This window comes from Molossus molossus, unplaced genomic scaffold (assembly GCF_014108415.1).
Source record: "Molossus molossus isolate mMolMol1 unplaced genomic scaffold, mMolMol1.p scaffold_m16_p_6, whole genome shotgun sequence".
In the NCBI taxonomy this organism is placed as follows: domain Eukaryota; kingdom Metazoa; phylum Chordata; class Mammalia; order Chiroptera; family Molossidae; genus Molossus; species Molossus molossus.
This window is the reverse complement of record NW_023425399.1, coordinates 49,823,066-49,895,154: the sequence shown is the minus strand read 5'-3', so window position 1 is coordinate 49,895,154 and position 72,089 is coordinate 49,823,066. Positions and strand designations below refer to the sequence as shown.

The 72,089-nt window shown below is 39.1% G+C and overlaps 2 protein-coding genes across 2 annotated transcripts; one reads left to right on the top strand and one right to left on the bottom strand.

Moving 5' to 3' along the window:
* Nucleotides 1–31,463: 31,463 nt before the first annotated feature.
* CST11 (cystatin 11) lies at nucleotides 31,464–34,187 on the top strand. The gene is made up of 3 exons (XM_036245929.1): nucleotides 31,464–31,688; nucleotides 32,222–32,326; nucleotides 34,104–34,187. The coding sequence occupies exons 1-3, from the start codon at nucleotides 31,464–31,466 to the stop codon at nucleotides 34,185–34,187; spliced, it is 414 nt and encodes a 137-aa protein (XP_036101822.1).
* A 2,180-nt stretch (nucleotides 34,188–36,367) lies between these two features.
* On the bottom strand, nucleotides 36,368–70,262 carry CSTL1 (cystatin like 1). Its single transcript, XM_036244002.1, has 3 exons — nucleotides 70,044–70,262; nucleotides 37,180–37,293; nucleotides 36,368–36,451 (listed from the first exon to the last, which is right to left on the bottom strand). The coding sequence occupies exons 1-3, from the start codon at nucleotides 70,260–70,262 to the stop codon at nucleotides 36,368–36,370; spliced, it is 417 nt and encodes a 138-aa protein (XP_036099895.1).
* Nucleotides 70,263–72,089: the final 1,827 nt, after the last annotated feature.

The following is a 72,089-nucleotide window of genomic DNA, read 5'->3' as shown; positions in this document are numbered from 1 at the left end:
AATCATCAAGCAACAAGTTTTGGAGTAGGTGTGGAGAAAAGGGAACTCTAGTACACTGCTGGTGAGAATGCAGACTGGTGCAGCCACTATGGAAAACAATATGGTGTTACCTCAAAAAATTACAAATTGAAATTCCATTTGACCCAGTGGTCCCACTTCTAGAAATATACCCAAAGAAGCCTGAAACACCAATCAGAAAGAATATATGTACCCCCATGTCTGTAGCAGCACTATTTACAATAGCTAAGTTCTGCAAACAGCCCAAATGTCTATAAGTAGACAAATAAATAAAAAGCTGTGGTACATATACACAATGGAGTCCTATGCCACTGTAAGAAAGAAAGATCTCTTATCCTTTGAGACGACACGGAGGGAACTGGAAAATATCATCCTAAGCGAAACAAGCCAAGCAGAGAAAGACAAATATCACATGATCTCACTTATTTGTGGAATATAATGAACATAACAGTCTGAGGAATGGGGTAGTGTCAGAGATGTGGAAGTGGGGTACAGACTGATTATCCCCAGAAGAGAACGTGGTGGGGGAGAGATAAATCACAGAACTTATATGCATGTATGCATGAACAGTGGATATGGACAACAATTCTGTGTACAGCATGGGGAGGGAGGCAGAGGGAGAATCAGTGTGGAAAAAAGGAGAAACATCTGTAACAAAAATAAATAAATTAATTGAAAAAAAAAAAAAAAAGAAAGAAAGAAAAAAAGACACAGAGCACCTGAATGGTTGAAAAAGCATGACTCATATATATGTTGTTTATAAGAGACCCACCTCATAACAAGACTCACATTGGTTGAAAGTGAAAGGATGGAAAAATATTTTACAAGCAAATGAAAAGGAAAAAAAGCTATGATAGCAATACTCATATCTGGTAAAATAGACTTCAAAATAAAGGCCATAAATAGAGATAAAGAAGGCCACTACATAATATTGAAATGATATATCCAACAGAAAGACATAACCTTGGTAAACATATATGCACCCAATAAAGGAGCACCAAAATATATTTTAAAACTTGTGGAGGACTTCAAAAGAGAAATTAACAGCAATACAATTATAGAAGGAGACTTCAACACCCCACTTACATCACTGGAGAGATCCTCTGGGAAAAAAATAACAAAGAGACAGAGATTCCAAATGACACACTAAATTAAACAGGTATAATAGATATTTATAGAGAATTACACCCCAAAACTGCATAATTCACATTTTTCTCAAGTACACATGTGACATTCTCAAAGATAGACCACATGTTATGACAAAAACTAAGTCTCCGCAAATTCAAGAAGATTGAAATAATATCAGGCATCTTCTCAGATCACAATGGCATGAAACTAGAAATCAATTACAATAAAAACACTTAAAAACATTCAAACACATGAAGGCTAAAGAGCATGTTATTATAAATGAATGGGTTACCAATGAGATCAAGGAAGAAATAAAAAACTTTCAAGAAACCAATGAAAATGAACTCACAATACAAAATCTATGGGATGTAGTGCAATCAGCCCTGAGAAGAAAGATTTATAGCACTACAGGCCTACCTCAAAAACAAGAAAGACTTCCAGTTAAGATTGCAATATAGTTAAATGTGGTACTCACCTCCTCCCACAACCACATCAAAATTATAACTAAACTACAACACAACCATCATTCAGAACTGCCTGATATTGAGCTGACTGGAAGTCCTACAATTATAAAATTAGAGAAGTAGCCACACTGAGACTGGTAGGAGGGGCTGAGATGCTGATGGGCTGGTTCAACACCCACTTGTGGCAGATAAAAATCAGGAGAGATACCTCAGGTTCTCCCTGAGGAGTGAGAGGTCCCTGTTCCACACCAGGTGCCCAGCTCAGGATTCCAGAGCCAGGAAGAGAAGTCCCCATAGCTTCTGGCTAAAAAAATCAGCAGAAACTGAGGCTGAGCCTACTGGAGCCCCAGGAAGCTCCTCTTAAAGGGTCCATGCTCGAACTTACTCAAACTTGCTTCCACTAAGCTCAGGGGAGGCAGCTTGCTTGGCGCCAGAGACATACAGGAAAGAATTGAGCTATTTGGCCTTGGGACAAGGGCTGGAGAAGCAAGCGGCTTTCTCCTGAACAGATATGCTGGCAGATATGTGAGCCCTTCCCTAAGACCAGCAGACAGGTACCATATCTAGGACTCCAGCAAACTGGCTCACACTATTTGCCACACCCTAGTAATTCCTTGAGGGCCTGCCCCACCTAACTTTTGGGCTTATACAAGCTGTTTACAAAGGCTTCACCATAAAATTGGCCTGTCTTGGATGCTGCTTCAAAGTTTTCTAAAATCTCTCAAACAAGCAGCATCTGGTCTCAGCAAGCCCCATAGTTCTGGTTAAGGGGCCCCATGCCTGGCAATAGAAGCACCAGCCTTGGTTCACAACTTGACTTTTTTGTTCCTGGGCAGCTCCAAGCCTAGCACAAGAAGCGGCCATCAGAAGATCATTTTGTAGCTTATGCAGGTGGCCCCAAATAGAACACAGGCAGTGGCTGACCTTGCCCCAGAGCAAGCACACTCAGTGGAGAGTTTCAGAACATGGTGAAGCACCACCACCCAACAATATTCACAATGAGCAGATTCAGTGGGTACCAGAGCACTGGTGAAGTAAGTCTTGTTCTGTGTGGTGGGCTGCTACACAGATGATACCCCAAGGTATTCAGAGGCCAGTGGACAGTGGGCACAGACACTCCTTGAAGCTGATTAGTCTGAGTAAATCACTCCCATTGATGTACCAAGAGCAATCAAGACTCAAGTACAACAGAAGGGTATACAGTGCACACGAGGGGTGCACCTTAAGGGCCCAGCTGAGGTGATTATTGGATCTTACAGGCCACCTTGTGAAGGCTAGGAGACATAGAAATTCTACCTAATACATAAAAACAATCACAGGGAAGCACCCAAAATGTGGAGACAAAAATCATGTCCCAAAGGAAAGAAAAGAACAAAACTCCAGGAAAAGAAACAAAAATGATTATAAGCAATCAATCATTTGCAGAGTTCAAAACACTGGTTATAAGTTTGCTCAAGGAACTTGATGAGATATTCAAGGAACTTTGTGAGACCTTAAAGGAACTTAAGGAGGAGAAAATGGCGGCGAAGTGAATGGAGCGACACAGACCATCTCCCAAGACCAAACTGGATTTACAACGAAAATAAAGGCAAACCGTCAGGAAAGGGCAGCCGAAAGACATCTTGGAGGACCACTTAACCAGAAACACCCACTCAGTCCTGGTAGGCTTTCGAGGACGGGAGGGGGAACCAAGAGCCCAGGGTCCGCAGTGGCCTGGGCAGGGGCCAGGGAACTGGGTGGGAAGTTAATCCTACCGTCTCCCTTCCCACCATGCACGGGCCCTGGAAACTCTGTAGCCGGCTAAACTCTCCGCTGAAGCCGCACAGACTCACGGCCCCCAGGGAACTCGGCGGGACCAGGGAACTCGGCGGGAAGTTAATCCTACAGTCTCCCTTCCCACCGTGCATGGCCCTGGAAACTCTGTAGCCGGCTAGACTCTCCGCTGAAGCCACACAGACTCTAGGGCCCCAGGGAACTCGGCGGGACCGGGGAACTCGGCGGGAAGTTATTCCCATGGTCTCCTTTCCCACCATGCACGGCCCTGGGAACTCCGTGCACGGCCCTGGGAACTCCATAGCCGGCTAAACTCTCCTTTGGAGCCACACAGACTCTAGGGCCCCAGGGAACTCGGCGGGACCGGGGAACTTGGTGGGAAGTTAATCCTACCGTCTCCCTTCCCACCGTGCACGGGTTCTGGAAACTCTGTAGCCAGCTAAACTCTCCGTTGGAGCCACACAGATTCTCGAGACCCAGGGAACTCGGCAGGACCAGGGAACTCAGCGAGAAATTACTCCCACCGCCTCCCTTGCCACCCTGCACGGGCCCTGGGAATGCTGTAGCCTGCTAAGCTCTCGGCTGGAGCCACACAGACTCCCGGAGCACAGGGGACTTGGCGGGATTAAAGTGGGTTTTCCCTGGTGCATCCAAACCCAGGAGAGGGAGCCACAAACAGCAGAACACCAACACCCACTGGGAAAACTTGGCAGACTCCAAAGCCCACTGTGATAACCAAAATAATGAGAATCAGAAACAAAAGCCAAATGAAAGATCAAGAGACTTCTACAGAAGATGAAATAAATGAGGTGCAATTAAGCAAGTTAACAGAACTAGAATTTAGAGCCATGATGTTGCGGAAGCTCAACAGCATGTGTAAGGACATGAGCAACATGACTAAAGACATAGAAATGTTGAAAATAAACCATCTGGAAATGAAACACCAACAGGAAGAAATGAAGAATGACATATCAGAAATGAAAAACACACTGGAAGGTCTAAAAAGCAGAGTAGGGGAAACTGAGGACCGGATCAGTGAATTAGAAGACAGGCTAGAAGAAATCAACCAATCAGAAAACCAAAAGGAAAAAAAGATTAAAAATCAGGAAGAGAGCTTAAGAGAATTGTGGGACAACTGGAAACGGAATAATATTCGTATCATAGGAGTTCCTGAAGAAGAAGAAAGTAAGCGAGGGCTAGAGAATATATTCAAAGAAATAGTGACAGAAAACTTCCCTAATTTGGTGAAGGAAGAACGCATTCAAGTTCAAGAAGCTCAGAGAGCCCCAAGTAAGAAGAACCCAAACAGGCCCACACCAAGACACATAGTAATTAAACTGCCAAAAATTAAAGACAAAGAGAGAATCCTAAAAGCAGCAAGAGATAAGCAACAGGTTACCTACAAAGGAAACCCCAGAAGGCTCTCACCTGACTTTTCACAAGAATCACTACAGGCTCGAAGGGAATAGCACGAAGAAATCAAGGTCATGAAAAATAAGGATCTGAATCCAAGACTACTCTACCCAGCAAGGCTATCATTCAAAATAGAAGGTCAAATAAAGAGCTTCCCAGACAAAAAAAAGGCTAAGGGAATACATTAGCACCAAACCAGCACTGCAAGAAATGTTAAAAGGACTGCTGTAATTACCAGGAGAAATGGGAAGGAAAATAGAACCACACTAAACAAAAATGGCAATAAATAAGTACATATCAATAACCACCTTAAATGTAAAAGGACTGAATGCTCCCATAAAAACACACAGAGTAGCTGACTGGATAAGAAAGCATGACTCATCTATATGCTGTTTACAAGACACCCACCTCACAACAAAAGACTCACATAGATTGAAAGTAAAGGGATGGAAAAAAATCTTTCAAGCAAATGGAAAAGAAAAAAAAGCTGGGGTAGCAATACTTATATCTGATAAAATAGACTTCAAATTGAAGGCCATAACTAGAAACAAAGAAGACCACTAAATAATATTGAAAGGATCTATCCAACAGGAAGATATAACCTTGATAAACATATATGCACCCAATATAGGAGCACCAAAATATATTAAAAAACTATTGGAGGACTTCAAAGGAGAAATCGTTAGCAATACAATCATAGCAGGGGATTTCAACACCCCGCTCACATCACTGGATAGATCCTCTAGGCAAAAAATTAGCAAGGAAACAGAGACTCTAAATGAAGCACTAGACCAAATGGATTTAATACATATCTACAGAGAACTACACCCCAAAACTACAGAATTCACATTCTTCTCAAGTGCACATGGAACATTTTCAAAGATAGACCACATGTTAGGGCACAAACTAAGTCTCTACAAGTTCAAGAAGATTGAAATTATAACAAGCATCTTCTTAGACCACAATGGTATGAAACTAGAAATCAATTGCAAGAAGAACATACAAAGACATTTTAACACATGGAAGCTAAATAGACTGTTATTAAACAATGAATGGGTCACCGAGGAGATCAAGGAAGAAATTAAAAACTTCCTGGAAACCAATGAAAATGAGGACACAACAATACAAAATCTATGGGATGCAGCAAAAGCAGTTCTGAGAGGGAAGTTCATAGCACTACAGGCCTACCTCAAAAAAAGAAGAAAAATCTCTAATAGACTACCTAACCTCACAACTAAAAGAACTAGGGAGTAAACAAAAAGAAAACCCCAAAGCAAGTAGAAGAAAGGAAATAGTAAGGATCAGAGTAGAAATAAATGACATAGAGACCAAAAAAAGAATCCAGAGGATCAATAAAACAAAGAGCTGGTTTTTTGAAAAGGTAAACGAGATTGATGGACCCTTAGCTAGACTCACCAAGAAACAAAGAGAGAGAACCCAAATACATAAAATCAGAAATGAAACAGGAGAGATAACAACTGACACCACAGAAATACAAAAGATCGTTAACAACTACTGTGAAAAATTATATGACAACAAATTTGAAAATCTAAGCGAAATGGACAAATTTCTAGAAACACATAGTCTCCCAAAACTGGATCACAAAGAGATTGAAAACTTGAACAGGACAATAACAACAGAAGAAATTGAAGATGTCATCAAGACTCTTCCAGCAAACAAAAGCCCAGGCCCGGATGGCTTCACGGGGGAGTTTTACCGAACATTCAATGAAGAACTAATTCCCATTCTCCTCAAACTATTTCAGAAAATTCAAAAACAAGGAAGACTTCCAAACTCGTTTTATGAAGCCAGCATAATTCTTATTCCAAAACCAGAAAAAGGAACAACAAAGAAAGAAAACTACAGGCCAATATCCCTGATGAACATAGATGCCAAAATCCTGAACAAAATACTAGCAAATCGAATCCAGCAATACACCAGAAAACTTATCCACCATGACCAAGTGGGATTCATCCCAGGGATGCAAGGGAGGTACAATATTCGCAAATCCATAAATGTGATACACCACATAAATAAATTGAAGAATAAAACCCACATGATCATATCAATAGATGCTGAAAAAGCCTTCGACAAAATCCAGCATCCATTTCTGATAAAAACGCTCAGCAGTGTGGGAATTGAGGGATCATACCTAGACATAATAAAGGCCATATATGAAAGACCTACAGCCAACATCATACTCAATGGGCAAAAACTAAAAGCATTTCCCTTAAGAACAGGAACAAGGCAAGGATGCCCACTTTTGCCACTCCTATTTAACATAGTACTGGAAGTCTTAGCCACAGCAATCAGACAGGAAGAAAAAATAAAAGGAATCCAAATTGGAAAGGAGGAAGTGAAATTGTCGTTATTTGCAGATGACATGATACTGTACATAGAAAATCCCAAAGACTCCACCAAAAGCTTACTAGACTTAATAAATGAATTTGGCAAAGTAGCAGGATACAAAATTAACGTCAAGAAATCGATGGCATTCTTATACACCAATGATGAACTCACAGAAAGAGAAACTAGGCAAACAATCCCATTTACATTGCGGCAAAAAAATTAAGATACCTAGGAATAAACTTAACCAAAGAGATAAAGGACCTATTCGCAGAAAACTACAGGTCTTTGAAAAATGAAATAGAGCAAGATGTAAAAAAGTGGAAGAACATATCCTGTTCATGGATTGGGAGAATTAACATCATTAAAATGTCCATATTACCCAAAGCAATCTATAGATTCAATGCAATCCCCATCAAAATACCAACGGCATACTTCAAAGAATTAGAACAATTACTTCAAAAGTTCATATGGAACCAAAAAAGGCCTCGAATAGCCACAGCAATCTTGAAAAGGAAGAACAAAGTTGGAGGGATCACAATACCAGATTTCAGGTTATACTACAAAGCCACCATAATCAAAACAGCCTGGTACTGGCACAAGAACAGGTATATAGACCAGTGGAACAGAATAGAGAACCCAGAAATGGACCCTAGGCAATATGCTCAATTAATATTTGACAAAGGTGGCAAGAGCATACAGTGGAGTAAGGACAGCCTCTTTAATAAATGGTGCTGGGAAAATTGGACAGCTACTTGCCGAAAAATGAAACTAGACCATCAACTTACACCCTACACCAAAATAAACTCAAAATGGATAAAAGACTTAAATGTAACTCATGAATCCATAAAAATCCTAGAGGAGACTGTGGGCAACAAAATCTCAGACATCATACGCAGCAGAATTTTTACTGACACATCACCTAAGGCAATAGAAACAAAGAAGAAAATGAACATATGGGACTACATCAAACTCAAAAGCTTCTGCACAGCGAAAGATACAATCATCAAAACGGAAAGGCTACCCACTGTATGGGAGAGCATAATTGCCAATGATATATCAGATAAGGGGTTAATTTCCAATACATATAGAGTGCTCATACAACTCCACAAAAGGAAGACAAAGAATCCAATTAAAAAATGGGCAGAGGAACTAAATAGACACCTCTCCAAACAGGACATACAAATGGCTAAGAGACATATGAAGAAATGTTCATCATCACTAATCATCAGAGAGATGCAAATCAAAACAACAATGAGGTATCACCTCACACCGGTCAGAATGGCCGCCATCAACAAATCATCAAACAACAAGTGTTGGCGAGGGTGTGGAGAAAAGGGGACTCTAGTACACTGTTGGTGGGAATGCAGACAGGTGCAGCCACTATGGAAAACAATATGGTGTCACCTCAAAAAATTAAAAATTGAACTCCCATTTGACCCAGTAATCCCACTTCTAGGAATATACCCTAAGAAGCCTGAAACACCAATCAGAAAGAATATATGTACCCCCATCTTTGTAGCAGCACTATTTACAATCGCTAAGATCTGGAAACAGCCCAAGTGCCCATCAGTAGACGAATGGATTAAAAAGCTGTGGTACATATACACAATGGAGTACTACGCAGCGGTAAGAAAGAAAGATCTCTTATCCTTTGAGACTACATGGAGGGACCTGGAAAGTATCATCCTAAGTGAAACAAGCCAAGCAGAGAAAGACAAATTTCATATGATCTCACTGATTTCTGGAATATAATGAACATAACAGTTTGAGGACAATCCCCTAAGGAGTGGGGAGCTGAGAGAGGGATGAACAACAGAATTTATATGCATGTAGGCATGAACAGTGGACATGGACAACAATCGGGGGAAGGGGCAGGGAGGGAGGGGGAGGGGGGAATCACTGGGGGAAAAAAGGAGAATCATTTGTAACAAAAATTAATCAATAAAAAAAAAAAAAAAGAATGAGGATAGTGTAAGGAGCCTCTCGACAACTTCGAGCATGCCAATATTCGCATCATAGGGGTAACAGAAGGAGAAGAGAGAGAACAAAAAATTGAAAACCTATTTGAAACAATAATGACAGAAAACTTCCCTAACTTGATGAAGGAAACAGACATACAAGTCCAGGAAGCGCAGAAAGTCCCAAACAAGATGAACCCAAAGAGGTCCACACCAAGACACGTCATCATCAAAATGCCAAAAGTTAAAGACAAAGAGAATTTTAAAATCAACAAAAGAAAAGCAGTTAATTACCTACAACGGAGCTCCCATAAGACTATCAAACAATTTATCAAAAGAAACTTTAGCCCTGGCCAGTTTGGCTCAGCGGTTAGAGCGTTGGCCTGTGGTCCAGAGAGACCAGGGTTCGGTTCCCACTAAGGGCGTATACCTTGGTTGCAGTTTGTCCCCAGCTCTGGTTGGTCGTGCAGGTGGCAGCTTCTTGATGTGTCCCTTTCACATCGATGTTTCTCTTTCTCTCTCGTCCTCACACTCTATCTGACCAAAAAATTAAAAAAAAAAAAAATGTCCTCGGGTGAAGATTAAAAGAAAGAAGAAACTTTAAGGGCCAGAAGGGAGTGGCAAGAAAGATTTAAAGTGATGAAAAGCAAGGATCTATAACCAAGATGACTCTATCCTGCTAAGCTATCATTTAGAATAAATGGACATATGATGAGTTTCCCAGAAACTAAAAGGAAAAGGCTAAGAAAAAGCTAAAGGAGTTCATCACCACCAAACCAGTATTATATGAAGTGTTGATAGGTCTTCTTGAAGAAGAAGAAGATAAAAAATATGAACAATAAAATGGCAATAAGTACATATCTATCAACAATTGAATCTACAAACAAACTGAACAAGCCAAACAGAAACAGACTCATAGATACAGAGAACTTTTTGTTGGTTGCCAGATGGGAGGAGAGTTGGGGGGATGGGTGAAAAAGGTGAAGAAAGTAAGAAGTACAGATTGGTTGTAGACTGATGAACCTCAAAGGAAAGAGGGTATTGGGGGTGAGAAGAGAAAAAACTAAAGAACTTATATGCATATATGCATAGCCAATGGACACAAACAATAGTGTGGGGAAGGCAGGAGGGGGGTTGGGAGTAGGTTGGAAAGAGTCTGTGGATAATAAGGAGGGGACATTTGTAATAGATTCAACAATAAAGATAAGTTTCAAAATAAATAAAGTGAATGTGAAGTTATTAGTGAAGCAGTGAGACAGAGAGCAAGCTATTCCACAGGCAGAAGAGTTCCCCTTTAGCAACATTTGTTTTCTTTACTGAGGTCCATTTAATCAGGGGCTAGAGTATTCAATAAGGGAAAGGAATATTTAGGAAGAATATTCAGGATATTCAAGAAAAGTGGTAAAGATTTCTTTAAGAAGCTTTTATATAAGCTTTTTGTTTCTGATCATGGCAGTTCATGGCATGTTGTTTAGCATACTAATGTATTAATGAGTCTAGGGCTTACCATTAGGTGATATTAGTCACCATGTTGGATTGAGCTGGTCATTGCCAGTTCTAAGCCAGAAATCTGGTGGAGTGGGCATGTGATCTTACTTCTTTGTTGACAGTCCTGTAACTTTTATTGATTGCAGCTGCTATACCACATACCCTTATATCAGAGTGCTGTGTTGATTTGTCAGTTCTTATGCAAACTTCAGGGTTTTCTGAGTCTGATTTATTTAGCTCTTGGCTACATCCTGTGTGGGGGTCTTCATGACTATGGCTGAGTGATCTTCTTGCTGGCAAACAAACCAAAGTTCTGTAAAACATCTTGGGACTGTGCATCAATGATGTTATCTTCAGAGCAGAAAAACAGAGCTATACATCTTATGCTTAACAGGCTGCATTCTTGTATTATCTTAAGCAATGTATACTTCTATATTCCATCCTGGAACTTGCTTTATAGGCAGACCCTCTGTTAACCTTTTTTCTTAATCTTTATAGGCTGCTTTATGACTGCCAGGGCAGTTATAACTCTTAAAGGACTAATTTTATAATTTTAACTAAAATTTAAATTATAGTATATCTAGTCTTTTATGATTTGTTATTGGTTTTAAGGGAAAAGTTGGGACATTATGTAGTCACAACAATAAAGTTTTCAGCTGGTTCTCAGAGCTCTACAGCTGGGGACCCTGAAAAGATGCCTCCCTCTGGGCAGTGAGCTGGGTTTTTGTGCCTCTTGAATCAATCTTACTAGTATTCAACAGAGAAAAAAGATATTCGAGAACAGATGTTTCTGACTGAAATCTCTTTCTGCAATTGTTCATCCTCCAATTATAGACAGTTTGCTGTTTTCAGTGGTGATCAAGGTTGCCCAGTGACAAAATACAGAACCTTAAAATGAAGACAAGCAAAGAACAAATACCTCTTTAAGATGTCCAGAATACATCTTAAATGCTCATTACACATTTAATAATTTTTTCTGGGGTGAGAAAGTGAAAGTTAAAAACAAAACAACAACAAAAAACTGTGATTAGCTATTGTTTCAAAGTACACCAAGATCTAGTCATTCCTTTCTTCAATGATAAGTTTTACATAATTGCAATAAATGGAAATTTCAGTGCAAAACTTGTGCAAGCTAGCTGCTGAATGTTGCTAATAAGAACAGAGGAGTTTCCTCGCTTACCCACCTCATCATATAAGGTGATGGGTACACAGGATTCACCAATGTAACTATGGCCCTCAGAGTAGCTCTGAGAAGGGTATACCAATGCCTTGAGAGCTGGCCCAGTTCTGACCTCTGTTGGGTTACTTCTTCTGCCAGATGCAGCTGGGTCCAAGTCACATGGAGCCTGGGTCTCCTGCATTAAGGAATCTCATAGACTCTGGGACTAAATCTGATGAACAATGCTGTATATTCAGAGCCAGCGGGGCATCCCATCTGCAGCATAGGGAGTCAGGTGTCAGAAATAAAAGAGCACCTCTTTTTAATACAGAACAGTAATCTCTGGAGAAACATACTTTGGCATAAAAATTATATTGCACTGAAGAAAATTGGAAAGAATCATGTACAAGAAGAGTTATCCATCTTCCTTCTATTTGCCAGAAATCAAAGCAAAAATTTGTCAAGGTGTAGCCCCTCACCTCTCTATCAGAAAGGACAGAAGTTAATCACCAGTGGCAACCTAGATACCGATCAGCCCAGAGACACCACTAAAGTAATCTACATAACCACCTTATTAACTAGTCCTTATCTTCCATTAGGTTTATCCATATTTAGCTTCTCACAATTTGCCACCTCAGAAGCTCAAACTCTCTTTTATTTGTCCTATCACTTCTCTACAAATGTATTATTCTTTTGTTAAGGTGTTATAAAAGCCCAAGTTCTAACCACCTTTAAATTTCTCATCACTGGGTGCTCCCATGTATATGTATGATGCACATGCTAATAAAATTATATTTATTTTTTTATTATTAATCTATCTTGTGTGGTCTAATCTGTAAGGCCAAAGCCAATGAATCTACAATGGGTAGAGGCATTTTTTTTCCTTCCCCTACAATATCATAATGTATTTAAGCATTCCATTATTGGCACACATTTAAGCTGCCCAGTGTGTTTTTCTATTTAAAAAAATTAGTAAACATGATCACTGACATAGCCGCTGTCTTTGCATTGGTTTTTCTGAGGCAAGAAGTTGAATGCACATGAATTATTTGGAAAGCATGAATGGGTGGGGGCGGGGGAGTGCAGCATGGAGTAGGAAGGAAGGCAGTACAGGTGTGTTAATGAGAAGGTGACTAAAGTGAGTACCTGAGGTGAAATCTGAAACAGCATAGAAATCGGGGCCTGGTATCCCAAAGACACCGGATAAGAAAAACCAAAAAAATGGCATTACCCAATCACCCTTCACAAGGATCCCAAGGATGCCAGATGACTAGAAAAAAAATACCAGATAAGCCCATGGCAAGAATGTAACCATTCCTACACTTCCTATGAAAAATATCTTATCTTCCTTGTGCTTGTTTCTTATACCCTGATGTATTTTGTTTTTGTATATTTTTCAAAAGGCCTGCTTTTTCCCAAATACCACTTTGCCTGAGGTAATAAAAGCAGCCAAGGAAAGCCAACTACCAAGCCAGTTCAGAGGCCCTTTCTTTTCTCTGTCCTACTTCCCTTGTGCTCAAACATAAACTTAATAAAATCTGTCTGGAAATTTCTCTAAGGTTTCCTCTTAATTTCTATCTTGGTGAATTCAAGAAACATAATGCATATTTAAAAAATTCTGCCAGGTACCCCTGGGAAACTATAGAATACTTGTCTCTGAGTCATCTCCCAAGAGGCATGAGGAAGCTGCAATATTTATACACCAACTCCCCAGATGCTCCAGGGTATTAATTCCCTGGTGCTGGTGGCTCATTCTGCACAAGAGGGCAGAGAAAGCCCTAGTGGGCACTGGAGGTAGTTTGGCTCTGTTGGGAGAGGGAGCTCGACTTCTGTTAGCATCTACATTGAGGGGGCTCAACTGTTCCAACAGGGAGCCTCCATTTATTTTCCAAGCTGTGAAGCAAGAATTTGTCATGTTTATTTCCAGATTAGTACATATGCATTTGAGGTGCTTAGGAGGGATTTCAGGGTGGAAGTGAGCAGAGTTGTGGAAAGGGGCCTTCTCATATTGTTGGCAAAGCACTAACCAAGGAATTAACAGAAGTGATGCAGTGAACATAGGTTGTCTTTTTTGTTAGGCTGTGGGAAGCCACAAAAGACTTGAGACCAAGCTGCAGTTACTGTAAAGCTAGCTATTTTGTTCAGGAAAGGCTAGAGTGAAGATCTCATGAGGAATTAGAGTATTACATAAATCCACATAGAAGAGCAGGCTGGGAGGTAGTCATAGTTATGCAGTTTGGAGGAACATAATTTTATTTATTGATGCATGCATTCATGTATTCTTTCATTTGATATATTTTTGAGGAATGACTTTGTTCCAGGCCCTGGGGTGCAACTATAAATAAAACAAAGTCCTGATATGTGGCACTTCCATGCTAGGGACCTTTGAGAGGTATTCTGAAGAATGACCCAATGACACCTGGAGACCAACTGAGTTAAAAGGATGAGCAAGAGGAGAGAACCAAGGCTTAATCCTTGGAATATGTGTGTATGAATACTATCAGCCACTCATCCAATATGAGGAACTGCACTAGGTGTCAGGGATGATGATAATAATGATAAAAATAACAATAAAAATAATAGCTGGCATTTCTTAAACACCATTCTAAGCTCTTTGCCTTAATGATCTCATTTAATTATCATAACAGCTACATAGGTAGAAATTATTTTATACCCATTTTTCAGCTAAGAAGACTGAGGCACAACAACTGTAAGTAACTTGCCCACAGTCACCTCACTGATAAATGATAAAGCCAGCCATGAGCCCACATAGTCTGGCTTCACTGTCTTGTAGAGCTTAAAGTCGGGTGCTAGCATTAGACAGAAAAGGCCAAGAAAGGAGGAAAGTCTTGCATGCTCTTGAGGGAAGTATGCCTAATGAAGTGCCACCCTTAGCAACCTGAGTAGAGGGGAGAACCAATTGATCAGAAGAAACTTCCTGGAGAAGATGACCGTAGAGCAGAATATGGGAAGATGAATGGATGTTAACAAAGTGAAAAAAAGGAGGGAGTGTATTTGCCAGCGAGGAAACCCCAAGGCTGAATTAAGGCTAGGATGTGGGAGACCTGGGCAAAAGGCCATACACTCTAGAGAAGATGGACAAAGGGAACCCCTGACTGAGAGCTCAACCTTTCCTCCGTGGCCTAGCCATTCCAGTTTGTCCCTAGATCCACAAAAGAAAACCAAGCCAAATCAAAGTTAAAAGGACATTGTAGCACCTTCAAGGGTTTTGAGGACCATTGCTTCTGAGAAGGGTTCAGATAAACCATAATGCAGTGATGAGCTTGTCTCCTGGAAGATAGGCTCCCTGGGTGGTCACCTGACTGATTCCCCATGTTAATCTGCTCTAAGTCAAGGGAGCTGTTCTATAGGCAGAACAATGTTTATGTGACATGTGGTATGGAGAACCGTAAAGAGGCGGTAACAGGGCAGGAACATTCATCTATTACTTACAAAATCACTGGACTTGGAGATTGTATACGTTTTTTAAAAAAACGAACTTTCTCACCATGTCCACTGACCTGAAACTCCAGTTTGATGGTCAGATAACATATTCCAGCAGAGTGACTTCTATCAAGCCTGTGGCCACAGTCACATTAAGCAAATTTGTATGAATTTGAAGCTAAGTGCTCTGTCTGAGGTTGAGCAGCAAGCCCTTCAGACAGCTGACAATTACCATCCCTTTCACTTTCAATCTCAGCATTTGAACCAACTGTCAATGAGATGTGGGGAACCTACTGTCAGGAAGTTAAGACTTTTTTATGAGGTAAATGTGCTAGATAAGTACACTCATAGATGTGTGTCTCTTAACCAAAATCCACTGGTCTATGTTACCATAAGAGTCCATGGCAAGAGGTAGGACAAACAATAAATGAGGCCTAGGTAAGCCTTGGTGGCTAATTTTGGAGCTTTCAAAAAATAGAATGTGTGTCTTCCAGTGAGGTGTCCCTGGGTTTGATGAATTTTAGTTTACAGTGGGATTTTCAAATATTTTTGTAGCAAACAGATAAAAACATAGATCAGACCTCAGCATAGGGCCCTGGAATCAAGACAAGTGTGTAGGGGTCACCTCTTTGAAAACATTGAACATGGCCAAATTCTTATTAGCTCTGAGTGCAGAAAAGAGGCTCTTAATTTAGGTCATGTGCCAGGGGGTGTGATACGGGGATCTATGAACCTCTAAAGTTAATTCAACATTTGATGTCAATATTACTGAATGTTAAAATTAACTTTTGTATTGAGACAGATATCAAAATGAGGTGTCAGACAAGAATGAAAAATCTCATTTAGTAGGTAAAAGCACCTAAATGAATCACCAATGTTGAGAAAAAAAAAAAAAATAGCTAAGAGTTAAAGAGCAGAGAAAAATTTTAAGCAAAGTAGCCTCAGGTATGACCTCTACAAACGCTGTGAGTAGTGACTGCTTCAGTTTTCCGGTCAGTCAGCAAAAGTGGGCTGAGAGTGTTCTGACAGAGACAGACCTGCAATTGGAGTAATGCCTTAAACAAAAGAAACCATAGCCCTGGCCAGTTTTGCTCAGTGGTTAGAGCGTTGGCCTGCGGTCCAGAGAGACCCGGGTTCGGTTCCCGCTAAGGGCATGTACCTCGGTTGCAGTTTGTCCCCGGCCCTGGTTGGTCGTGCGGGTGGCAGCCACTCGATGTGTCCCTTTCACATTGATGTTGCTCTCTCCCTCTCTCTTCCTCTCTCTCCCTCCCAATCTATCTGAACAAAAAAAATGGAAAAATGTCCTCAGGTGAGGATCAAAAGAAACCATAGTGTTCCCAGGCAGTGGAGGGGCAAGTGCCAGAGAGGAATCAGAGGTGGGAGAATCAGAAAAAGATTAGCTGATGCTACACTGTTGGCTTTGAAGATGAAAGAGGCCAGGATTCAAGCACTGCAGGCAACATCAAAAAGCTAGAAAAGAGGATCCAAGTTGGTGGCAGATTAGGTGGAAGCTAAACACACCTCCTCTCAGGACCAAATTGGATTTACAACTATATTATAGAAAAAAATATTCTGAATAACTAACTAAAGACTAGCCAGAGAGAATCCTTATAACCAAGGACTTACAGTAAAAGCCACATCAAGTCTGATAGGAAGTGCAGAGATGCAATAGAGCTAGCAGGGCTCCCATGGGCAGCAACAAATGGTTCCAGCAAGGTATCTCCGCTGTTGGGGGAGAGGGGTTCACCTTGAGAAGTATGAGATCTTAACCACAAGCTGGGTTCCTCAGCCTGGAGCACTAGAGCTAGAAAAGAAACCCAAACAACATCTAGCTATAGCAAGCAGCAGGTACTTTTGTATGACAGAGAGACACAGCTAGAGACATAAGCATGCTTTTAAAGGGCCAACACACAAAATTTGGTTGGCAGCCACTCATCGTGGGGTCCAGAGGAGGGAGGGCAGAATGGACTAAAGCTGCATAAGGTGAGTGTGGGTTGGTGGCTCTGAAGAGAAAGCTGAAGGGACAGCCACCAGGATCCTTGTGCTGAATTATTTCCACATACTACAGAAGCCATCTTTCTCAAGTAGAGCATTCTTCTCCATGAGGCATCAGCCTAAGGGAAAATAATAGCCCCATACTCTGGAGTCCCTCTCACCCCACCCTGTGGAGCTTATGCCCTGCTGAGGAGTACAGCCAGAGGCTCTTTCAGTGACTGAACCTAAGAGACCGCCTGTAAGCAGAAGTAGATTTCTGGGTGCTAACCTGCCCCTGGTGCTGGGGCTAGTAAAAGCTGGCCTTGGTGCAAAGCTTGGTACTTTCAATGCACAACTAGGCCCAGTAGAAGCAGCCACAAACTGTGGAATGCTGATAGCACCAAACAGATGGCCAAGAGTCAGTCACAGGTAGCACCAGACATTTCCCTGCATCAGAATCCCTCCCAAGAGGCTCAGAAACTATAAACCCAGTGGCCAGCTTCAGACAACAACAGAGAATTATCCAATGAACTTCACAAGCAACATATCCAAAGGGAGATCTTGGCAGGCACCAAACCCTGCTGAGGCAAATTCTGCTTTGTGTCATCAACACCTTCATAGCAGCTCACATGCTCTGTTGGGGGTTAAGTCTCATACTCAGATAGCCTGAGGGTCAGTCCCATGCATGAATGAGCCAATAATAATCAAGACTCAATTACAACAGAAAGGCCAAAATAACATGAACAAGGGATATTCCTAGAGCACCCAGCTCAGGTGATCAGGGAGACTGTGCCACTGCATTCCAAAGGATACTGCATAGCAACCATACTGAAACTGGGAGTCATAGCAGATCTACCTAATACACAGGAACAAACACAAAGAAGTAGCCAAAATGGGGAGAAAAAAAAATAACAATCTCCCCCAAAAAACAAAACAAAACAAAACAAAAAACAAACAAGAGAATTCACCAGAGAAAATCTAAAGGAAGTGAAATCAAGTAATTGATCAGATATAGGGTTTAAACTAATGATTCTAAGAATACTCAATACATTCCAAAATGGCGGCAAAGTGAATGGAAGCTACACAGATCATCTCCCAGAACCAAACTGGAATTACAACAACAACAAAAAAAGAAAAATTGTCAGGAAAAAGCAACAGAAAAGCAGCTTGCAAAGACCATATAACCAGGGACACTAACTCGATCCTGGTAGGATGGTGGAAGTATGAGAGAGGGACTGGGAACCCACAGACAATAGTGGCCTTAGCTGTGAGCAGCACCCTCCAGGTTAAACTCCCAAGAGGCTCCACAGCACAGAGCCAGGACAGAGGCTAAAATAGCCACAGCCACTTACCTTGGGCTCAGGCAAAGGGAGTGTGGACTGGACTGGTATTGTGTGGGGACACTTGAGATTTGGAGGGCACTCAGAACTTTTGCTGAGTTGCAGCCACACAAGACTGTGGCCATCTTACTCCTTCCCAGGCCTCTGGGGAGAGGTGATGGCCTCCCCTCTGAAATTCAATCACATCCTGTGGGCCATTGAAATGCATATCTATGCTCCTTAACAACCAGCATCTGCTCCACCCTCCGGAAATCCCCTTACTCTGAACACCTGAGGGAGTTTTTCACTCAACTGAGGAACCAAGGCTCATCAGGTAACAATGGCTAATAGCCTCCCGGCAAAAAACTAGATGATAACTGAAACTTTTCTGGAGTTGCAACTCTACCTAGGAAAGTAAGACTTGACAGTGGTGTTTAACATGGGTACTTTCTCACTCATCAAAATCCAGTAGAGGGAGCAATAAACAAGAGAAGACTGAAACCCACAGGGAAAACTTGGCAGGCTGCAAAACCCACTGAGATAGCCAAAATGGTGAAAACAAACAAACAAACAAACAAATCTCAAAATAAAGAACAAGAGACCTCTACCAAAGATGAGATCAATGAAATGCAGTTAAGCAAATTAACACAGCTAGGATTGAGAGCCATGATCTTGAGGAAGCTCAACAATATGTGTAAGGACATCAGCACCATGAGTAAAGACACAGAAACATTGAAAATCGACCAATTGGAAATTAAAAGCCACCAATAAGAAAGGAAGAATGACAGAGCAAAAATAAAGAACACATTGGAGAAATAAAGAACACAACATCAAAGTAGAGGAAGCTGAGGACCAGATCAGTGAATTAGAAGACAGGGTAGAAAAAAAGTAACCAATAAGAAAAGAAAAAAAAAAAAAAAGACAATTGAAAACAGGAAGATAGCGTAAAAAAACTGTGGGACAACTGGAAACATAATAATATTTGCATCATAGGAGTCCCTAAAGAACAAGAAAATGACCAAGGGTTAGAGAGTATATTTGAAGAAATACTGACAGAAAACTTCCCTAATTTGGTGAAGGAAGAAGGCATTCAAAGTCGAGAACCACAGACAGACCCAAGTAAGAAGAACCTAAACAGTCTAACACCAAGACACAAATTAAAATGCCAAAAATTAAAAGCAAAGAGAGAATCCTAAAGGCAGCAAGAGATAAGCAACAGGTTACCTAAAAAATAAAATTAAAACAACAACAACAACAACAAAAAAAACATAAGACTGTCAGCTGACTTCTCAACAGAAAGAATACAGGCCAGAAGAGAATGGCATGAGGTAATCAAGGTCATGAAAAACAGGGATCTGAATCCAAGACTACTTTACACAGCAAAGCTATCATTCAAAATAGAAGGTCAAATAAACAGCTGCCCAGACACACACACACACACACACACAAAAGCCTAAGGGAATACATTAGCACCAAACCAGCACTGGAAGAAATGTTAAAATGACTGCTGTAATTAGTAGAAGAAATAGGAAGAAAAACATAACCACACTAAACAAAAAATGGCAACAAATAAATATATATATCAATAATCGCCTTAATATAAATGAATTTAATGCTGAGATAAAAACACACAGAGTAGCTGACTGGATAAGAAAGCATAACTCATCTATATGTTGTTTACAAGAGACCCACCTCACAACAAAAGACTCACATAGGTTGAAAGTGAAGGAATGGAAAAAAATCTTTCTAGCAAAAGAAAAGCAAGAAAAAGCTGGGGTAGCAATACTCATATAAAGTAGAATTCAAAATGAAGGCCATTACAAGAGACAAAGAAGACCACAACATATTATTGAAAGGATCGATTCAACAGGAAGATATATCCTTGGTAAACATATATGCACCCAATTTAGGAGCACCAACATATATTAAAAATCTTTTGAAGGACTTCAAAGGAAAATTGACACCAATACAATCATAGCAGGGGACTTAAACACCCCACTGACATCACTGGATAGATCTTCTAGACAAAAAATTAACAAGGAAACACAGACTCTAAATGAAGTGCTAGATCAAATGGATTTAATAGATAGTTACAGAGAATTACACCCCAAAGCTGCAGAATTCACATTCTTCTAAAGTGCACATGAGACATTCTCAAAGATAGACCACATGTTAGAACACAAACTAAGTCTCTACAAGCTCAAGAAGACTGAAATGGTATCAAGCATCTGCTCAGATTACAATGGCATGAAATGAGAACTAAATTGAAACAGGAATATGCAAAGACATTTGAAAACATGGAGGTTTCCCTTGGCTGGTTTTGCTCAGTGGTTAGAGCATCGGCCAGTGGACTGGAGAGTCCTTGGTTTGGTTCCCACTAAGGGCACGTACCTGGGTTGCAAGTTGTCCAGACATATCGATGTTTCTCTCTCTCTCTTTGTCCCTCTCTCCCTCCCGCTCTACCTGAAGGTGAATGCAAAAACGACCTCAGGTGAGGATAAAAAAAATAAATTCAAAAGAAGTGCAACCATCATCATAAAAATAAAATAAAATAAAATAAAAAAACATGGAGGCTAAATAGCATGTTATTTAGCTATTGAACAATGAATGGGTTACCATGGAGATCAAGGAATAAATTAAAAACTTCCTGGAAACCAATGAAAATGAATACACAACAACACAAAATCTATGAGATGCAGCAAAAGCAGTTCTGAGAGGGAAATTCATAGCACTATAAGCCTAGATCAAGAAGCAAGAAAAATTTCTAATAAACTATCTAAACTCACAATTTAAAGAACTAAAAAGCAAACAAAAAGAAAACCCCAGAGCAAGTAAAAGGAAGGAAATAATAATGATCAGAGACAAAATAAATGACACGGAGAACAAAAATACAATTGAAAGAATCAATAAAACCAAGAACTGGTTCTTGGAAAAGATAAACAAGATTGATGAATCCTTAGCTAGATTCACCAAGAAACAAAGAGAGAGAACCCAAATACACAAAATCAGAAATGAAAGAGAAGAAATAATAACTGACACCAGAGAAATACAGAAGATTGTGAACAAATATTATGAACAATGATTCAGCAACAAATTCAACAATCTAAGCAAAATGGAAAAGTTTCTAGAAACACATAGTCTCCCAAAACTGAACCATGAAGAGATGGAAAACTTGAACAGACCAATAACAACAAAAGAAATTGAAGATGTAATCAAGACTCTCCCAGCAAACAAAAGATCAGGCCTGGACGGATTCAGGGGGGAATTTTACCAAATAGTCAAAGAAAAACTAATACCCATTCTGCTCAAACTATTTCAAAATTCAAGAAGGAGGACTTCAAAACTTGTTATATGAGGTCAGCATAATTCTAATTCCAAAACCAGAAAAAGACTCTACAAAGAAAGAAAACTACAGACCAATATTCCTGATGAACATAGATGCTAAAATCCTGAAAAATAAATACTAGCAAATTGGATCCAGCAATACATCAAAAAAATTATTCACCATGACCAAGTGGTATTCATCCTAGGGATGCAAGGCTGGTTGAATATTTGAAAATCAATAATATGATACACCACAAAAACAAAGTAAAAGATAAAAACCATGTGATCATATCAATAGACACTGTAAAAGCATTCAACAAAACCCAGCTCCCATTTCTGATAAAAACACTCAGCAATGTGGGAATAGAGTGATCATCTCTTGACACAAAAAAAGGCCATATATGAAAGACCTACAGCCAACATCATACTCAATGGGCAAAAACTAAAAGCATTTCCCTTAAGAACAGGAACAAGGCAAGGATGCCTACTTTTGCCACTTTTCTTCAACACAGTACTTGAAGTCTTAGTCACAGCAGACCACCAAGAAAAAATGAAAGGAATCCAAATTGAAAAGGAGAAAGTGAAACTGTCATTATTCACAGATGACATGATACTGTACGTAGAAAACACCAAAGACTCCATCAAAAATTTACTAGACTTAATAAATGAATTTGGCAAAGTAGCAGAATACAAAATTAACATCAAGAAATTGATGGCATTTTTATACACCTATGATGAACTCACAGAAAGAGAAACTAAAAAAACAATCCCATTTACCATTGCGGCAAAAAAAAAAAAAAAAAAAAAAAATTCAGATACCTAGGAATAAACCTAATCAAAGAAATAAAGGACCTATTCGCAGAAAATTACAGGTCATTGAAAAATAAAAAATAAAGGAATATATAAAAAAGTGGAAGCACAAACCTTGTTCATGGATTGGAAGAATTAACATCATTAAAATGTCCATACTACCCAAACCAATCTATATATATTCAATGCAATCATCACCAAAATACCAACGACATACTTCACAGAACTAGAACAAATACTTCAAAAGTTCATATGGAACCAAGAAAGACCTCGAATAGCCACAGCAATCTTGAAAAAGAAGAACGAAGTAAGAGGTATTACATTACCAGATTTCAGATTATATTACAGAGCCACTGTAATCAAAACAGCTTGGTACTAGCACAAGAACAGGCACATAGACCAGTGGAACAGAACAGAGAACCCAGAAATGGACCCAAGGCAATATGCTCAATTAATATTTGAAAAAGGTGGCAAGAGCATACAGTGGAATAAAGATACCCTCTTTAATAAATGGTATTGGGAAAAGTGGACAGCTACATGCAAAAAAAAAAAAAAAAAAAATTTAAACTAGACCATCAACTTACACCATACACAAAAATAAAGTCAAAATAGATAAAGGACGTACATGTGACTCATAAATCCATAAAAATCCTAGAAGAAACTGCAGGCAACAAAATGTCAGACATCATCCGCCACAGAATTTTCATTGATACATCACCTAAGGCAACAAAAACAAAGGAAAAAATGAACACATGGGACAACATCAAACTAAAAAGCTTCTGCACAGCAAAAGATACAATTATCAAAATGGAAAGGCAACCCACTGTATGACAGAATATAATTGCCAATGATATATCAGATAAGGGGTTAATTTCCAGTATATATAGAGTGCTCATACAGCTCAACAAAAGAAAGACAAAGAACCCAATTAAAAATTGTGCGGGTGGCAGCCACTCGATGTGTCCCTTTCACATCGATGTTTCTCTCTCTCTCTCTGTTCCTCTCTCTCCCTCCCACTGTACCTGAACAAAAAATGGAAAAATGTCCTCTGGTGAGGATAAAAAAAAAAAAAAAAAATGGGCAGAGGAACTAAATAGACACCTCTCCAAATGGGACATACAAATGGCTAAGAGACATATGAAGAAATGCTCAACATCACTAATCATCAGAGAGATGCAAATTAAAACAACAATGAGGTATCACCTCACACCTGTCAGAATGGCCACCAACAACAAATCATCAAACAACAAGTGTTGGTGAGGGTGTAGAGAAAAGGGCACTCTAGTACACTGCTGATGGGACTGCAGACTGGTGCATCCCCTAAGGAAAACAGTATGGTGTTACCTCAAAAAATTAAAAATTGCACTGTCATTTGACCGAGTGATCCCACTTCTAGGAATGTACCCTAAGAAGCCTGAAACACCGATCAGAAAGAATATATGTACTCCCATGTTCATAGCAGCACTGTTTACAATAGCTAAGAACTGGATACAGCCCAAATGTTCATCAGTAGACGAATGTATAAACAAGCTGTGGTACATATACACAATGGAGTACTATGCAGCTGTAAGAAAGAACAATCTCTTATCCTTTGAGACAACATGGAGGAACTGGGAGACTATTATCCTAAGGGAAACAAGCCAAGCTGAGAAAGATAAATATCACATGATTTCACTTATTTGTGGAATATGATAAACATAACAATCTGAGGAATATGGTAGACCTAGAGATGTGGAAGTGAGGTACAAACTGACAACTCTCAGAAAAAAAGGTCATGGAGGGAGGGATGAGATAAACCACAGAACTTATATGCATGTACTCACAACTGATGTACATGGACAACAAACCTGGTATGAGGTCTGGAGGGATGGGGAGGCTGGTGTCAATGGGGAAAAAAAGGAGAAACATCTGTAACAAAAATAAATTCATAAAAGTATTAAAAAAATGCTCAACAGCATGAAAAAGGACATAGATCATATAGAAAGGATCATCAAAAGTAATGAATGACATATCAGAGATAAAGAATACACTGGAAGGAATAAACAGGAGGTTGAATGAAGCAGAGGACTGAATCAGCAATTTGGAAAACAAGGTAGGAAAAAAAGAAAAAAGAAAGAAAGAAAACACACCCAATCAGAGAAGGAAAAAATAATATAAAGATCGTTTCAGGAATCTTTGGGACAACAAAAAGTAGAACAACATTCAAATCATAAGGATACCAGAAAAGAAGAGAGAGAGCTAAGTATCAACACCTATTTGAAGAAATAATAACTGAAAAAGTCCCTAACCTGGTGAGAGAAAAAGACATACAAATCCAGGAATCAAAAGAGTCCCAAGGAGGTCCATGCCAAGACACATTATAAAATGGCAAATGTTAAAGACAAAGGATCATCTTAAAAGCTGTTAACTGAAAAGCAATTATTTACTTACAAGGGAGTCCTCATAAGACTGTTAGCTCATTTCTCAACAGAAATATTTCAGTCTGAAGGGATTGGCATGAAGTATTTAAAGTGATAAATAGCAATGACTTACAACCAAGGCTACATTACCCATCAAGGTTAACATTTAAAATTGAAGGAGAAATAGCTTCCCAGACACAAAACAAACAAACAAACAAACAAAACACTAAAGAAGTTTGTTACCACCAAACCAGTATTACAAAAAATGTTAAAAGACTTACCTTAAGAAAAAAAAAAAGAAAAAAGAAAACAAGAACATAGTTAAAAGAATAAAATGACAATACATACATACCTATCAATAATCACTTTAAATACAAATGACTTAAATGCACAATCAAAAGACATAAGGTAGCTGAATGGATAAGAAATTAAGATATATGTTTACTGTCTTCAAGAAACTCATCTAAGAATAAAAGATACACACAGACAAAAAGGGATGGAAAAATATATTTAATGCAAATAAAAAGAAAAAAAAGCTAGAGTAGCAATAATTATATTTCATAAAATGAACTTTAAAACCAAGGCTGTACTAATAGACAAAAAGTGACACTGCATGATAAAGGGAGCAATCCAACAAGAGCATATAACCCTTGTAAACATTTATGCTCCCAATATATGAGAAGCAAATCTTATGGACATACAGGGAGAGATTGACAGTAATACAGATATACCATGGGATTTTAACATCAAGGGATAGACTTCCAGACATAAAATCAATAAGTAAACAGTGGTTTTATATAACACAGTAGATCAAATTAATTTAATTGATATCTTCAGAGCATTTCATTCCACAGCAACATAATATATATTCTTTTCGAGTTCACATGTAATGTTTCCTAGGACAGACCACATGTTGGGACACAAACAATTCTAATTATTTTAAGAAGATTAAAATCATATCAAACACTTTGTCTGACAATAATGGTATAAAACTAGAAATTAATCAAGAAGAAAACTAGCCCTGGCCAGTATGGCTTAGTGGTAAGAGTGTCACCTGTGGACCAAACAGTCCTAGATTCAATTCCTTTCAAGGGCACACATCTCGGTTGTGGTTTGTTCCCAGCCCTGGTTGGGGTTGTGCGGGTGGCAACCAATTGATGCATCTCTCTGACATCAATGTTTCTCTCTCTTTTTCTCTTTCTTCCTCTCCCCCTCCAGTTCTATCTGAAAATTAATGTAAAAAATATCCTCAAGTGAGGATTAAAAAAAAAAAATTTTTTTAAAGAAGAAAACTGAAAAATACACAAAGTCATGAAGGTTAAATAACATGTTAATAAACAATGAATGAGTTAACTATGAGGTCAAGGAAGAAATCAAAAGATACCTTTAAACAAATGAAAATGAGAACAGCCTGGCCAGTCTGGCTCAGTGAACTGAGTGTATCCCATGGACTGAGAGGTTCCAGTTCGTTTCTTGGTCAGGGCACATGCCTGGGTTGCCAGATCAATCCCCAACAGGGCATGTGCAGGAGGCAGACAATCAGTGTTTCTCTCTCGCATCAATATTTCTGTCTCTCTCCCTTCCTCTCACTCTAAAAAAATCAATAAACATATATATGAAAAGTAAAAAGATTAGAATACAACAACCCAAAATCTATGGGACAAAGGAAAAACAGCTCTATGAGGAAAATTCATAGCACTATAGGCTTATCTCAAGAAACAAGAAAAAGCTTAAATAAGTAACCTAACTTTACACTTACAGGAATTTGAAAAAGAACAATAAACAAAGCCCAGAGTGAGTAGAAGGAAGAAATAATAAAGATCAGAAAAGAAATAGACTAAAGAGAGTCTTAAAAAAAAAAAAAAAATACAAAAGATCAATGAAACCAAGAGCTGGTATTTTGAAAAGATAAACAAGATTGACAACTTTAACCCAACTCATCAAAAAAAAAAGGGAGAAGACACAAATAAATAAAATCAGAAATGAAAGAGAAGTAACAACTAACACCAAAGAAATATTAAAAAATGTAAGAAAATATTATGAACAATTTATGCCAACAAATTAGACAATCTGGATGAAATGGATAAATTTCTAGAAACATAGAATCTTCCAAAATCAAATCAGGAAGAATCATAAAACCTGAATAGACAGATTATAGCTAGTAAAATTAAAGCAATAATTTAAAAACTTCCAACAGTCACCTTGGCCAGTGTGGCTCACTTGTTTGGGTTTCATCCAGTGCAACAAAAAGTTGCCAGTTTGATTTCTGGTCAGAGACATATACCCATGTTGTGAGCTTGATACCCCTGGTAGGAAGCAGCTGATCAACATTTTACTCCCACATAAATGTTTCTTTTTCTGTGTGTTCCCCTCTCCCTTCCTCTCTCACTTAAAATCAATTTTAAAATAATTTTTTTTAAAAAATAAAAATATAAAAAACTCATGTAATCAAAAGCCCTAGACTAGATGGCTTCACAGATAAATTTTACCAAATATTCAGAGAGGAAATAACACCTATATTTATCAGACTATTAAAAAAATGAAACAGTAAAAAGACTCCCAAGCTTATTTTATCCTAATTCCAAAACCAGATAAAGACACCACAAAGGAAGAAAATGATAGGCCAATATCCCTGATCAACATAGATGCTAAAATCCTCAACAAAATATTAGCAAACCAAATCCAGCAATACATTGCAAAGATCCAATACCACAATCAAGTGTGATTTATTCTTGGGATGCAAGGTTGGTACGATATCTGCAAAGCAACAAACGTAATACACCACATAAAATGAAGGCTAAAAATCACACGATTATACCAGTAAATGCAGAAAAAGCATTTGATAAAATCCAGCACCCATTTCTGATAAAAACCCTCAGCAAAGTGGGAATAAAGGGAATATATTTCAATATAACAAAGGCCGTATATGACAAACCCATAGCCAAAATCATACTTAATGGGCAAAAACTACAAGCCTTCCTTTTAAGATTGGGAACAAAACAGGGATGTCTGATTTCACCATTCTTAATCATTATAGTATGGGAAGTTCTAGCCACAGCAACCAAATAACAAAAATAAATAGAAGGTACCTAAATTGGAAAGAAAGGAGTAAAATTGTCATTATTTGCAGATGGCATGATCCTGTATATAGAGAATCCTAAAGACTCCACCAGAAAAACAAGTAGAACTGATCAATGAATTCAGTAATGTCGCAGGCTACACAATAAATATCTAGAAATTACTTGCATTTTATACACCAATAAAGAGCTATTAGAAAGGGAAACAAAGAAGACAATCCCATTCACAATTGCTTCAAAAAATAAAATGAGTAAGAATGTAAAAGATTTATACTCAAAAATTATATGACACTGAAAATAAAAGTGAAGAAGCTACAGATAAATGGAAGCATATAGATAGGTAGAGTTAACATCTATATAGATTGCAATCTACACATTCAAAGCAATTCCTATCAAGATACCAATAAGATGCTTCACAGAACAAGAACAAAAATTTATATAGAACCACAAAAGACCCCGAATAGCAACACTAATCTTGCAAAAGAAGAACAAGCTTGCTACCTAATATAGTTTGCTACCTAATATCAAACTATACTACAAGGTCATAGTAATCAAAAGAGCATGCTACTAGAATAAAAACTGACATATAGATCAATGGAACAGAATGGAGAGCCCAAAAATAAACCAATGTCTCTATAGTCAATTAATATTTGACAAACGAGGCAAAAACACACAATGGGCTAAAGACAGTCTATTCAATAAATGGTGTTGGGAAAATTGGACAGAAATGTACAATTAAACTAGACTACCTTCTTATACTACACACAACAATAAACTCAAAATGAATTAAAGACTTAAATGTTGGACTCAAAACCATAAAAATTTTAGAAAAAAAACATAGGCAGTAAAATCTTGGAAATTTCTTACACCAATATATTTTTTTATATATCTCCTTGGGAGAGGGAAACCAAAGAAGAAATAAACAAATGGAACTACATCAATCTAAAAAGAGTTTGCACAGCACAGGAAACCATCAACAAAATAAAAAGACAACCCACTGAATGGGAGAACATATTTACCAATGATTCATCTTATAAAGGTTTAATGTCCAATATTTATAAATAACTTATAAAACTCAACACACAAAAAATCCAATTAAAAATGGTCAAATTACCTGAATAGACACTTCTCCAAAGAAGACATAGAGATGACCAACAGACATCTGAAAAAGGTGCTCAACATTACTAGTCATCAGAGAGATTCAAATAAAAACCACAATGAGACATCACCTCACACTTGTCAGATGGTTATTATCAATAAATCAACAAACAACCAATGTTGGAGAGGATGTGGAGAAAAGGGAACCCTCATGCACTGTTGGTGGAAATGCAGACAGGTACGGCCACTATGGAAAGCAGTATGGAGTCTCTTCCTACTTAAAAAATGGAACTGCCTTATCACCCAACAATTTTACTTCTGGGAATTTATCTGAAGAAACCCAAAATAGTGATTCAAAAGAATATATGCACCCCTGTGTTCATTGCAGTGTTATTTCCAATAGCCAAGATTTGGAAGCAGCCCGAGTGTCCATCAGTAGATGAGTGGATATAACAGCTATGATACATTTACAAAATAGAATACTGCTCAGCCATAAAAAGGAAAGAAATTTACCCTTTGGGACAACATACATGGAATGGAGAACATTATACTACATGAAATAAGCCAGAGAAAGACAAGTACCATATGATCTCACCTATGAAACCTAATGAATGAACTGGACTAACAAGCAAATCAGAGACAGATTCATAGATAGAGAGTAGGCTGACAGCTGTCAGAGGTGAGGAGGTGAGTGCCTTGGGAGACAGAGGGATTGAGAAAAAAAAGAGAACTCATTGACATGGACAACAGTGTGGTATTTGTGGAGGGGGAGCGGGAAAAGGGTGGGGGTTGAGGTGCAAGAGGGTGTAGGGGGTATAAATGGTGATGGGAAAAAAAATAAAAGAAAGAAAACGATGACCCTGGTAGACTGCAAAATACTAAACAGCTTTTTGAAACAGGATGGAAAAAGATTAAATGAAGCTTATGGTTTGTAACAAGTGTAAAAAAAAAAAAAAAGACAAGATAATGGACCCTTCTCTAAAGTCTCTAGGAGGAATACAACTCTGCCAACACCCTGATTTTAGGACTTCTGATCTCCATAACTGTGAGACAACAAATTTATGCTGTTTTAAACCACTGTTGTTGATAACAATAGACGAGTCAGAAGAAACTAACACAGCTGCCAAGAGAGCAGAGAGGAAGGTTAAAAAGCAGTGGAGGCTAGGGGCAGCCTAGGAAGGGACCCACAGAACAGTCAGCTTTAAAACTCTACCAACTTTGGGAAACAGTGAAGCTGGAGGCAGTAGAAACTTTCCAGTCCCCTTTTTCTTCCCCTAGTACTAGCACTAGAAAGGACCTCAAACCATGGTTGCGGGATAGGGGAAGAAAAGCAGCCAGAGAAGATGGGAAGAAGGAAAAAAAAGAGCAATTACTCCTTCCCACATGCAGGCTTCTAGGAGGTTCAAAGCCCTGACAATCTAGAGAGATTACTCATGATACGGAGTATCTTCATTACTGGGCTGAGGCTACCTGTATTGTCTGAGAGTGTCATAAAAGGTCCCAGAGGGAAAACAGCATGGCTATGTCCATCTAAAAAGATAGTGGAAGGTGAAAATGAAACTACAGCATGACTACATCTGCAAATGGAGCCTGCTTTCCATACAGGGCATGTCCTCTGTTTTCTGGGGATGTCAGCTTCTTCAAAGGCCCTGCACCTCATAAAGGTAAGAATAATTAACACAGAGAAAGAGGCCAAGGTTTGGGCTTGAGGGAAAGATTTTATCCTGTTCAGCCAGATAAGTGGGAAGGGATGACAAGAAAAATCAGAGGGAAGGTCAAGAGGACAGGGAGGATGTGGTAGTGTTCACCCAGCTTACCTGTCCATGCTCCACTGCCCTGGGATCCAGTGTCCCCTATGTCTCTACCGCTTCCTGTGGCTCCAGACATCCCACATCCCTAGCTGAGGTGAGCTCAGTGAACAGAGGCATCCTAGCCTGGCTTCCACCCAGACAATGCTGGGGCAGCAGGAGGAAAGGTTTCTCTCTCAACAGCAACCCCTAAAAGAGAAGAGATGGGTGTTTGCATGGGTGTATGTGTGAAAGGCAAGAACGGATGCGAAAGGATGAGAGGAAGTGCAAATAACTTGCCAATCATTGCAAAATCTCCCCTGATCATCAGTTCAGCTGCAGGCAAAAAGGGAGGGGAAGGAGAACTGTGGGCGTCTAGGTGGGCTTAAATTTAGCCAGGCCAGTCAGGGTCAGTGGAAACCAGCTGGTCCCCGGCAGGACGTGGAGGGAGCTCTTCATATTTCTCCCCAGCTGAGGGGCAATGGCCAGATCCTGGCAGGCCCCACAGCTTCTACTGGCCATTCTGGTGGCCCTGGTGGCCCTCACTTACCAATTTAGGAGGAAAACTTTTATAAGTATCAAAGAAGTGCCTGCATCAGAAGCTTATGTGATAGCCACCATGCAGTTTGTGACCAATGAGTTCAACAGAGAAAGTGATGACAAGTACAACTTCCGGATTGTGCGAGTTATGAAGGTCAAGAAGCTGGTCAGTGGGCTCCTCTCTCATCTCTTCACCATGCCCCTATGCTAAGGGACTGCTGGCACTCTGGGGAAAGTCCACTCATGTGAAATTCAGCCTCATTTAGTGTAAAGTGGGTAGTTGAAGAGAAACATAAATTCACTGAAGGGGCTAAAGTTAAGTCACTTAACTGGTGCCCAGTACCAGGAGTCAGTACAAATCTATCTGCTGCTGCCTCTGTAAATTGAGGCCACATGGCCCCGCAAAGCCTAAATATTTATTCTCTGGCCCTTTGCAGACAAAGTTTGCAGACCCTGTACCAGAATAATTGGTATCATTTGGGTTTTCTAATGGGTGGCTTTGCACATAGACTGGTTTCTAGTGAATTTTCTTCAAATGACAAGAGGAGGCATGGGAGTCAGATGATAGGGGAGAGAAGGACTCACCGTTCTGTTCAGAATGGGGTCCTGGAACTTTGGCACCACAAGAAACAGTTCCCACTCCCAGAAGCTATGGAGAAGAAGAAATCTTTTTACCTCCTTGCCACTTATTTCCCACAGGTTACTGACCACATGGAGTATCATGTGAACTTTGAGATGCGGCGGACTACCTGTCAAAGACTAGAGACCAAAAACTGCACGTTTCAGGAAGGAGAGCTTTACAAGGTACTGGGTGAACACACATTAACTCAGAATAAACTCATTTTTAATGGGATTTTCCTATTGTTTTAGGATAGTGCGGGATGGAATTATTGGGGATATATTTAAGCTTGCTTAAAAAGAAAGCAGGATAACAAACACCTGCTTTTTCAAAACAGAACAGTGAAGGTGAGAATGACCCAGATTCTGCCTGGCAGGTACTGCTCCTTTATTGTTTGGGAAAAAATGGGAACATTGAAATGGTTTAGAGGGGAGCACTAAGTGGCTGAGCTACAATGGAACATTCTACAGTTGAGGGAAGTAGTTAATTATTAATAATGTTTTAGCAGAGAGTGGGACCTCACTGATGTGCCCTGATGAATATCTGAATATCAGCCTCATGTTAACACAAAATCACTGGGCTACTGGCCTCTGTTACTTTCATCTAGCAGTGTTGGGGGGGGGGGAGAGGAAATATGAAAATTAGTTCAGAGATAGTTTAACTTGTGGTAGGAGTGGGTTGGGGTGAGGGAGCCACTTCCCCCAAGAGTGGCCTAGTGTCCTACATGCTTCATTCCCACACAGTGTTGTCACATCTGAGGAAGGCTGGTCAGACCACCATTGCTGCAGTGTGCCCCGTCACGATGGGCCCACATGCATAGTGGCCTTGAAGTTCTCAAAGCCTACAGGCCCTGCAATCTCTTTTTTTTTGCCCAAATTAAAATGAGGATGATCATATGTCTCACCCTGCCTGGAGTAGTCCTTATTTTACCTAACTTCTTAGTATAACCATTCACGGCATCCCTATTTGCTTATCCCATGCCCTGGTTCATAAACTATATGGTGACCTTAGTTATAATGGCTTCAGTGTTCTCAACATAGAAACATGTTATCAGGAGCTCCCTCCATACTTTCTTTACAAATAATTTTTCTAAATATAGCAAAATATACTTTTTTTTTGGTTTTTCCCTGGAGAACATCAAAAAATCAATTTCTTTTTAAGTAATTGAAGATAACAGTAGTAAAATTAGAGGATTTTGTTGATGTGACAAATTTAATTGGTGGAATTAGATATTCTGATTTCTGTTTTAGGAAAAATGTAAATGCGTGTTAAGCCTCCCACCACCACCACATCCCCCACCCTGAACTTTCCAATGAAGAGAAAAATAACAACATGGCACTAAAAACTGATAATATGTAAATTTTATTTATTGATTTTTTTTCATTATGGGGGAAGAGAACAATTAAAAAGTAAAAGAACATCTTGAGAGAGAATAGAGACTAGGGAAGGAGAACGAAGATAAGATGAATTAGTGTATGGATGGACAAATGAAGGATGGGAGGAAAGAAGAAAAGATAGATGAATTGGGTGAAAAAAAATGAAGGAAAGAAAGGCTAAATTAATGGAAAGAAGGATGGATTGAGATGGATAAGAGGATAGATGGATAGATGGATGGGTGCGTGGATGAAGCCAATACAGGTCAAGTAAGAAAGTGTGAAGTAAAAAACACATAAGTAAAAATGAAGAGGGAAAAAAAATCAGTGAATATGTGTGGGGTGGACACTTTATTTCTAGTTTCCAATCTTAACTACAAATAGAAGGACATTTTCTGAGATGGTCTCGGCTCTAATACTCTCAAGTGATTAAAATAACGATAAAGAAAAAATATATCTGAACTGGAAGTGAGGTGGTGTCATTTTCCCCATCCACTATATTGTATCCTCTATTTTCCCTTTAAGGTTTTCACCTTGCATGTTATCTTTTTAAAATATTGTTTTTTATTTTGTTTTGTTTTGTTTTTAGCAAATTGAGTGCTTTTACTCAGTGTTTGTTGTTCCCTGGTTTGAAAAGTACAGAATTCTGCACAAAAATTGCACCAATGGCTAGGTGTCCTGGAGCACATACCTGCGGTCACTATGTGTAAGAGTATCCTGCAATAAGCAGTAATTCCAAGTACAGAAAATAAATGTCTACCCATTCTCTTAATCTTCTTAATGTGTATAATTCAAGTCTTCCCAACATTCTTCAGTTATTATAATATAATCTGAAGGTATTCTGGGAAAGGACAATTTTGGGGTCCAAATAAAGTGATATGAATAATTCCTGGCCATATAGCCTATATAACCTACATAATAGCAGAACTTAAACCACATATTCACATCAAATAGGATTCTTTAGATTCTAAAACAAAACAGGGAAAGGGGGAAGAAGGAGAAGGAAGAAGAAAGAAGTTCTAAGTTACTTAATTGAACAGCCAATAGATATTGGCAAGTATGGCCTATGATGGCATCTCTCAGGGGTCTAATAAAGAATAGCCTCTTTCTTGTCTAAGTGCAAAATGTAGATAAATAATAAAAGTAACAAAAAAAGATAAGAAGCCTTTGTTCTTGATAAGGACTAGGTTGGGAGATGTGTCTTATTTATATAGGCAAGTGTGCTTTCTAATACCAGATTCTAGAATTAGATGTGTATACCCAGCATCAGCAACATTAGACCAGAGCAGTTCTCTTCACAAAGAAATTCCTCTCCTGAAGTTGCCAAGAAAAATGTGTGCCCCCTGTGGTAAAGAGTAGGACCTGGGCTACAATGTTGTTTTTTCTTCCCAAATAGACCAATTAGATTAAGTCTTCCAAGAGATAAATGATGAGCACAGAGAAACAAGGAATGCTATGTTAAGGGGCTCCTCTTCTGTGGATGGTATACTAGCAGTGGAGAATAAGCATCCACCACCCAACAGCATAATTCAAGGTTTTAAACAAAGTAGCTAGGCTTATCTCTCTACTCTACTTCCTTCCGTTGCTAACTTTGCTGTGTCCTTTCACTGTAATAAATCATAGATGCAAGTGATTCTATGCTGAGTCCTATGAAATCCTTCTAGTGAATCATTGATCCAGGAGGTTTGGTCTAGGGGGGCTTGGATATACTCAAAAAGACATGTGTTGCCTTGGCCGATTTGGCTCAGTGTTTAGAGCATTGGCACACAGACCGAAGGGTCACAGGTTCAATTCCAGTCAAGGGCATGTACCTGGGTTGCAGGTTCTATCCCCAGCCCCAGTCAGGGTCATTCGGGAGGCAACCAATCAATGTGTCTCTTTCACATTGATGTTTTTCTCCCTTCCTCTCTCCCTTCCACTTTAACTAGAAAGAAAGAAAGAAAGAAAGAAAGAAAGAAAGAAAGAAAGAAAGAAAGAAAGAAAGAAAGAAAGAAAGAAAGAAAGAAAGAAAGAAAGAGTATCCTTGGATGATGATTAACACACATACAAAGACATGTTTCAGGCATGTGTATTGGGAAGAAACAGATCCTTCAATCTCAAGACAGAGGTCAGGACATGCCTCAGAGATATGAACTGAAGTAGAGAAAATCATGAGATTCCCCCAAATACTTAACAACCTTCTGCTCAAACTGAACCAGCCATCTAAATCCTCACCCGAGGACATTTTTTTCCATTTTTCGCTCAGATAGAGTGGGAGGGAGAGCGAAGAAGAAGAAGAAGAAGAAGAAGAAGAAGAAGAAGAAGAAGAAGAAGAAGAAGAAGAAGAAGAAGAAGAAGAAGAAGAAGAAGAAGAAGAAGAAGAAAGAGAGAGAGAGAGAGAGAGAGATTAATGTGAAAGGGACACATCGAGTGGCTGCCACCCGCAACCAACCAGGGCCGGGGACAAACTGCAACCAAGGTACATGCCCTTAGTGGAAACTGAACCCAGGTCTCTCTGGACCGCAGGCTGATGCTCTAACCGCTGAGCCAAACTGGCCAGGGCGAGAACCAGCCATCTAAAGACCACTGGCTATGTACGTGAGTATGAGTGAGAATGTGACTGTGTGTGAGTGTGTGAATGTACTTTTGGGTTCATTGAGTGATGATGAATTAGTGCATATGTGTGCACATGTGAGTGGGTGTGAATATGAATATGTGTGAGTATGTTTGTTTGTGAGTGTGAGAATGTGAATAAATGTGAGTGTGTGTGTAGCAAGACCCTGCTGAGGGCAATGAGGATGTTCTAGAGTCTATAATAGAAAGTGCACAGCACAGCCATGTGAGGTTTCATCAAGGATCTTTGCAAAAACGCATTTAGGCCTCCAGACAGGAGTTGTTCCAAAGCTCGTAATAGTTCATCCAGGGTAGAGTGTACATCAAAAAATCACAAATGAAACTCTGTGGAAAGAGAAAGACAGCCGCTTTCAGGGAGATAATTTTTTTAAGGCAAACCAAAAGCTCTTGCTCCCTGAGACCCTCACTGGGAAGTTTAGAATCATCACTGAGGCTGCACATTGACTATGTGGGTGGGGAGAATCTTCTCACAGTCATCTGATAGGGGCAAAGGGGGTTTCAGGCCCAGAAGGGGAATGTCACCCTGGGCTCGCCCTGCCCAGCTACTTGGGACCTGGAGCAGGCATGTCTGGATAGCCCCCCTCTGACCCCATTCCTCCTGCACATGTACCCAGTCACAGAGGGAATCTCATATTTGCCATCACATGGTGCCACCAAGAGGAACCAGAAAGAGGGTGGGCAAATTCTGGAAGACAAGGAAGCAATTGAACAACCCTCAGAAACCTTGAGAGTACAAACCAAGACCAGAAAAAGTCCTCAAGGGAAAAAAAGGCTGCTTCCAATGAAGGCCAGGAGTGGGCCAAGAGACCTGGATATCAGGAACCTGGCCTGTGCCAGCCCCAGATTGGAGGGACTGCTCAATTAGGGAACCTTCTTCCCACTCCCAGCACCTCTGATGGCTTCAGCAGCCCTACTAAGACTGTGCCTTAGCTCTGCCCCAATCTCCACACAGCTATAAAAGCTGTCAATGTTCTATTTGTGATAACTTTAAAATTTTTCTACTTTTCTCTCTTTGATTAGGAGTCCCTTCTCAGATGACTGCCACCACACACCTTTTTCAAATTTTTCTCACTTTGACGGGGGCATGAACGACTTCTTGTGCTGTTCTTCTTGCACTTGGTTCGGCTAATCTTCACAGTGACGAGATATTCCACTCCTGTTGTCAGCTACCAAAAGACAATAGCACTGTTAGTTTTGATTCAAAGCATCCAGTTGCTAGCTCTTGCCAGAAAAGCCTATAATGGAGAGTGAAACCTCAAAAACCACATACTGTGTCTGGCTCGTCTACAAAGGCATGGCTCCCTCCTCTCCCTCCAGCTTCAGGATGCACAGTGGCATCAAGGCCTCTGGTTAGTTCCCAGCATGTGCAAAACCCATTCCCTTCCTCTGCACTGGATTCACTACTACAGGCAACAGATAGGTCTCAACTATAACCCTTGCACCCTAAGACAAGGTAGGCAACACATGGAGCTTGACAGACTGGCAGTGCCACAGTGCCCCCCAGTCTGCATACATGTTCCTCAGAATTTATAAAGCCAGCCATGCCTTATCTCTCTGCTCTTCTAGTCTCTTCAGTCATGTCCTCCTTTCCTACTCTCCTTTACAACTGACCTAATGGGAGGCAGTCAGCATCCCAGTTCAAAACATAAGCTTGGAAGATTCAAGATGGCTGCAGTATAACTGGAGGCTATGCACCTTACTCCCAGCCAGGGGTGGGATTTAAAGCTAAAATACTATGCAATCAACTTAAAACAAGAAAAAAACAAGGGAAGTGTAGCTGACTGGACATATTATATCTAAGAAACAACACAGAGAGTGGTAAGAGGAGGGGAATTGTGAAAAGGGGGCACCCCTCTGGAGCAGGTATGTGGCTGAGAGGCTGAGCAATATGAACTGAAAAGCTTAATCCCCCTGGTAGTGTGGGATCTCAGCTCCACACAGTGATCCCAAACACACAGCAGCAGATACTAGAAGAAGAGCTCTCATAGCATCAGGCAGAGGGAACCAAGAAAATTCTGTCTGCCTGGGAAACTGAGACCACACCTTCCTGGGGAAGGAATACTCCTATTGTTAGCAGCCACAGCCTGGGAAGTTTGTTTGGGATCTGACTAATAGAAATGCTGTGATGCAGAGTTTAGGTCCAGCAGAGGAGCCTACTGGCAGCACCCAGCAGTGACTTTGAGGGATCCTATACTATTTTGAAAGGCATTGTGCATAGCCCCAGATAGTGACTGAATTGTTAGGCTTAGAGAAAAAGAGAAAGGATTTTCCCACTTCTAGTGTGGGTTGGGAATCCCTCCCCACACTGAGGAGCAAACTGGATTGCTCCATCTTTTGGCATTGGAGGCATGGAGGATAGGGCAAGTCGGGATATTTGAACTGCACTGCAGAGAATTGGGAGCAGGAGTAAAGCTGCTAAGTTTGACCCCCGCATTGCTGAGAGTAGCCATGCAGAAAAATTAATCTTGTGCAAGGCTGGTTTCCTAACCCCTTCTGCTTGGGCCTGTGGCATGAGGGTGTGGGTCCCACGCAGAGCTGGTATTTTTGGACTGTATCCCCTGGAAGGTTTCTATTAGGAAAACAGGAGCCAGTGTGAGTTTTGTGACTGCATTGTGAGGAAACTAGTCCAAACCCCTTGTGAGTACAGCCAGGCAGCACTGAGGAGAGGTAAAGCCCATGTCCCCATCCTGCAGGCTGCAAACACCACCCTCAACATGAGATTGGTTCAGCTCTGTGAAGTCCCAGATACCCACACTGGGCACAGTTCTGTGGGCAATGGGAGAATGAGTAAGATCAGGACATTTCAAGTTTGAGACCTTCAGAGGCTCTGGTATCTGGAGGAAGTGCTTAGCTCCCTCCTATGGTCAGAAACACTCTCAACCAAAGACATTGGCAGGCTCTGGAGGAAGACCAGGCAACCTCCAGAGGTGGGGTAACTGACAGGTGGCAGTGGACCTCAGGGAACCTCAGTTTGACCACATATTTGCCCCCATCTCTAAGACGGAAGAAGCTGATCCATTTATAGATTGGTCCCTCTCATGATCTCACAGGTCTATCAGAGGTAGACACAAACAATGAACAGAGTGGTAATTGCACACATGCAGCCCAACGTCAGCTACTCACAGCACCTGACAGTGACCTGAATCTGAAACCCATTCAAAAGAACCTAAAAGGACCCAGAACCATCACAGTAGGTGAGGAGCCTCAAACCACACCAGAGTTTGACCCAACTAAACAAACTAATGGCACACCCAAAGGTGGATCTTGGCAGGCTCCAAACTCTGCTGAGATCAACCCAGCCTTGGTGGGGAGCCCCTGAACAGCATTCCATAAGATTATACCTCTATAAACACCCAGCCCAAAAAGTTAATGATTGTGCCACTGAGCCTATCAAGGCACCTTGAGACTGTACCAGCACAGAAGTTTGCACACCATGGTTGGGGTTGAGCCTCATAGTCAGCCAGCCTCGGGGTTGATCCTAACCACAAAAGGGTCATCAACAATTAAGACAAGAGGGTTCAAACAATCTGCACAGGAGGCATTCCTAGAGCACCCTGCTCAATAGATCAAGTAGACTGCACTACTGGGAGCCACAACAACCTACAACAGAAGTTCACTCCACCAAGATTAGAAGTTATAGCAGTTCTACCAGAAACATAGAAACAAGCAAAAAGAAACAGCCAAAATAGTGAGACAAAAATACAAGCCCCAAATGAAAGAACAGGAGGAAACTCCAGAAAAGGAGCTAAATAAAATGGAGGTGAGCAATTTATCAGATAGAGAGTTCAAAGTAATGGTATGAGGATGCTCAAAGAACTTAGTGAGAATAACAACAGCATAAAGAAGAATATATAACTATGAAAAATAACCAGTTGGAAATAAAGAATGCCATATATGAAATGCAGAATACACTGAAAGAAATTGTCAGTTGGCTAAATGAGGCAGGGGGTCGAATTAGTTAATTAGAAGAGAAAAATTAAAAAATTACTCAATCAGAACAGGAAAAAAAACACATAATAATTAAAAAGCAGGAGAATAGTTTAAGGGAACTTCGGGACAATATGAAACATAACAACATCTGCATCATAGGGGTACCAGAAGGGGAAGAAAGTAAGCAAGAAAAAAGAGAACCTGTTTGAAAAAAAATAATAATAAAGGAGACTTCTATAACCTGGCAAAGGAAAATGTCACACAAGTTCAGGAAGCACAGAGAGTCCCAAACAAGATAATCACAAAGAGACACACACCAAGACACATAATTAAAATGGCCAAGTTTGAGCACAAAGAGAAAATATTAAAGGTACCAAGAGAGAAATAGTCAGTTACCTATAAGGGAGTTTCCACAAGGCTGACAGCTGATATCTAAACAGAAATACTCAGGCCAGAAGGGATTGGCATGAAGTATTCAAAGTAATGAAAAGCAAGAACCTGCAACCAAGACCTCTCTATTCAGCAAGGCTATCATTTAAAATCAAATGTGGAAATAGATAGTTTCCCCCACTAAAGGAGACTAAAGAAATTCATTACCAAAAAACCAGCATTGCAAGAAATGCTAAAGGGACTGTTTTAAGAAAAAGAAAAAGAGAGAGAGAGAAACATAGCAAAAAAAAAAATGACAATGAATAAGTACCTATCAGTAATAACCTTAAATGTAAATGGATTAAATATTCCAATTAAAAGACATAGAGTAGCCAAATGGAGAAGAAAACACAACCCACATATATGCTGCCTACAAGATACATACAGGCTGAGAATGAAGAAATGAAAAAAAAAAAAAAAAAAAAGTAGTCCATGCAAATGGAAACCAAAAATAAAAAAGCTACGGTAGCAATTCTTATATCTGACAAAATAGACTTCAAAACAAAGGCCATAACAAGAGATAAAGAAGGCTACTACATAATATTAAAGGGATCAATCCAACAAGAAGATATAACTTTTATAAACATATATGTACCCAATATAGGATCACCTAAATAAATAAATAAAAATTTGGTGGACTTTAAGGGAGAGATTGATAGAAATGCAGGCATAGTAGGGGATTTTAACACCCCACTGTCATCAATAGATAGATCTTCCAGCCAAAGCACCAGCAAGAAAACAACACCCTTAAATGACACACTAGATAAAAGTATGTAATTGATATTTAGAGAACATTTAGTCCAAAGCAGCAGAATATACATTCTTCTTAAGTGCACATGGAACATTGTCAAAGATAGACCACATGTTGGGCACAAGACTGAAATCATATCAAGCATCTTCTCTGAACACAACAACATGAAACTAGAAATAAATAATGATAAGAAAAGCTCAAAAATATTCAAACACATGGAGGATAAATAGCATGTTATTAACCAGTGAATAAAGGACCAATGAGATCAAGGAAGAAATAAAAACTTACCTGGAAACAAATGAAAAAGGACACACAAACCACCCAAAATCTATGAGATACAGTGAAAGCAGTCCTGAGAAGAAAATTCATAGCATTACAGGCCTACCTCAGAAGCAAGAAAATGCTCTACTAAACTATCTAACACTGAACCTAAAAGAATTGGAAAAAGAACAGCAGGAAAAGCCCAGAGTAAGTAGAAGGAAGGAAATAATAAAGATCAGAGGAGAAACAAATGACATAGAAACATAAAAGACAATACAAAAGATCAATGAAACCAAAAGCTGATTATTTAAAAGGATAGACAAAATTGATGAACATTTAACCAAACTCATTAAGAAACAAAAAGAACAGACCCAAATAAATATAACCAAAATGAAAGCAAAGAGGTAACAACAGACATCACAGAAATATAAAGTATTACTAACAAATATATGCCACACACACACAAAAAAATAGACAAAATGGACAAATTCCTAGAAACATAAACCTTTCAAAACTGAATCAGGAAGAAGGATAAGACCTGAATAAACTAATAACAACTAATAAAATCAAAGCAGTAATCAAAAAACTTCCAGCAAACAGAAGTCATGAACCAGATGGTTTAACAGGCAAATTTTACCGAACATTGTAAAATGACCTAACACCTATTCCAAAAAATTCAAGAAGAAAGAAGACTGCCAAGTTATTTTTTTGAGGTCAACATTATCTTCATACTAAAGAGAGGAAAGGGAAGGGAAGGGGAGGGGAGGGGAGGGGAGGGGAGGGGAGGGGAGGGGGAGGGGAGGGGAGGGGAGGGGGAGGGGAGGGGAGGGGAGGGGGAGGGGAGGGGAGGGGAGGGGAGGGGAGGAAGAAAGAAAGAAAGAAAGAAAGAAAGAAAGAAAGAAAGAAAGAAAGAAAGAAAGAAAGAAAGAAAGAAAGAAAGAAAGAAAGAAAGAAGCTGCTAGCAGGACCAGAGGGAGGGTGAGTGTGTGAGAGAGTGCAAGTGGACGTGAAGGTGGATGACCAAACCTCTGAAGTGCATAGCCCTGGAGCAGAAATTTCCTGTGCTGTGCACAACAGCAGCCAGCTACCACGGTAAGCAGCCCTTCAGGGTGCTTTTCCCAGAACCACAGGGAGGTCCTACCATTTTGGAAGATAACTGGTCGTCCCTGGGAGGAGACAATGGGAGCAGCTAGGGCCCAGCAAACTAAGGCCACCAGCACACCTGGCACCATTGGACCAGTGGACATTCTGTGTCAACACAAACCTGTGCACAGCAGTGGAGCTCGCAAGGTGCCGATCACAGAAGCTGCAGATAGCCCTGATCCCAGCACCATCCCCCATAGTAGCAGACTGATCAGAGTCCAGATATACCTCCAGCAACAGAGGCTGGGGAGCAGAAATCCATCCCCAGGCAACAGAAGCGCAGACCAGCAGAGGAGACCCATCCCCAAAATCTACAGCAAAAGCTGAGCAGGAGTTGAGCCCCACGGGGCAGCAGCACTCCTCAACTGCCATTAGTGGGACCTGGTGCTCCTCAGAGGCCTGTGCAGTCCAGTAACTAACAAGAGCAGTGGGAAGCCCGAGCCCCAGAGAGACTGGTACAATCCAGCTGCCCTCCCGCAGAAACGACAGGGTGTTGGGGCACCAGTGAGGCCTGTGCGACTCAGCAGGGACTGTGCAATTCAGTTACCCATGAAATCTGTGGGGTGTTGAAGCACCAGAGAGGTCCTTGTGACCCGGCAGGGACTGTGCCATCCAGTTACCCGCTGGACCTGTGGGGTGCTGAAGCACGAGAGAGGCCTGTGTGACCCAGCAACCCATAACATAAGCACAGAGCCTGGTCCCAAGAGGGACTCTGCGATCCAGTTACCCGTGGGTCTGGCAGGGTGCTGGGGCACCAGAAGGTCCTGTGTGACCCAGCTGAGCACAAGATAGGCTTAGAGGATATGAAAAAAGGAGGCGAGGAAGCCATGCAGATGATCTCCAAGCACCAAATGAGAATTACAATTAAAATAAAGACAAATCCTCAGGAAAAAAAAAGCAACAGAAAAGCAGCAGGACAGGACCATATAGCCAGGGACACATGTAGGATCTGCAGAGGCGCAAGAAGGTGGTGGGCTGGGAGCCCAGGGACAGCAGCAGTCTTAGCTGTGAGCAGCTCCCTTAAGGAATAAAGACCAAGCCTGCTCCACAGCCCAGGAAGCCAGGACAAAGCGCTGAAATAGCCACAGCCACTCACCTGGGGGCTACAACAGAGGGAGGGCAGACTGGGAAGGAACTCTGTGGAGACACCCAGGATTTGGAGGGCATCAGAGTTTTTTCTGAGTTGCGGCCACAAAGGATGGTGGCCAGTGTGCTCTTTCCCCAAGCTGTGGGGAAAAGCAGGAGCTTCTCCCCTTGAAGATTCAGCCTTTCCCAGGTGAGGCAATAAAATAAAAATTGAGGTTCATTAACAACCAGTATCCCACCCTCTGGAAATCCTCTTAGGCAGAACACCAGGGCTACACGCCAAGGTAATGAGTAAATGAGGTTACTAGCCACCAGGAAAAGGCTAGAAAAGAACTGAACTATTCCTGGGCTTGAAAATCTACCCAAGAAAGTAAGACTTGACAGTGGTATATAACGTGGGCCCACCCAGGCTCATCCAAACCCAGTAGAGGGAGCAATAAACAGCAGAACACCAACATGCACAGAAAAAATTGGCAGGCTCCAAAACCCACTGAGATAGCCAAAATGGTGAAACAAGGAAACTAATCCCAAATTAAAGAACAAGAGAATTCTATCGAAGATGAGACAAACAAAATGCAGCTTAGCAAATTATCAGAGGTAGAGTTCAGAGCCATGATCTTGAGGAAGCTCAACACCATGAGTAAGGACATCAGCACCATGAGTAAAGATGTAGAAATATTGAAAACTAACGAAGTGGAAATGAAGAATGACATGGCAGAAATTAAGAACACATTGGAGGACTAACCAGCAGAATACAGAAATCTGAGGACTAGATCAGTGAATTAGAAGACAGGGTAGAAAAGAATCAACAAATCAGAAAACCAAAAGGAAAAAAAAAACAGTGAAAAAACAGAAAGACAGCCCTGGCCAGTTTTGCTCAGTGGTTAGAGCGTCGGCCTGTGGTCCGGAAAGACCCGGGTTCGGTTCCCGCTAAGGGCACGTACTTCGGTTGCAGTTTGTCCCCGGCCCTGGTTGGTCGTGCGGGTGGCAGCCACTCGATGTGTCCCTTCACGTTGATGTTTCTCTCTCTCTCTCCCTTCCTCTCTCTCCCTCCCACTCTATCTGTACAAAAAATGGAAAAATATCCTCGGGTGAGGATAAAAAAAAAAAAAAAAAAAAAAAACCAAACAAACAAACAAACAAAAACAGAAAGACAGCTTAAGAAACTGGGGGACAACTGGAAACATAATAACATTTGCATCATAGGAGTCCCCGAAGAGAAAAAAAATGGGCAAGGGTTAGAGAATATATTTGAAGACATGGTGACAAAAAACTTTCCAAACTTGGTGAAGGAAGAAGGCATTCAAGTTCTAGAAGCACACAGAGGCCCAAGTAAGAAGAACCCAAACAGGCCCACACCTAGACACATAATAATTAAAATGCCAAATATTAAAGACAATGAGAGAATCCTAAAGGCAGCAAGAGATAAGCAACAGCTTACCTACAAAGGAAACCTCATAAGGCTCTCAGCTGACTTCTCAACAGAAACACTACAGGCCAGAAGGGAGTGGCATGAAGTAATCAAGGTCATGAAAAACAAGGATCTGAATCCAAGACTACTCTATCCAGCAAGGCTATCATTCAAAATAGAAGGTAAAAAAAAAAGGCTAACAGAATATATTAACACCAAACCAGCACTGCAAGATATGCTAAAAGGACTGCTGTAATTAGTAGAAGAAATAGGAAGAATAATAGAACCACAATAAACAAAAATGGCAATAAATAAGAACATATCAATCATTACCTTAAATGTGAATAGTTTAAATGCTCCAATAAAAAGACACAGAATAGCTGACTGGATAAGAAAGCACGACTCACATATATGTTGTGAGTCCCATCTCACAACAAAAGACTCACATAAGTTCAAAGTGAAGGGATGGAAAAAAATCTTTCAAGCAAATGGAAAGCAGAAATAAAGCTGGGGTAGCAATACTCATGTCTGATTAAGTAGATTTCAAAATGAAGGCCATAACAAGAGACAAAGAAGGCCACAACATAATATTGAAGGATCTATCCAACAGAAAGATATAACCTTAATAAACATATATGCACCCATACAATCTTTTTGGATTATACTTTTAAACTTTCAGCCATGGAAGTCAAAATTTTTGTTTTTAGCATTACTATATGACCTTGAGGGGAGGTTGGAAAAACAAAAGTGGTTTTTAATTGCAGGTCAGGAAGATAGCAGAGACCAGCACCAGAGGGAGGGTGAGTGTGTAAGAGTGTGAGTGAGTATGAGAGAGAGTGTGAGTGGCCCTGAGTATGGACAAGCAACCTCTAGCAGTGCAGAAACGCAGATCAGGTTACTGTGCTGTGGATGGGGGAACAACCGGCTACCACAGTAAGCAGCTTTTCCGGGTGCTTTTTCCTGTGTGGCCAGGACAACATGCCATTTTGGAAGATCCCTGATTTTGGTGGGAAGGAGGCCGCAGGAGTGGCTAGGGCCCAGCAATATGAGCCCACCAGTGCAATTTGTACCATGAGACCAGTGGACCCCACTGTATCAACACAGACCAGTGCACAGTAGCAGAACTGTTAAGATGCCTGCTGTGGAAGCCACAAGCAGCTGAGAGCCCAGCACTATCCCCCACAATAGCAGCCTGATCAGAGCCCCATATGATCCAGAAGCAGTGTTTACCAGGACAGACCAATACCAGCCACAAGTACTCAATCCTCCAGGACCTACATCAAGCAATTGGCACCACACACCAGAATAGTCTGAGAGGCACAGCAGCCTAATTTGATATACATTGACCTGCCTACATATCCCAACATCCCTCACTGAGTCTAGAACTACCAGGTGGCTGAAATGGGAAGACAAATAACACCAAACTGAAGGAAAAGAAGAAGTCACCAGAAAAAGTAAAACAAAAAATGAAAGAAAGCAATTTGTCAGATAAATAATCAAAGCGATGGTTTTAAGGGTGCTTAAACAATTCAGTGAGAACTACAAGCAACTTAATGAGAATTATAGAGAGCTCAGAAGAAACACATCAGTTTAAAAAAAGAGGTAGAAACTATGAATAAAAATCAAGAGGAAATAAAGAACAACATAGCTGATATAAAAAATATCTTAAAAGGATTCAATAGTAGATGAAAAGATGAAGACCAAATCAGTGAGGTAGAAGACAACGTAGAAAACAATGCCCAAATAGAGCAGGAAATGGCAAAAAAAATTAAAAGGAGGAGAGTTTAAGGGAGCTTTGGGACAATACAAAGTGTAACAACATTCAAATCTTAGGGGTACCAGAAGGAGAAGAGTCAGAGAAAGAAAAAGTAAACTTTAGAAAACTTTTCTAATTTGGTAAAGGAAAAATCCACAAGTCCTGGAAACACAGAGAGTCTCAAGCAAGATGAATCCAAAAAGACCCACAGCTAGACACATCATAATTAAAATGGCAAACATTAAAGACAAAGAAATAATCTTTTAAAAAGCAGGAGAGAGACAAAAAGATACCTACAAGGTAGCTCCCATTAGACTGTCAGGTGATTTCTCAATAGAAACACTGTAGGCCAGAAGGGAATGGCATGAAGTGCACAAGATAATGAAAGGCAAGGGTATGAGTCCAAGACTACTCTGTCCAGCTAGGATATAATTCAAAATTGAAGGTGAAATAAAGAGCTTCACAGACAAAAAAAAAAAAAAGCTAAAGGAATTTACCACCATCAAAGGAGCACTGAAAAATGCTAAAGGGACTGCTGTAAGAAGAAGAAATAGAGAGAAAGACAGAGACAAAGATAGAAAGAGAGAGAAACACAGGCATGAAAATAAATGGCAACTAATAAGTATCTATCAATAATACCCTTAATTGTGAATAGCTTAAATGACCCAATCAAAAGACATAGAGTAGCTGATTGGATAAGAAAACATGATCCCTATATGTGCTGTCTACAAGAGACCCACCTCAAAACAAAAGACACATACAGATAAAAGTGAAAAGATGAAAAAAAAAATAAAAAAAATTCCAGGCAAATGGATATAAAAATTAAAAAAAAAAACCTGGTGTAGCAATACTAATGTCTGATAAGACAGACTTCAAAATGAGGGCCATAATAAGAGACAAAGAAGTCACTACATAATATGAAAGGGAACAATCCAACAAGAGGATATAACCCTGGTAAATAGATATGCACCAAACATAGGAGCACCAAAATATGTTTAAAAAACTTTTGGAGGACTTCAAAGGAGAGATCAAAGCAATACAATCATAGTGGGTAACTTTATCACCCCACTGACACCACTGCATAGATCTTCTAGACAAAAATTAACAGGGACACACAATCCTTCAATGACCAGTTAGAACACCTGGACTTAATTAATATTTACAGAATATTTCACCCCAAGATGCAGAATATACATTCTTCTTATCTGCACAAGAAACATTCTCAAAGATAGACCAAATGTAAGAACACAATGTAAATCTCCACAAATGCAAAAAGATTGAAATCATATCAAGCATCTGCTCAGATCACAGTGGCATGAAGTTACATATCAACTACAGTGACAACATTCAAACACATGGAGGCTAAATAGCATGTTATTAAACAGTAAATGGGTTACCAAGAAGATCAAGAAATAAATTTAAAACTTTCTGGAAACCAATGAAAATGAACACAGAACAATACAAAATCTATGGGATGTAGCAAAAGCAGTCCTGAGTGGGAAGTTCATAGCAATACAGGCCTACCACAAGAAACAAGAAAAATTCCTAATTGACTTTCTATTCCTACAACTCAAAGAACTAGAAAGTAAACAAAAATAAAAGCCCACAGCAGGTAGAAGGAAAGAAATAGTTGAGTCAGAGCAGAAATAAATGACATAAGAACTAAAAATACAAATTCAAAAGATAAATGAAACAAAAAGCTGGTTCTTTAAAAAGATAAACAAGATTGATGGACCCTTAGCCAGACTTACAAAAAAAAAAGAGAGGAGACCCAAAGAAATAAAATCAGAAATGAAAGAGAAGTAAAGACTGACATCACAGAAATACAAAGGATTATTATTAAAATGTACTACAAACAATTATATGCCAAAAAATTGGACAATCTGGGTGAAATAGATAAATTTCTAGAAACGTACTGTCTTCCAAAACTGAACCGGGAAGAGATAGAAAACTTGAATAGACCAATAGCAACTAAGAAAATTGAAGATGTAATCAAGAAACTCCCAGCAAAAAAAGCCCAGGCCCAGACAGCTTCAAGGGGCAATTTTACTAACATTCAAAGAATATTTAACACCCATTCTCTTCAAACTATTCCAAAAAATCCAAGAAGATGGAAGGCTTCCAAATTCATTCTGTGAGGCCAACATAATTCTAATTCCAAAACCAGATAAAGAAACTACAAAGAAAGAAAATTACAGGCCAATATCCCTGTTGAACATAGACGCCAAAATTCTTAACAAAATATCAGCAAATTGAATCCAACAATATATCAAAAAAATTATTAATCATGACCAAGTGAGATTCATCCCAGGGATGGAAGGATGGTACAATATTTGCAAATCAATAAATGTGATACATCACATAAACAAAATGAAAGATAAAAATCATATGACTATATCAATAGATGCTGAAAAAGCATTCAACAAAATTCAGTATGCATTTAAAAAAAAAAAAAGCTCAGCAATATGAGAGTAGAGGGCTCATATTTTTTGTTTGTTTGTTTATCCTCACCTGAGAACATTTTAGCACTTATCCTCAAATAAAGCGGGAAGGAGAGAGGAAGGAAGAGAGAGAAAAACATTGATGTGAGAGAGATACATCGAATGGCAGCTACCCACACAACCCCAACCAGGACTGGGGACAAACTGCAACTGAGGTACATGTCCTTAGCAGATACTGAACCCGGGTCTCTCTGGTCCATGGGCCGACACTCTAACTGCTGAGCCTAACCAGTCAGGGCAAGGGGACATATCTTGACATAATAAAGACAATATATAAAAAACCTACAGCCACATCACACTCAATGGGCAAAAACTAAAAGCATTTTCCTTAAGAACAGAAACCAGGCAGGGATGCCCACTTTCACCACTCTTATTTAACATAGTACTGGAAGTCTTACGAAAAAAAGAAAAGGAATTCAAATTGGAAAGAAGGAAGTTTAACTGACATTATTTGCAGATAACATAATATTGTGCATAGAAAACCCTAAAGATACTACCAACAATCTACTAATTTGGCAAAAGAGCAGAATGCAAAATTAACATCAAGAAATTGACAGCATTCTTGTAAACCAACAATGAGCACAATGAAAGAGAAACTAAAAAAGCAACCCCACCTAACACTGCGGCCAAAAAAATTAAGATACTTAAAAATAAACTTAACCAAAAAAGTAAAGGATCTATTTAGAGAAAACTACAGGTAACTGGAAAAAAAAATTACAGTAAGATATACAAAAGTAGAAGCATATACATTGTTCATGGATTAGAAGAATTAACATCATTAAAATGTTCATACTACCAAAAGCAATCTATAGATTCAATGCAATCCCCATCAAAATACCAATGACATACATGCAAAAAAAGTGAAACTAGACCATCAATTTACACGATACACAAGAATAAACTCAAAATGGATAAAAACCTTAAATGTGACTCGTGAATCCATAAAAATTCTAAAAGAAAATGTAGGCAACAAAATTTCAGACATCATACGCAGCAGAATTTTCACTGATACATCACATAAGGCAACAGTAACAAAGAAAAAAATGAGCACATGAAACTACATCAAACTAAAAAGCCCTCAGAAGAGGGGGTGGTAGAGGGTGGGAAGAGATAAACTACAGAACTTATATGCATGTATGCATAACCAATGGACATAGACAACAAAGCTGGGGACGGGGTGGGGGGAATGGGGAGGATGGTGTCAATGGGGTAAAAAAGGAGAAACATCTGTAGCAAAAATAAAATTAAAATAATAATAATAATAATAAAACTATCTTGAAAATAAAAAATAAAAAGCTTCTGTACAGCGAAAAAAACAACAACATCAAGATGAAAAGGGAACCCACTCTATGGAAGATACATTAGATAAGAGGCTAATTTCCAAAATATATAGAGTGCTCATACAACTCAAAGAAAGAAAACAAAGAACCCAATTAAAGAATAGGCAGAAGTCTGACCGGTATGGCTTAGTGGTTGAACACTGACCCATGCACCAAGAGGTTGCCAGTTCAATTTCTGGTCAAGGCAAATGCCCAGGTTGTGGGCCAAATCCCCAGTGGGGGGCATGCAGAAGGCAGCCAATCAGTGTTCTTTCTTATCAATGTTTATCTTTCTCTCTCCCTCTCCCTTTTTCTCGCTCTAAAAATCAATAAAAAAAATTTTTAATGGGGAGAGGACCTAAATAGACATTTCTCCAAGTAGGACATACAAATGGCCAAGAGACATATGAAGAAATGCTCAACATCACTAATCATCAGAGAGATGCAAATTAAAACAACTATGAGATATCACCTCAAACCTATCAGACTAACTGCCATCAACAAATCATCAAACAACAAGTGCTGGTGAGGATATGGAGTACACTGCTGGTAAAAATGCAGACTGGTACAGCCACTATGGAAAACACTATGGTGTTTCCTCAAAAAATTGAAAAATAATTAGCCATTTGACCCAGTGATCCCACTTCTAGGAACATATCCTAAAAGCCTGAAACACCAATCCAAAAAATGTATGTACCTTGATGTTCGCAGCAGAATTATTTACAATTGCTAAGATTTGGAAACAGCCTAGTCCAAGATTTGGAAATAGATGAGTGGATAAAATAGCTGGTACAATGGAATGCTATGCAGCTGTAAGAAAGAAAGATCACTTGTCCTTTGAGACAACATGGATGGGCCTCAAGAGTATTAAGCTAAGCAAAATAAGCCAATCAGAGAAAGACAAATACCACATGATTTCATTTATTTGTGAAATATATTAAACAAGGTGGACTGATGAAAAAAATGGACCCAGAGACATAGAAAAGAGTATGGTTCAGATTGACAAACCTCAGAGCAGGGGAGAAGGGGTAATGGATAAAATGAACCAAAGAACTTATATGCACTTATGCATAACCAATGGACATAGAAAACAATGTTTGAGGGGTGGGGAGAGAGATGGAGAGGAGGGTGTCTGGGGGGGGGGGTATTTGTAACTAAATAAATTAACAAAAGTTGGAAAAAAATAAAAATAGCAATGACATATTTCACAGTACTAGAACAATACTCTAAAAGTTTATATGGAACCAAAAAAGACCACAAATAACTACAGCAATCTTAAAAAAGAAGAACAAAGTAAAATAATAGATATCAGGTTATACTACAAAGCCATAGTTACCAAAGGAGCCTGGTACTAACACAGGAACAGGAACATAGATCAATGGAACAGAACAGAGAACAAAGAAATTGGCCCAAGTCATTATGCTCAATTCATATTTGACGAAGGTGGCAAGAGCATACAGTGTAGTAAAGATAGATTCTTCAATAAATGCTGTTGGGAAAATTAGACAGCTACATGAAAAAAATAAAAGTATAACCAGCTTACACCACACACAAGAATAAACTCAAAATGAATATAAGACTTAAATGTGACTTTGAATCCATAAAAATCTTAGGAAAAAAAAAAAAAAAAAAACAGGCAACAAAATTTCAGATATCACACGCAGCAGAATTTTCACTGATATAATGCCTAAGGCAATAGAAACACCACCAAATAATGAACACATGGGACTACATCAAACTAAAAAACTTCTGCACAGCAAAATAAACAAGCATCAAAATGGAAAGGGAACTCACTGTATGGAAGAGCATAATTGCCAATGATATATCAGATAAGGTGCTAATTTCTAGTATATATAAATACCCATACAACTCAACAAAAGGATAACAAAGAACCCTATTTAAAAATGGGCAGAGGGCCTAAATAGACACCTCTCTAAACAGGACATACAAATGGCCAAGAGACACATGAAAAAATGCTCAATGTCACTAATAATCAGAGAGATGCAAATAAAAAAAATGTATGAGATATCACCTCACACCTGCCGGAATGGCTGCCATCAACAAATCATCAAACAACAAGTGTTGGCGAGGGTGCGGAGAAAAGGAGACTCTAGTACACTGCTGGTGGGAAAGCAAACTGGTGCAGCCACTGTGGAAAACACTATGGTGTTTCCTCAAAAAATTTAAAAATAATTTGCCATTTGACCCAGTGATCCCACTTCTAGGAATATACCCTAAGAAGCGTGAAACATCAACCCAAAGAATATATGTACCCCTATGTTCATAGCAGCACTATTTAAAATCACTAAGATCTGGAAACAGCCCAAGTTTTCATCAATAGATCAATGGATAAAAAAGCTGTGATACATATACACATGGAGTACTGTGCAGCCATAAGAAAGAAAGATCTCTTATCCTTTTAGATGACATGGAAGGACCTGGAGAGTATTATCCTAAGTGAAACAAGCCAATCAGAGAAAGACAAATATCACATGATCTCACTTATTTGTGAAATATAATGAACAAAACAAGCTGGAGAACAAAATAAACCCAGAGACATGGAAATGGGGCCAGACTGACAAACCTCAGAAGAGGTGGATGTGGAGAGAGGAAAGAAATAAACCACAGAATTTCTATGCATGTATGTGTAAACAAAGACATAGACAATAATGCTGGGGGTGGGGCCGGATTGGGAGGAGGGTGTCAATTGGGGAAAAAAAGAGAAACATCTGTAACAAAAATAATTAAATAAATAATTTCTAAAGTGGTTTTCAAACAACTTTTCTTCATCATCCTTAAATTGTCATCAGAAAATTTCACAGACAAAACAAATAATAGATGATCTGATTAAAGTCTACCCTTATTCCCCTTAGGCTCCTCCTGCCAAAAAGAATAAGCTTCTGTATAATTTTAGATTTTTGTAGAACACAGCTAGAAAGTTCAGACTTAGATTTTATAAGCCTGAACTTTACAATGTTAGTGTTGAGGGGAACCTACAGAAAACATTTATATGTTACAGTGAGACTATTAAAGAAAACAAGAATGCTCTGGTAAAGATGGTGGTAAATGTGGTACTCACAACTTCTCACTACCACATCAAAATTACATCTAAGTTACAGAAAAACCATTATTCAGAATGCCTGAAATCTAGCTTCACAAAAGTCCTATAGCTAAGTATATAAAAGAGGAAGCCACATCAAGACTGGTAGAAGAGGTGGGGATGTGAGACAGCCTGGTCCCACACCACAAAATATTGACTGCAGAGTTTCCCCTGAGGAGTCAGGAGACCCAACTCCACACCAGGCTCCCATCCCTGGGATTCAGTGGCAGAAAGAGACGTCCCCATAACTTCTGGCTGTGAAAATCATCAGGGATTAGGACTGAGTGAGAAAAAGGGATGCTGGAGTTCCAGGCATTTTTTTTTTAAAAGCCCATGAACAGATTCACTTGGACTCACCTCTAGAGTTCCAGTACTAGGGTAACAGCATGAATGAATTGTTTGATTTCAGGGCCAGAGCTAAAGGGGCAGCTTTCTCCCAGACAGAAGTGCTGGTAGAAGTCATTGTTCCTTTGCTGAGCCTTTCTCCCAAAGAGTTGGCAGGCAGGCACCAGATCTGAATCTCCATCAACCTGGCTAACACTTTTGTGCCACTCTGGTGATTCCCTGAGACCCTGCCCCACTCAACATTTGGGTTCACTCAAGCCTTTACTGGTGGTTTTTCCATACAAATGGCCTCTCTTGGTTCATGCTTTAGATTTTCCTAAAATCTCTTAAACAAGCAGTACCTGGCCTTTGTATATCTTGTACATCTCGCTAAGTGACCCAACACTGGCACTAGTGACAGCCTCAGTTCACAGCTTAGACACTTTTAGGCACCTCCAAGTCCAACATATGTAGCAATCATTGCTCTGTAGCTTATGCTGGGTGGGCGCAGGCAGGGCACAGGTGGTGGCTGACCTTGTACATCCTGGGAGGCCCCAGAGCCAGTGCACATGGTGGACAGCTTTAGACCATGCTAGATTACAATCCAATTACCTCCACAAGTGACATGCTCAAAGTGCAGCCTCAGCAGGCACCAAAGCTCCACTGAAGTCAGTCCTGCTCTATGAGGTCAGCACCAGCACAGCAGCCCCTCTACTATAGTCACAGCCCGTCCTTGCAGCCAATCGAACTGAGGGTCAGTCCCTCCCAGTGGCATGCCAACAACAATCAAGGCTCAACTACAACAGGGCAGTGCACACAGCCCACACAAAAGGCATACCTAAAGCACCCAGCTCAGGGGACAAGGGAGGCTGTTCCACTGGATCCTACAGGACAATGACTAAATAAGGCCACTCTCCCAAGTCTGAAAGACATAATAGCTCTCTCTAATACATAGAAACAAACACAGGGAAGCTACCAAAATGAGGATACGAGAAAACAAGTCCCAAGTAAAAGAACAAAAGAAATCTTCAGAAAGAGAAATAAGTAAAATGGAGGCAAGCAAATTACCAGATACAAAGTTTGAAACAATGATTATAAAAATGTTTTAAAAACATAGTAATAACTTGAACAGCATAAACAAAGACAGAGCACCCATAAAAAGAACCAGTCAGAAAAGGATACACTAAATAAAATGAAAAATAAATTAGAGAGAATCAATAATAGAATAAATAAAAAAGAGTATTAAATTAGCAATTAAAAATATAAAGAAGTAAAAAACACCCCATCAGAAGAACAAAAAGAAAAAAGAACACAAGAAGTGAAAATAGTTTTTAAAATCCCTAGAACAGAGAGAGAAAAAATGGTGGTGGAGTAATGGAAACTACACAGACCATCTCCCAGGACCAAACTGGATTACAACTAAAATAAAGACAAACTGATGGGAAAAAGCAATAGAAAAGCAGCTTGCGAGGATCATATAACCAGGGACACTGATTCAATCCTGGTAGGATTGCAGAGGTGCAAGAGGGGGTGCTGGGAGCCCACAGAAAGCAAGCAGCCTTAGCTGTGAGCACCACCCTCGCTCTCCAGTTAAACTCCCAAGCCGCTCCACAGCACCGACCCTGGACAGATGCTAAAATAACCACAACCACTCACCTTGGGCTCTGGCAGAGGGAGCATGGACTGGACTGGAAGTGTGGGGACACTAGAGGTTCTGAGGGCTGTCAGAGCTTTTGCTGACTTGTGGCCACATAGGATGGTGGCCACCTTACTTCTTCCCAGGGATCTAAGAAAAGGCAGCAGCACTTTCCCCAGAGATTCAACCACAACCAGGTGGGCCATTGAAATGCAAATTGAGGGTCATTAACAATCAGCATCTGCTCCACCCTCGGAAAATTCCCTTAGGCTGAACACCTAAAAGAGATTTGTTTTGTTTTATTTTTTTTTTAATTTTATTTTTGTTACAGATGTTTCTTTTTTACCCCACTGACACCCTCCTCCTAATGCCCCCCACCCCGTCCCTGGCTTTGTTGTCCATGTACATTGGTTATGTGTACATGCATATAAGTTCTGTGGTTTATCTCTTCACTCCACCCTCCATCTCCCCCCTCCCCATCTAGTGTTGTCAGTCTGTATACTACTTTCACATCTCTAGATCTACACCATTCCTCAGATTGTTATGTTCATTATATTCCAAAAATAAGTGAGATCATATGGTATTTGTCTTTTTCTGCTTGACTTGTTTCGCTTAGGATAATACTTTCCAGGTTCCTCCATGTACTCTCAAAAGATAAGAGATCTTTCTTCTTACAACTGCATAATACTCCATTGTGTTTATGTGCCACAGCTTTTTTATCCATTTGTCTATTCATGGACACTTGGGCTATTTCTAGATCTTAGCTATTGTAAATAGTGTTGCTATAAACATGGGGGTATATATATTCTTTCTGATTGGTGATTCAGGATTCTTAGGGTATATTCCAAGAAGTGAGATCATTGGGTCAAATGACAGTTCAATTTTTAATTGTTTGAGGTAACATCATACTGTTTTCCATAGTGGATGCACCAGTCTTCATTCCCACCAGCAGTGTACTAGAGTCCCCTTTTCTCCACACCCTTGCCTACACTTGTTGTTTGATGATTTGTTGATGACAACCATTCTGACAGGTGTGAGGTGATACCTCATTGTTGGTTTAATTTGTATCTCTCTGATGATTAGTAATATTGAGCATTTCTTCATATGTCTCTTGGCCATTTCTATGTCCTATTGGGAGAGGTGCCTATTGAGCTCCTCTGCCGATTTTTTAATTGGGTTCTTTGTCTTCCTTTTGTTGAGTTGTATGAGTACTCTATATATTTTGGAAATGAACCCCTTATCTGATGTATCATTGGCAATAATGCTCTCCCATACAGTGGGTTGCCTTTCTATTTTGATAGTTGTATCTTTTGCTGTGCACAAGCTTTTGACTTTGATGTAGTCCCATGTGTTCATTTTTTTTCTTTGTTTCTGTTACCTTAGGTGATGTATCAGTGAAAATTCTACTGTGTATGACGTCCAAAATTTTGTTGCCTATATTTTCTTCTATAATTTTTGTGGATTCACAGGTCACATTTAAGTCTTTAATCTATTTTGAGTTTGTTTTTGTGTATGGTGTAAGTTGATGGTCTAATTTTATTTTTTTACATGTAACTGTCCAATTTTCCCAACACCATTTATTAAAGAAGCTGTCTTTACTCCATTGTATACTTTTGCCTACTTTGTCAAATATTAATTGAGCATAATGTCTTGGGTCCATTTCTTGTTTCTCTGTTCTGTTCCACTGGGCCATGTGCCTGTTTTTGTGCCAGTACCAGGCTGTTTTGATTACAGTAGCTTTGTAGTATAACCTGATATCAGGAATTGTGATCCCACCTACTTTGTCCTTCTTTTTCAAGATTGTTGTGGCTAATCGTGATCTTTTTGGGTTCCATAGGAACTTTTGAAGTATTTGTTCTAGTTCTGTGAAATATGTCATTGGTATTTTGATGGGGATTACATTGAATCTATAGATTGCTTTGGGTAATATGGACATTTTAATGATGTTAATTCTTCCAATCCATGAACAAGGTATGTGCTTCCACTTTTTTATATCTTCCTCTATTTCTTTCTTCAATGTCCTGTAGTTTTCTGCAAATAGGTCCATTACTTCTTTTGTTACATTTCTTCCTAGGTATCTTAATTTTTTTGCTGTGATGGGAAATGGGATTGTTTTTTTAGTTTCTCCTTCTGTGAGTTCATCATTGGGGTATAAGAATGCCATTGATTTCTTGACGTTAATTTTGTATCCTGCTACTTTGCCAAATTCATTAAGTTTACTAGATTTTTGATGGAGTCTTTAGGGTTTTCTATGTATAATACCATCTGCAAATAATGACAGTTTTACTTCCTCCTTTCACATTTGGATCCCTTTTATTTTTTCTTAATGTCTCATTACTGAGGCTAAAACTTTCAATACTATGTTGAATAAGAGTGGCAAAAGTGGGCATCCCTGTCTTGTTCCTGTTATTAAAAAAAAAAAAAAAAGTGTTTAGTTTCTGCCCATTGAGTATGATCTTGGCTGTAGGTCTTTCATATATGGCCTTTATTATGTCGAGATATGATCCCTCTATTCCCAGAATAAAAACTATTCCCAGATAAAAACGCTGAGCGAGCGTTTTTATCAGAAATGGGTGCTGGATTTTGTCGAAGGCTTTTTCAGCATCTATTGATATAATCATGTGGTTTTTATTCTTCATTTTCTTTATGTGGTGTATCACATTTTATTGATTTGCACATATTCTACCAGCCTTGCATCCCTGTGATGAATCCCACTTGGTCATAGGGAATAAGTTTTGTGATGTATTGCTGAATTTGATTTGCTAGTATTTTGTTCAGGATTTTAGCATCTATGTTCATCATGGATATTGGCCTTTAGTTTTCTTTATTTATAGTGTTTTTTTATGGTTTTGAATTTAGAATTATGTTGACCTCATAAAATGAGTTTGGAAGTCTTTCTTATTCTCAAATTTTCTGAAATAGTTTGAGGAGAATGGGTGTTAGTTCTTCTTTGAATGTTTGGTAAAACTCCCGCGAGAAGCCATCAGGGCCTGTGTTTTTGCTTGCTGGGAGAGTCTTGATTACCTCTTCAATTTCCTTAGTTGTTACTGGTCTGTTCAAGTTTTCAATCTCTTTCAGGTCCAGTTTTGGGAGGTTATGTGTTTTTAGATATTTGTCCATTTTGCTTAGATTGTCAAATTTGTTGCCAAATAATTGTTCATAGTAGTTGTTAATGATCTTTTGTATTTTTTTTTTATGTCAGTTGTTACTTCTCCTCTTACATTTCTGATTTTGTATATTTGGGTTCTCTCTCTTTGTTTCTTGGTGAGTCTAGGTAAGGGCCCATCAATCTTGTTTATCTTTTGAAAGAATGAGCTGTTTCTTTCATTGATCTTTTGAATTGTTTTTTGGGTCTCTATGTCATTTATTTCTGCTCTGATCTTTACTATTACCTTCCTTCTACTTGTTCTGTGATTTGTTTTTTGTTTGCTTTCTAATTCTTTAAGTTGTGAGGTTAAATGGTCTATTAGAAAATGTTCTTTCTTGAAGTAGGCTTGTAGTGCTATGAACTTCCCTCTCAGAACTGCCTTTGCTGAATTGTATAGATTTTGTGTTGTTGTGTGTTCATTTTCATTGGTTTGCAGGAAGTTTTTAATTTCTTCCTTGAACTTCTTGGTAACCCATTTGTTGTTTAATAACATACTATTTAGCCTCCATGTGTTCAAATGTCTTTACATGTTCTTGTTGCAATTGATTTTTAGTTTCATGCCATTGTGATCTGAGAAGATGCTTAATATGATTTCAATCTTCTTGAACATGTAAAGACTTAGTTTGTGTTCTAACATGAGGTCTATTTTTCAGAATGTTCCACGTGCATTTGAGAAGAATGTGAATTCTGTGGTTTAGGGGTATAATTATCTTTAGATATCTATTAAATCCATTTGGTCTAGTGCTTCATTTAGAGTCTCTGTTTCCTTGCTGATTTTTTGTCTAGAGGATCTATACAATGATGTCAGCGGGGTGTTGAAGTTTCCTGCTATGATTGTATTCCTGTCAATTTCTCCTTTGAAGTCCTCCAGAAGATTTAAAATAGATTTTGGTGCTCCTATGTTGGGTGTATATATGTTTATCAAATTTCTATCTTCCTGTTGGGTAGATCCTTTCAATATTATGTAGTGGCCTTCTTTGTCTGTAGTTATGGCCTTCATTTTGAAATCTACTTTATCAGATATGAGTATTGCTACTCCAGCTTTTTTCTCCTTTCCATTTGCTTGGAAGATTTTTTTCCATTTCTTCACTTTCAACTTATGTGAATCTTTTCTTGTGAGGTGGGTCTCTTTTAAACAACATGTAGATGAGTAATGCTTTCTTATCCAATCAGCCACTCATTTTATGGGAGCATTCAATCCATTTACATTTAAGGTGATTATTGATATGTACTTATTTATTGCCATTTTTGTTTAATGTGGCTATATTTTTCTTCCTCTTTCTTCTACTAATTAGAACAGTCCCTTTAACATTTCTTGCATTGCTGGTTTGGTGCTAATGTATTCCCTTAGCTTTTTTTTTTTTTTTTGGTCTGGTCAGCTCTTTATTTGACCTTCTACTTTGAATGATAGCCTTGCTGGATAGAGTAGTCTTGGATTCAGATCCTTATTTATCATGACCTTGATTACCTCATGCCATTCCTTTCTGTCCTGTAGAGTTTCTGTTGAGAGATCAGCTGATAACCTTATGGGTATTCCTTTGTAGGTAACCTGTTGCTTATCTCTTCCAGCTTTTAGGATTCTCTCTTTGTTTTTAATTTTGGCATTTTAATTACTATGTGTGTTGGTGTGGGCCTGTTTGTGTTCTTCTTACTTGGAGCTCTCTGTGCTTCTTGAACTTGAATGCCTTCTTCCTTCACCAAATTAGGAAAGTTTTTGTCACTATTTTTTCAAACATATTCTCTAATCCTTGATCATTTTCATCTTTTTTGGCGACTCCTATGATGCAAATGTTATTATGTTCCAGTTGTCCCACAGTTCTCTTAAGCTATCTTTCTGGTTTTTAATTGTGTTTTTCCTTTTGGTTTTCTGATTGTTCAATTTTTTTCTACCTTATCTTCCAATTTACTGATCCCATCCTCAGCTTTCTCTACTCTGTTGTTCAGACCTCCCAATGTGTTCTTTATTTCTGATATGTCATTCTTCACTTCTTCTTCATGGTTTTTAATTTCCAATTGGATGATTTTCCATATTTCCATTTTTTACACATGGTATTGATGTCCTTACTCATGCTGTTTAGCTTCCTCAAGATCATGGCTTTGAATTCTAGTTCTGTTAACTTGCTTAACTGCTCCACATTCATCTCATCTTCGGTAGAGGTCTTCTGTTCTTTCATTAGGCTTTTGTTTCTTTGTGTTACCATTTTGGCTATTACAGTGGGCTTTGGAGCCTGCCAAATTTTCCCTGTGGGTGTTGGTGTTCTGTTTTTTGTGGATCCCTCGTCTGGGTTTGGATGAGTGAGGGAGGACCCATGTTAAACACCACTGTAAAGTCTTACTTTCCTGGTTAGAGTTGCTAGCCCTGAAATGGTTCAGTATCCTCTAGCATTTTGCATGGAGGCTATCAGTAGTGGTTACTTGAAGAGTCTTGGGTATTCAGTTGAATGTAAAACTCCCTCAGGTCCTCAGGGTAAGGGGATTTCCTGAGGTTGGGGCAGATGCTGGTTGTTAATGAATCTCAATTTGCATTTTAATGGCTCACTGGGTAGGGTTGAAACTCTAAGGGAGGAGTGTCACCTCTCCCCAGAACCCTGGAAAGGAATACGTTGTCATCATCCTGCATGGCTACGAGTCAGCAAAAGCTCTGAGTGCCTTCCAAATTCTGAGTGTTTCCACCCAGTTCCAGTCCATTCCGCCCTCCCTCTGCCAAAGCCCAAGGTGAGTGGCTGTGGCTATTTTAGCATCTGTTCTGGCTCTGCACTGTGGAGCCATTTGAGAGTTTAACCTGAGGACACTGTTCACAGCTACGGTCACTGTGGTCTTTGGCCTCCCAGCCCCCCACTCACACCTCTGCAATCCTACCAGGATCGAGTCAGTGTCCCTGGTTATATGATCTTCACAAGCTGCTTTTCTGTTGCATTTTCCTGATGATTTGTCTTTATTTTACTTGTAATTCCAGTATGATCCTGGGAGACAGTCTTTGTAGCTTCCATTCACTCTGCTATCATTTTGGAATTCCTCTGAAAGAGTTTTTTATTCAACTAAGAACACAAGGCTCTTCAAGGAACCATAACTAATAGCCACCAGGCAAAACACTAGAGAATAACTGAACAGAGTCTGGGCTTGCCACTCTACCAAAAAAAGTAAGACTTCACAGTGGTGTTTAATGTGGGTTCTCCCAAGCTCAACCAAACCAAGTGTTGGCCAGGGTGTGGATAAAATGGGAACCTAGTACACAGCTGGTGGGAATGCAGACTGGTGCAGCCACTATGGAAAACAATACAGTGTTACCTCAAATAATTAGAAATTTAATTGTCATCTAACACAGTGATCTCACTTCTTTGATTATACCCTAAGAAGCCTGAAACACCAATCAGAAAGAATATATACCCCATATTTATAGTAGCACCATTTACAATAGCTAAGATCTGGAAACAGCCCAAGTGTTTATCAGTAGACAAATGGATAAAAAATCTGTGGTACATATACATAATGGAGCACTATGCAGCTGAAAGAAAGAAAGACCTCTTATCCTTTAAGACGACATGGAAGGACCTGGAAGGTATTATTCTAAGCGAAACAAACCAAGTGAAGAAAGTCAAGTATTATATGATTGCACTTACTTGTGAAATATAATAAACATAACAATCTGAAGAACAGTGTAGTCCCAGAGATATGCAAGTAGGGTAAAGACTGACAATCCCCTAAAGAGTGGGAGTGGGTGAGAGATAAACCACAGAACATATATTCATATGCACATAACCAATGGAAATGGACAGCAAAGCTGGGGACAGGGAAGAGAGTGAGAGGAAGGAGGGTGTCAATTGGAGAATAATAAAAAAACATCTATACCAAAAATAAATAAATAAGTTTTAAAAATATATCTGAGCAGAAATAAATGACATAGAGATAAAAAAAAATTCAAAGGATCAATGAATCAAAGTGCTGGTTTCTTGAAAAGATAGACAAAACTGATGGACCCTTAGCTAGACTCACCAAAATACAACGAGAGAGAACCCAAGTACACAAAATCAGAAATGAAAGAGAAGTAACAACTGACACCACAGAAATACAAAGGATTGTTAACAAACACTATGGACAGTTATATGGCAACAAAACAATCTATGCAAAATAAACAAATTTTTAGAAACACATAGTTTCACAAAACTGGACCAGGAAGAGATAGAAAACTTGAACAGACCAATAACAACTAAGAAAAAGGAAGAGGTAATCAAGACTCTCCCAGCAAACAAAAGCCCAGGCCCTGATGGCTTCACAGGAGAGTTTTATTGAACATTTAAAGAAGAAGAACTAACATCCATTCTCCTCCAATTATCTCAAAAAATTCAAGAAAAACAAAGACTTCCAATCTCGTTTCTTGAAGCCAGCATAATTCTAATTCCAAAACCAGAAAAAGACATTACAAAGAAAAAAACAAAAAACAAAAAACTACAGGCCAATATTTCTGATGAACATAGATGGCAAAATACTGAACAAAATACTAGCAAATCGGATCCAGCAATACATCAAAAATATTATTCATCATGACTAAGTAGGATTCATCCCAGGGATGCAAGACTGGTACAATATTTTCAAATCAATAAATGTGATACACCACATAAAGAAAATAAAGAATAAAAACACGATCATATAAATAGATGCTGAAAAAGCATTTGACAAAATCCAGCATCCATTTCTGATAAAAATGCTCAGCAATCTGGAATTAGAGGGATCATATCTTGACATAATAAAGACCATATATAACAGACCTATAACCAACATCATACTCAGAGGGGAAAAACTAAAAGCATTTTTATTAAGAACAGAAACAAGACAGGGATGCCAACTTTTGCTACTCTTGTTTAACATAGTACTGAAAGTTTTAGCCACAGCAATTAGACAGGGAGAATAAATGTGTCCAGATTGGAAAGGAGGAAGTAAAACTGTCATTATTTGCAGATGACATGATACTATTCACAGAAATCCCTAAAGAATCCATCAAAAATTTACTAGACTTAATAAATGAATGTGGCAATGTAGCAGCATACAAAATAGATGTCAAGAAATTAATGGCATTATATACACCAATGATCAACTCACGGAAAGTGAAACTGAAAAAAACAATCCCATTTACCAGCACAGCAAAAAAATTAAGATACCTAGGAATAATCTTAAGCAAAGAAGTAAAGGACCTATTTGCATAAAACTACAGGACATTGAAGAAAGAAATAGAGGAAGATATAAAAAAGTGGAAGCACATACCTTGTTCATGGATTGGAAGAATTAACATCATTAAAATGTCCATAGTACCCAAAGCAATCTATAGATTCAATGTAATCCCCATCAAAATACCAATTGCATATTTCACAGAACTAGAACAAATACTTCAAAAGTTCCTATGGAACAACAAAAAAGATCCCTAATGCCCACAGCAATCTTGAAAAAGGACAAAGTAGGTGGGATCACAATTCCTGATATCAGGTTATACTACAAAGCTACTGTAATCAAAACAGCCTGGTACTGGCACAAAGACAGGCACATGGCCCAGTGGAACAGAACAGAGAACCCAGAAATGGACCCAAGACATTATGCTCAATTAATATTTGACAAAGGAGGCAAGACCATGCAATGAAGTAAAGACAGCCTCTTTAATAAATGGTGTTGGATAAATTGGACAACTACATGAAAAAAAAATGAAACTAGACCATCAACTTACACCATACGCAGGAATAAACTCAAAATGGATAAAAGACTTATGTGTGACTTGTGAATCCATAAAAAATTCTAGGAAACAAAATTTCAAACATTATACACAGCAGAATTTTCACTGATATATCACCTAAGGCAACAGAAACAAAGGAAAAGATGAACACATGGGACTACATCAAACTCAAAAACTTCTGCACAACAAAAAATCAACAAGCAAAATTGAAAAAACAAAAACAAAAAAAACCATTGTATGGGAGAGCATAATTGCCAATGATACATCAGATAAGGGGTTAATTTTCAAAATATATAGTGTACTCATACAACTCAACAATAAAAAGACAAAGGACCCAATTAAAAAATGGGCAGAGGAACTAAATAGACAGCTCTCCAAATAGGACATAGAAATGGCCAAGAGACATATAAAGAAATGTGATGCTCAACATCACTAATCATCAGAGAGATGCAAATTAAAACAACAATGAGGTATCACCTCACACCTATCAGAATGGCTGCCATCAACAAATCATCGAACGACAAGTGTTGGCAAGGGTGTGGAGAAAAGGGGACTCTAGTACACTGCTGGTGGGAATGCAGACTGGTGCCACCACTATGGAGAACACTATGATGTTACCTCAAAAAATTACTATGATGTTACCTCAAAAAGTTAAAAATTGAATTTCCATTTGACCCAGTGATCCACTTCAAAGAAGCCTGAAACACCAGTCAGAATGAATACATGTACCCCTATTTTCATAGCAGCACTATTTACAATAGCTAAGATCTAGAAACAGCCTAAGTGTCTAACAGTAGATGAATGGATAAAAATGCTGTGGTACGTATACACAATGGAGTGCTATGCAGCTATAAGACAGAAAGATCTCTTATTTTTTGAGAAAACATGGAGGGACCTGGAAAGTATTATCCTAAGTGAAGCAAGCCAAGCAGAGAAAGAGATGTATCTTATGATCTTACTTTTTTGTGGAATATAATGAACATAACAGTTTGAAGAACAGGGTAGCCTCAGAAATGTGGAAGTAGGGTACAGACTGACAATCCCCAGATGAGGGGGTTGGGGGGGAGATAAACCACAGAATATAAATGCATGTACACATAACCAATGGACATGGACAACAAAGCTGGGGACAGGGCGGGGAAGGAGAGGTAGGGGTGTTTCAATGGGGGAAAAAGGAGAATCATCTGTAACAAAAATAAATAAATTATTTAAGTAATTTTAAAATTCTATGAAACAACCTCAAGAATACCAACATTTGCATGATAGGGGTTCTGGAAGCAGGAGAGAGAGCAAGAAATCAAACAACTTTTAAAAAAAATAATGATGAAAAACTTTCCCAATTGGTGAAAAAAATATATGTACAAGTCCAGGGTCAAAGAAGATAAACCCAAACATACATCATAATAAAATGCCAAAGGTTAGAGGCAGAGCATAAAGGCATCAAGAGAAAAGCAGTTAGTTAGTTACCTACTAGGGAGTTCCCATAAAACTGTCAGCTGATTTCTCAACAGAAACTTTTTACCCAGAGGGATTGGCACAAAATATTCAAAATGAGGGGAAAAAAGGCCTACAGTCAAGATTACTCTATCATTTGGAATTGTAGGACAGATAAAAGAGCTTCTCACACAAGAAAAATGTAGAGTTTATTGTCACCAAACTAGTATGACAAGAAATATTATAGGGTCTTTTTTAAGAAGAAAAATAAAGATTTAAAATATGAATAATAAAATGGTATTAAATACATATCAACAATTACTTGAAATGCAAATCGATTAAATGATCCAATCAAAACACATGCAGTGACTGAATGGATCAAAACACACACACACATAGGAATAGGGTAGACCCAGAAACATGGAAGTAGGGTACAGACTGACAACCCTCAGAAGAGGGGGCAGTGAGGGGTGGGAGAAGATAATCCACAGAATTTATATGCATGTATGCATAACCAATGGACATGGACATAAAGCCGGGGATGGGGTCGGGGGAATGGGGAAGAGGGTGTCACTGGGGTAAAAAAGGAGAAACATCTGTAACAAAAATAAAATTTTAAAAAATAAATAAATAGTCTTGTCAGTGGACTCTTAAGATCTGGATAGGTAAAGTGAAGGTACAAATGATATTTCCATCTCTTCCAATTTCAGATCCTGTCTCAGTACATTCGCCAATTGGACTTACTGAAGGCTCAAGACAAGATTTGTGAGTATTGGTCAGTGTCAGGACAATAGGTAGTGTCAACTGTTCTGTCCTGCCTGGTTCTGTGCCTGCTGGCTCCTAGTTTGTGAGCTGACAGATGAGGAATGGGCAATGGGAGCCCATAGTCCACTCTCCAGGGTCAGCTAAGGAATATTTACTTCCTATCCTTGGGTGCAGAGCATGCCTGTATTTATTCAATACAAGCCTGCGTGTCCATGAGAAGCAGACTTTGAGGCGAGATTAACAAACAAGAAGTTTATTAAGGAATACTTTAGTGGTCAATACTTTTGGAAAAGAAGGGGAAAAACAAAACAAAACAGAGTTAAGCAGAAGGAGAAGTTGAGCTGTGGTGTAGTCATAAGAAGAACTTAGCCAACTCCACAAGGAGCTCTGAAGGTGGAATGGTCCTTTAGAATGGTCCTGAATTGGAGCCAGGGGGCTAAGCTTTATACCCCAGTACTGACCAATCATTGACAGAAGGCCACCCTAGGAAGGGGAATGGCCTTGAGGGAGGCATGTCTCCTTAGCAGAAGCTATAGCACTAATGGTGATTACAAATTCACATGAATTAGTGAGATTCAGTAACTCCTTCTGGGAATAAAGTATTAGAATAATTGGTTAGTTATTTGGAAAACATCAATTTAGATATTTATTTCCCACCATAATAAAAATAAAATAAAGAGGAAGAAAAGAAAATAGATGTAAAATAGCAATCTATTAAAAAAAATAAGAAGAAGAAATATAGAGGGTAAGATGAGTTACCTCTTAGTAAGAATTAAATAATGAAATACATAATTAAGAGAAAAATTCCATATGCATATAAAGCTGTCAAATTATTATTAAAAGTAAAAGAAAAAAATTACAATAAATGTCACAAACAGGATAGAAAAGGGTTTCATATAGAAGGACAATATATAAATCAGTAAGATAAATGTCTAATTCAAAATGGGAATGAATATGTTGGACCATTCATAGAGGAACAATACAAAATGTATCAAGCATGCAAAATATTTATCACTACTAATAAAATTATGTTGTATCTGTAAAAAAAAAAAAAAATAAAAATAAATAAATAAATAAATAAATAAATAAATAAATAAATAAATAAAAATAAAAAAACACACACACAGCCCTGGCCAGAGTGGCTCAGTCAGTTGGAGCATCATCCTGTACACTGAAGGTAGCAGGTTTGATTCCTGGTCAGGGCATATACAGTAGGCAACTGATTGATGTTTGTCTCTTATACTGCTGTGTGTCTCTCTCTCTTTCAATCTCTCTCTCTCTACCTTCCTCTCTCTAAAAATATTAATAAAGCCCTGGCCTGTTTGGCTCAGTGGTTAAAGCGTCAGCCTGTGGACCAGAGAGTTCCGGGTTTGGTTCCCACTAGGAGCACATACCTCTGTTGCAGTTTGTCCCCGCCCCGGTTGGGGTACTGTGGGTTGCGACCACTCCATGTGTCTCACGTTGATGTTTCTCTCTCTCTTTCCCCCCCTCTCTCCCTCCCACTCTATCTAAAAAAAAAATTATTAATAAAATAAATGAAGTAAATTAAAAAGACACATACAGAGAGTAAAGGGATGCAAAAAGATATTTTATGAAAATAGAAGCAACACAAACAAAAAATGTGGGGTAGTAATACTTATACCAAATCAAATAAACTTCAAAACAAAGGTTAACACAAGAGATAAAGAAGGACCCAGCAACTTCACTTCTGGCTATTTATTCGAAGAAACTCAAAACACTAAATCAAAAGGATACATATGCCTATATGTTTATTGCTGCATTATTTACAATAGCCAAGCTATGGAAGCAACCTAAGTGTCCAGCAATAGATTAATAGATAAAGAAGATAAATATGAATGAATAAAGATAAAGATATATACAATGTAATATGATTTAGCCATTAAAAAAGAAAGAAAGAAATCTTACCATCTGCAACGACATGGATAGACCTAGAGGACATTATGCTAAGTGAAATAAGCCAGTCAGAGAAAGACAGGTACCATGTGATTTTACTCATATGTGGAATCTAATGAACAAAATGACTAATAAGCAAAATAGAGACAGAGTAATAGAGAACAGGCAGACTGCTCAGGTGATGGGGTGGGGGGGTATTGAACAAAAAAGAAACAAAAGAGAACTCATGGATATGAACAACAGCGTGGGTGATTGCAGGGGTAGAGGGTGGTGGGTGGATGTGGAAGAGGGCATAGATGGGATAAGCGGTGATAGAAAAAATACAATGAAATAAAATAAAATTAAAAAAAAAATACAAGCAAAATAGAAACAGACTTATAGATACAGAGAACATTTTCACTATTGCCTGATGGGAGAGGGGTTAAGGGAATGGGTGAAGGGAGTGAAGGGATTTAGAAGTGCAAATTGGTACTTACAGTACAGTCACAGGGATATAAAGTACAGCATAGGGAATATAGTCAACAATATTGTATGTAACTATGTATGGTGTCAGATGAGTAGTACCAGATTTATCAGGGTGATCACTGCATAAGTTATATGTCTAATCACAAGTTGTACACTTGAAACTAATATTATATGTCAAGTGTAATTTAAAAGAATAGAAAACAAAATTACCTTTGTTTTCTCTCTAGTAGGACCTCATTTCAGAATAAAAGGCAATTCTTCCCAAGGGAGAACAATCGATAACCTCAAGGAACATTTTTGCTTCAGACTAAGAGTAATAGACTTAAAAGTTCACTCCAGTGCTTAGACTAACATTTTGGCAGCATGGCTAGGGGAATGGATCTGAACCACTCTGAAGCTCACCCATTCCAAGTGAAGACACTCCCCAGTTGGTGACACTATCATTTGCTTGTCTCTTAGAGCCACACCATATCCCCAAAAAGGAAATCTTACCCTTTGCAATAGCATGGATGGTTCTCAGAGCATTACGCTAAGTGAAACTGAGCAAAAAAAGAAAAGAACTCATGGACACTATCAATAGTTTGGTGATTGCTGGGGGGAGGGGTGGTGAGGAGGTGGACAAAAGTATGGAGGGATAAATGGTGATGGACGGAGACTTGACTTGGGATGATGAACACACAATACAATGTACATATGTTGTATTGTAGAATTGTGCACCTGAAACTACTCTAATTTTGTTTACCTGTGTCACCCCAATAAATTCAATATAAGAAATGGGCAAGAATGGTAGCACTGTCCATATTTAGCAGAACTGAGGCACAAACCTGCATATGACTTTGAAGTAGCTTGTCTACTCGAAATAAGTAGGTGTCATTGCTCACATTGTTGTAGTTTTCAATGAAAAATTTAAGTGTTGAATTCATGTTTTTCTTGCTCGTGGACTTCTCCCGGAATCCTCCCCACCTTTGAAAGTGACCCAATTTGGCCACCAGGACTAGGACAACCAACAGGAGCAGACGGTTTCTCCAGCATTCAACTCCCATCTCTGCAGCTTCAGAAACCTATCCACTGCACTTTCAGGCTGGCTCACTCTTCCTTGACAGCAGACTCTCTCTCAGACAGCTGCCTGCATTTAAACAGAGACTGAGACCTGAGCTTCTTCCTTCCAAGGCCCTGCCCACAATTTGACTGAAGGACCAGCCAAAGAAATCTCCCTGCTTGGCTGTCTAACCTATTTCCAGGTCAGGTCATTTTTCACATCCATTTGGTTATTTGGTGTTTCAGACAGGTATAATTTCTAAACACCTGCCAAGATGGGAAGATCCTCTCTCGACCTTTATACCTATTAAGGAAGAAAGCCCCAAAACAGACCTTTACAGTGCTATAGAATAAGACCTGGTATATCAGACAGAGGGAAATCATTTCTGGGAATGGAGAAAGGCTTATGGAGAGCATGATATTTCAACTGGAATATAAGAAATCAAGGGCATAGAACCAGAGTCAAGTATATTCTATTTATCTGCCTTTGGTTCCAACTATCTCACCTAGCTGTCAAATATTTCCTATGCTTCTCTAGAGTTTCTCTTTATTTAACTGCCACCTACTTACCACAGGTTTTTGCCTGCTGGATCTCACTGTGCCTGCAGGCCCTGGCATTGGCTCTAGCTATATTGGTATGACCCCAGCAGAGCTTTGTGAGGTCATCCCTACCTCCCTGTGAGGGAGGAATACGCTGTCAACCTTACTTATTCAGAAATTAATCATGCAGTTGTGATGGTTGTTGGATGGGAGAGAGTTTGGGGAAATGGATGAAAAAGAAGAGGGGTTAAGTTGTATAAATTGCTGGTTATAAAACAGTTATAGGGATGTAAGTATAGCATGGGTAATATATTTTGGAATAACTATGTGTAGTGTCAGATGAGTACTAGAATTATTAAGGTGATCACTTCATAAGTTATATAAATTACAAATAACTATGTTGTGCACCCAAATCTAAAATGTTGTACATCAACTATAATTGAAAAATTTAAAATAATATTTTTCTTAAAAGGAAGTTGATCATTCAGACCCCTGAAGTTTGGGTGTTGCTTCCTATATAAGAGAAAAATTCTTTCTGTACCCTCTTTGGGTCTCTAGTTTGGCCTAAGAATTAAACTGACATAAAGCAGACTAATAGGAGAAAAACACAAACATTTTGTTGAATTTGTATATGTACATGGGTTAGGGGTAGTAAATGGTAAAGAAGTTATGAGGTTTGTTTGTGCAACCTTCATAGCTCTAAATTTTCCATCTCTAGTGATAAAGATGTTTCCCTTCTGCTACAAAGAAGGCACTTTACACAGGGGAGATTTATCTGTTGCTTTCAATACAGAAAGGCGTGGGGAGGCCAGAGTGTCTTTTTCTACTACTGCTATTGTCTCAGACTCCTTCAGCTTAAGATATTCAACATGTCAAGGTACCATATTCTGGGGTAGCATATCTTGAACCCAATCACCTACATCAACACTCACAACCAGAGGACTAGAAGAGCTCTCTATTTTTAAAACACTTATTAGGTTAGATACTGAATGAAGTTCTGCTCCAGAAAAAATAATGTTAGTGGGACAATTGATAAAATGTGAATAAAGTCTGCAGATTAGTTAATAGTATTGTAAAAATATTAACTTCCCAGTTTTCACAATTGTACTATAATTATAAAAATGCTAACATTTGTAATCTGGTCAAGTTGGCAACATAGGTAAATGCAGTACTCGTCCCCTCCCACAACCACATCATAATGATAACTAAATTATAGAACAACCATCATTCAGAACCATTTGAAATCAAGCTGAATGGAAGTCCTACAACTATGAAATAAAGAGGAAGCCACA

Bases quoted from the DNA above. Each gene is read 5' to 3' on its own strand.
- CST11 (XM_036245929.1), top strand. From the start codon at position 31,464: ATGGCCAGATCCTGGCAGGCCCCACAGCTTCTACTGGCCATTCTGGTG. The intron at 31,689-32,221 runs GTCAGTGGGCTC...TATTTCCCACAG, and splicing joins TTATGAAGGTCAAGAAGCTG to GTTACTGACCACATGGAGTA. The intron at 32,327-34,103 runs GTACTGGGTGAA...TTTTGTTTTTAG, and splicing joins AGGAAGGAGAGCTTTACAAG to CAAATTGAGTGCTTTTACTC.
- CSTL1 (XM_036244002.1), bottom strand. From the start codon at position 70,262: ATGGGAGTTGAATGCTGGAGAAACCGTCTGCTCCTGTTGGTTGTCCTA. The intron at 37,294-70,043 runs GTTTGTGCCTCA...GTCTTTTGGTAG, and splicing joins TACTTCAAAGTCATATGCAG to CTGACAACAGGAGTGGAATA. The intron at 36,452-37,179 runs GTGTGTGGTGGC...CTCTTTCCACAG, and splicing joins GTGAGAAAAATTTGAAAAAG to AGTTTCATTTGTGATTTTTT.